The 58125-nt window shown below is 36.1% G+C and overlaps 2 protein-coding genes across 6 annotated transcripts; one reads left to right on the top strand and one right to left on the bottom strand.

Annotated features, from left to right (window-relative positions):
* LOC109837226 (auxin efflux carrier component 7-like) lies at window positions 27159-36607 on the top strand. 2 transcript variants are annotated; one of them, XR_002246217.1, is made up of 7 exons: window positions 27159-27980; window positions 28061-28244; window positions 28318-28403; window positions 28481-28638; window positions 28743-28819; window positions 28962-29080; window positions 36482-36607. XR_002246217.1 is itself a non-coding variant. In XM_020405378.1 (6 exons), exons 1-6 carry the CDS (start codon window positions 27281-27283, stop codon window positions 29026-29028), a joined length of 1272 nt encoding a protein of 423 aa, XP_020260967.1. In that variant the 5' UTR covers window positions 27159-27280; the 3' UTR covers window positions 29029-29191. The 2 variants fall into 2 exon arrangements, 1 of the variants encoding a protein (XP_020260967.1); XM_020405378.1 differs by lacking the exon at window positions 36482-36607 and having other exon boundaries at window positions 28962-29191.
* On the bottom strand, window positions 33789-49743 carry LOC109837228. Of its 4 annotated transcripts, none has more exons than XM_020405379.1 (15): window positions 49532-49743; window positions 49423-49464; window positions 48521-48643; window positions 47417-47479; window positions 47166-47276; window positions 46785-46868; window positions 46562-46680; window positions 46382-46483; window positions 46020-46136; window positions 45869-45937; window positions 45509-45575; window positions 45168-45221; window positions 45002-45091; window positions 44852-44890; window positions 33789-36578 (listed from the first exon to the last, which is right to left on the bottom strand). In XM_020405379.1, the coding sequence occupies exons 1-15, from the start codon at window positions 49568-49570 to the stop codon at window positions 36459-36461; spliced, it is 1239 nt and encodes a 412-aa protein (XP_020260968.1). In that variant the 5' UTR covers window positions 49571-49743; the 3' UTR covers window positions 33789-36458. The 4 variants fall into 4 exon arrangements, with proteins under 4 accessions (XP_020260968.1, XP_020260969.1, XP_020260971.1 ...); XM_020405380.1 differs by having other exon boundaries at window positions 33790-36578; window positions 45869-45934; XM_020405382.1 differs by having other exon boundaries at window positions 33790-36578; window positions 49536-49743.

Raw genomic sequence — 58125 nt, 5'->3', positions numbered from 1 at the left:
TACTACCGGGGGAAAATCACCGAATTGGACCGCTATCATATTAGTTGATACGGTCTTCTGTTCCGGCTTTAAGGTGAGTACATTAGCATTCACCAGATTCTGCAAGATGTCTTTGAAGACATAGAACTTTTTGGTAGGATGTCCAAGGAATCTGTGATAACGACAATAATTGGGGTCATCCACTTTCCCTGCTTCATCCGGCTTCCTGATCTCAGGCAGTTGCAGTTTGTTGTTCTTTCGAAGCAATTGGAATAATGTATCCACATGCTCCTCTTTGAACGAATACTGTTTGGGCGCTCTTTGTTGATTTGGAGCTTTGCCTTGCTTGTTCGGCGGTGGAACTCGCGTGTAGTCGGCTGCCAAAGTCTCCTTTCCCTTAGACCGCTGGGCATTTTGCTGATTGCGTTGCTGTTGCGGCTTGGGTTGCGGTACTTCTTCAGCTTTGACACGCGCCACTATCTCTTCAGCTTGTTCTCCTTGTGAAACTAGTTGTCTCCAGGAGCGACACTCCGCTACTCCCATCTGAGCGAGGAGCTGGGTCTGCAGGTTGTGCCTGCAAGTTTCAACCAGAGTTGATTGGGTCATACCTGAGGGGCATCGCAATGCCATACTGCGGAATCTCTCCACATAGGCTTTGATGGACTCTCCTTTCCTTTGCTTAGTGGCAAGAAGAGTTGGGACCGAGACCTCCGTGTCGTCCTCAAAGAATCTGGCCAAGAATAGCCTTTCCAGGTCTACCCATTTCTGAATAGATCCGGCAGGCAATTTCATGAACCATTCGAAGGCGACACCCTTAAGGGTACCGATGAACAGCCTGGTCAGGATGGCGTCGTTTGCTACTACATCCCCAGTTTGGGACTTGAAGTAGTAAATGTGCTTTGCGACCACATCTCCAGTCTGGGATTTGAAGTAGTAGATGTGTTGATTCGGCGATCCTGTGCCATCGAACGGTTGTAAGGTAGGGGCCTTAAATTTCGGTGGGTAGGGAGCTGTATCCCACTCAGCAGGGTAAGGCCGCACTACTCCCTCTTCGCGAAGTTTGCTTCTTTCCTTTGTGAAAATTTTTTTTTTTATTGTTTTGCTCCGATCGACGGCTCCTTTTTTGTTGTATTCCCGCCGTCAGCGTGGACGCCTGGGAATGAGAAGCACGCCGGGTTTCTCGTTGCGCGGAGTTCTGGACAAGGTTTCGGGGAGGGGGTGACCGTCGGGCGACCCCGCCTCCCGCATCGGAAGTTGCGGGTCGGGGAGGGCGCGCGGAAGCTCGTCCGGCCAAAATGCCGTGTTTCCCGGCGTTCGGGGCGACGGCGAGGGGTCCGGGCCCGCGTTTCCCTGCGTTCGGCGCCGGGAGCGGGCCAGGAGGGCGGGAGAGGCGCGCGGGGTGACGTATAAGGGGGGAAGGAGAAGGGGAGTGGACGGGTGCGATCATACCAGCACTAATGCACCGGATCCCATCAGAACTCCGCAGTTAAGCGTGCTTGGGCGAGAGTAGTACTAGGATGGGTGACCTCCTGGGAAGTCCTCGTGTTGCACCCCTCCTTTTTGCTCAGCGCGCAACGAGTTCCTTTGTGAAAATTTTTTTTTTTATTGTTTTGCTCCGATCGACGGCTCCTTTTTTGTTGTATTCCCGCCGTCAGCGTGGACGCCTGGGAATGAGAAGCACGCCGGGTTTCTCGTTGCGCGGAGTTCTGGACAAGGTTTCGGGGAGGGGGTGACCGTCGGGCGACCCCGCCTCCCGCATCGGAAGTTGCGGGTCGGGGAGGGCGCGCGGAAGCTCGTCCGGCCAAAATGCCGTGTTTCCCGGCGTTCGGGGCGACGGCGAGGGGTCCGGGCCCGCGTTTCCCTGCGTTCGGCGCCGGGAGCGGGCCAGGAGGGCGGGAGAGGCGCGCGGGGTGACGTATAAGGGGGGAAGGAGAAGGGGAGTGGACGGGTGCGATCATACCAGCACTAATGCACCGGATCCCATCAGAACTCCGCAGTTAAGCGTGCTTGGGCGAGAGTAGTACTAGGATGGGTGACCTCCTGGGAAGTCCTCGTGTTGCACCCCTCCTTTTTGCTCAGCGCGCAACGAGTTCCTTTGTGAATTTTTTTTTTTATTGTTTTGCTCCGATCGACGGCTCCTTTTTTGTTGTATTCCCGCCGTCAGCGTGGACGCCTGGGAATGAGAAGCACGCCGGGTTTCTCGTTGCGCGGAGTTCTGGACAAGGTTTCGGGGAGGGGGTGACCGTCGGGCGACCCCGCCTCCCGCATCGGAAGTTGCGGGTCGGGGAGGGCGCGCGGAAGCTCGTCCGGCCAAAATGCCGTGTTTCCCGGCGTTCGGGGCGACGGCGAGGGGTCCGGGCCCGCGTTTCCCTGCGTTCGGCGCCGGGAGCGGGCCAGGAGGGCGGGAGAGGCGCGCGGGGTGACGTATAAGGGGGGAAGGAGAAGGGGAGTGGACGGGTGCGATCATACCAGCACTAATGCACCGGATCCCATCAGAACTCCGCAGTTAAGCGTGCTTGGGCGAGAGTAGTACTAGGATGGGTGACCTCCTGGGAAGTCCTCGTGTTGCACCCCTCCTTTTTGCTCAGCGCGCAACGAGTTCCTTTGTGAATTTTTTTTTTATTGTTTTGCTCCGATCGACGGCTCCTTTTTTGTTGTATTCCCGCCGTCAGCGTGGACGCTTGGGAATGAGAAGCACGCCGGGTTTCTCGTTGCGCGGAGTTTTGGACAAGGTTTCGGGGAGGGGGTGACCATCGGGCGACCCCGCCTCCCGCATCGGAAGGTGGTTCGGGGAGGGGGTGATCGTCGGGCGACCCCGCCTCCCGCATCGGAAGTTGCGGGTCGGGGAGGGCGCGCGGAAGCTCGTCCGGCCAAAATGCCGTGTTTCCCGGCGTTCGGGGCGACGGCGAGGGGTCCGGGCCCGCGTTTCCCTGCGTTCGGCGCCGGGAGCGGGCCAGGAGGGCGGGAGAGGCGCGCGGGGTGACGTATAAGGGGGGAAGGAGAAGGGGAGTGGACGGGTGCGATCATACCAGCACTAATGCACCGGATCCCATCAGAACTCCGCAGTTAAGCGTGCTTGGGCGAGAGTAGTACTAGGATGGGTGACCTCCTGGGAAGTCCTCGTGTTGCACCCCTCCTTTTTGCTCAGCGCGCAACGAGTTCCTTTGTGAAATTTTTTTTTTATTGTTTTGCTCCGATCGACGGCTCCTTTTTTGTTGTATTCCCGCCGTCAGCGTGGACGCCTGGGAATGAGAAGCACGCCGGGTTTCTCGTTGCGCGGAGTTCTGGACAAGGTTTCGGGGAGGGGGTGACCGTCGGGCGACCCCGCCTCCCGCATCGGAAGTTGCGGGTCGGGGAGGGCGCGCGGAAGCTCGTCCGGCCAAAATGCCGTGTTTCCCGGCGTTCGGGGCGACGGCGAGGGGTCCGGGACCGCGTTTCCCTGTGTTCGGCCCCGGGAGCGGGCCAGGAGGGCGGGAGAGGTGCGCGGGGTGACGTATAAGGGGGGAAGGAGAAGGGGAGTGGACGGGTGCGATCATACCAGCTGTGACGCGAGGGTCGCTGTTGGTTGAACACCATTGAACGCGAGGGTCGCTCACGTTTGGCTTGTGACTTGGTGACGCGAGAGTCGCTATTGGTTGAACACCATTGAACGCGAGGGTCGCTCACGTTTGGCTTGTGCATTGACGACGCGAGGGTCGTCTTCATTTCCCAATTGGTGACGCGGGGATGACATCCGCGTTTCAGAAGGAGCCATTTGACTTGTAACTTCTTCTGTAGAGCGTTGCAAGGACCGTTGTTCCATAATCCTAGCTTTAGCTGTTGTGGAGTGTGAAAGTCATCAGATTGTAACTTTCACTGTAGATTGTGAAGACTGCTGAATAGAGTTTTCATCAATCGTCAGAAGTGTCGTTGAATTGTAACTCTTCTCGATCAATGTGAAAAGCCCTCCATTCGCAACTTTTCGTTCACCGATCCGAAAACTATTTGATTGTAGCTTTCGTTGTAGGAGCTAGACGGGAATCAACATCCATAGTGTCTTAAAGACGAATATCTGCCCTCAACTCTCTACCAAGCAACTATTCGACTGTATGTTTCGATCATCGACCCGAAAGCTATTTGATTGTAGCTTTCGTTGTAGGAGCTAGACGGGAATCAACATCCATAGTGTCTTAAAGATGAATATTCGCCCATAGCTCTCTACCAAGCAACTATTCGACTATATGTTTCGATCATCGACCCGAAAGCTATTTGATTGTAGCTTTCGTTGTAGGAGCTAGACGGGAATCAACATCCATAGTGTCTTAAAGATGAATATTCGCCCATAGCTCTCTACCAAGCAACTCACCAACTGAGTCCAACTTTTTATTTCTGAAATCGTCCCACTGCTCATCAGCATCTCTAATAGTTGCTATGATATTAGCCATGCTGTTGTCACAGCCATCAAGATCAATCATCTCAGAAGTGAGGTCGCGTTTGTGGCGATTGTGGAGTTGCGGATGCAGTGATTGGGAAGTCGTCTGATTGTGACCTCCGTTGTCGGAGCTTGTTTGAATAAGCTATCTATTGTGATTTTTAGACAGCCTACAGGGTTATGTAGGAAATGGTGGTGGTTGACTTGAAGAAGCTCCTGCTTGAGTTGAAGATTGTGGAATTTCTTGTTGATGAGGTTCAGGTTCATTTTGAGGATTTTGTTCTTGAATTTCAAAATTTGTTAATTTCATCCTAGTTAAGGCATTGGAATCAAAAAATTCAATGGAACGGACAACAAAATTTTCAGATTGGAGATCGACATGGAATTTGTCAAAGATTTTTGTTAGAAATGCACCATAAGGAAGAAATCCTCTTGGAATTGTCAGAAGATTATCAAAGTAAACTTCAGCCCAATTAACTTGAATATTTCCCATTATAGCATATAGAGCTTTTGCTAAATCTAGGGAAATGAAATGAAAACTCCCAGTTTTTGGAAACAAGTTATAGGCTAGGATTCGTGCAATGAACCTAGGAATTGGACGAAGTTTGTTTGAGTTATTTAAAGGTTTGCCATATCCAGGAAGAAATATATGATTAGATAACAGATCTGAATCATTCATCCTAACAGACCTAAGAGAAACTCCTTGATAAGGAATATTGAAGATTTTACCAATTGACTTTGTAGTTAATTCAATTTCTATTCCTTTATTAAGAGTTTTGAGTTTTTCAGAACCACTTATAGTTCCCACACGTTCTATATTAGTATAGAACAGTTGTACAAGAAATGGATATGTGGGTTTTCTATTTTCAGCAGAGAATAATTCATGTAATCCCACATTTTCAAAATATGAACCAAAATTCCAGGGTATAAAATCAGCAAATTTCACAAATCGTCCTGGAAGAACTTCAAAAGTTGAATTTTTGTTAAATTCTTCTAATAAATCAGGATTTTTTAAATAAATGATGATTTCATCGTTAACAGAAGTATGGGTTTGCTTAGCTTTCTTAGATCTAGACATGATGAAACAGATAAATAACCAAAGATTCAAAGATCAAGTTTAGAAATATACCCCAAACTGTAGAAACCCTAGATTAGTCGACTATAGCTTGGATTAGTCGACTACTGAGCTTGACTGCTTGACAGATTTGAAATAGAATTGAAGAAATTGATGAAAATTTTGAGAGAAATGAAAATGCCCTAACCTGGATTCGTGGGTTCTGAGGAGAGGAAGATGAGGGTTCGGTTTTTAGAGAGTTAGTGGGTAGTTTTTGATTTTTACTTTATCTTTTAGATAGAAAATACAATATATGGTTCAGATTTGATATTGAAATGAATGTAGGGTTAAGATTTGATGTATGATATGTAGCTAAGATTGATAGAGTTAAAAATCTATGGTTGAGATGTGTTTTACTTAAATGAAACGGGTAATGGGTATTGGGTTTTGGGTTTAAATTTAAATAAAAATCCAATAAGCTTTTAAAACTATAAAACTGAAAGTTTAGAATCAGTAGTCGACTAATAGTAAAAGTAGTCGACTACACTGTAATCGACAGAAAGATGATTTTCAGTTTTTAACTCAGAGTAGTCGACTAATCTGTATTGTAGTCGACTACACTGTAAACAACAGAAAGTTGATTTTAAGATTTTAACATAGAGTAGTCGACTATAAAGGCAAGTAGTCGACTACACTGTAATTTTTAGGAAAAATTGTTTGTAAGACTTGTGCATGTAGTCGACTATAAGTCAAATTAGTCGACTATTAAGAGTATAAATGCATATGTGTTTGTTTTAAAAATTTAATTTAAATCTTCAATTGAACATATACCTAATTCCTTCTTAATTTAACATAAATTTCTTCTTTTAAGGGTTTTGTTAATATATTTGCTATTTGTTTATCTGTAGGTATAAATTCTAATGAAATGTCACCTTTAAGCACATGATCACGTAAAAAATGATGTCTAATATCAATGTGTTTTGTACGTGAATGTTGAATAGGATTTTTAGATAAATTAATTGCACTAGAATTGTTACACACAATGGATGATATGGGACAATTTATGCCATAATCAGATAATGTTTGTTTCATCCATAATATTTGAGCACATGCAAGACTTGCAGCAATATATTCAGCTTCAGTTGTTGATAATGATACTGAATTTTGTTTTTTACTAAACCAAGATACAAGTGAATGTCCTAAGAAATGATATGTTCCACTTGTACTTTTTCTATCAGATTTACATCCGGTAAAATCAGCATCACTATATGATAATAAATCAAATGAACTATGTTTTGGATAAAACAAACCATAATTTGTAGTATCTTTAATATATCTAAAAATTCTTTTCACTGCTTTAAGATGTGATTCTTTAGGATTAGATTGAAATCTAGCACATAAACATACACTAAACATAATATCAGGTCTACTTGTAGTAATGTAAAGAAGTGATCCAAGCATACCTCGATAAAGCTTTTGATCAACATTCTTACCATTTTCATCTTTGTCAAGTGAAGTTGTGGTACTCATTGGTGTTGGTTTGCTTGTTGAATTTTCCAATCCGAAACGTTTGAGTAAATCTTTTGCATACTTGCTTTGATTGATGAATATTCTTTCTTTCAATTGTTTAAGTCCAAGAAAGAAATTTAGTTCACCCATGTGACTCATTTCAAATTCATCCTGCATATTCTTAGCAAATTCTTGACAAAGATTATTGTTAGTAGAACCAAAAATAATATCATCTACATATATTTGAATTAGTAAAATATCTTTATTTATTTTCTTAATAAACAATGTTGAATCAACTTTTCCAATATCAAAACCAGAAGTTAAAAGAAATTTCTTTAATCTATCATACCAAGCACGAGGTGCTTGTTTAAGACCATATAAAGCTTTCTTAAGTTTAAAAACATAATTTAGAAAACTTTCATGTTCAAAACCTGGAGGTTGTTCTACAAAAACTTCTTCATTTATAAAACCATTTAAAAAAGCACTTTTAACATCCATTTGAAATAATTTAAAATTCATAAAACATGTAAATGCAAGTAAAATTTTAATTGATTCTAATCGTGCAACAGGTGCATAAGTTTCATCATAATCAATTCCTTCTTCTTGATTATAACCTTAAGCAACTAATCTAGCTTTGTTTCTAACAACTTGACCAAATTCATCTAATTTGTTTCTAAAAATTCATTTTGTTCTAATAATGGATTTATTTTGTGGTCTAGGTATAAGATCCCAAACATTGTTCATCTTGCATAGCTATTATCCATGAATCATCAAGAAGTGCTTCTTTTATATTTTTAGGTTCAATAGTTGAAATAAAAGCATTATGAGCAATCAAATTAAAATGTGATCTAGTAGTTACTTTGTCAGATATATTTCCTATAACTAAATCATGTGGATGATTTTTAACTTCTACAAAATCTTTAGGTAAATCATTTTGTAGATTATCATCTTTTGTAATATCTATCATAGGAGTATCTTGTATGGTATCAATTACATCATCATCATTATTTAGTATAATAGGTATTTTTGAAAAACTTTCATTAAAAGAAACATGTAAAGATTCTTCAATAACTTGTGTTCTTTTGTTATAAATTCTATATGCTTTACTGTGATTAGAATATCCAACAAAAATTCCTTCATCGGATTTTGAATCAAATTTATCTAAGTTATCCTTTGTATTTAAGATAAAACATTTACAACCAAAAACTTTAAAGTAAGATACTTTAGGAATTTTGTTATAAAATAATTCATAAGAGGTTTTCTTTAAAATAGGTCGTAATAAAACTCTATTTAATACATAACAAGCTGTTGATACAGCTTCTGCCCAAAAATATTTAGGTAAATTACTATCACATAACATGGTTCTAGCACATTCTTGTAAGGTTCTATTTTTCCTTTCTACAACTCCATTTTGTGGAGCAGCTCGAGGAAAAGAGAATGTGTGTGATATACCATGTTGATCACAATAATTTGCAAATAATTCATTTTCAAATTCACCTCCATGATCACTACGTATAGAGATAATAGAAGTAGATTTTTGATTTTGAATTCTTTTGCAAAATATAGAAAACTCATTAAAAGCATCATTTTTATGTTTAAGAAAAATTACCCATGTGAATCTAGAATAATCATCAACAAGAACAAATGCATATCTACTTCCATTTAAAGATGCTACTCTAGATGGACCAAAAAGATCTATATGAATTAATTCTAATGGTCTATTTGTAGATATTACATTTTTAGATTTGAAAGAAGATTTGTGCATTTTTCCTTGTTGACATGCATCACAAAAATTATTCTTAAAGGACATTTTAGGCAAACCATTTACAGAATCATTTTTAGAAATCTTAGACATATGTTTAAAGTTAACATGTCCAAAACGTTTATGCCATAAAATAGAATCATTAGATGATGCAATAAGACAATGTTCATTTGAAATATTATTCATAGATAACACATATATGTTATTTTTTCTATAACCTTTAAAAATAATGGTTATTAAATCAATATCATAAATTAAGCATGATTCTTTTTCAAAAACAATTTTATAACCTTTATCACAAAGTTGACTAATACTTAGTAAATTATGTTTAAGACCATCAACTAATAGAACATTATTAATGATAGGTTTGTTTGGATTACCGACAGATCCAATACCGATGACTTTTCCTTTGTTGTTATCTCCAAAAGTAACGGTACCTCCATCCTTGTTTTGAAAAGATGACAATAATTGTATGTTTCCAGTCATATGTTTGGAGCAACCACTATCCAAAATCCACCTATCTTTCTTGGGTACCTGAAAAAATAAACATTTACATTTTGGTACCCATACTATGTTGGGTCCTTTAAATTAGCCTTTAGGAAACCAAACCCATGAAGAGTTTGATTTGCCTAAATAGTTAGGTGATAAACAAATATTTTTAATAAAATCAGAAATATAAAAATTCTTATGTAAAGAAGATAATTCTTTTGGAACCCAAATAGAAAAGAATTTTGATTTCTTTTTATACAAATTTTCATATTTATAATCATGCAAATCACAAGAAGGTTTTACAAATATTGTATTCTTTGATTTGTTTTTATTAATTTGAAAACCTAATCCTTTTGTCTTTTGTGATTCTCTTTGAAAAGAAAGAATATTATTAAGATTTTCTTTTCCTTTATTAAATTTGCTTACATTTAAACATATATCTTCATATCTTGATTTAAAAGAAGAAATATCTTTATCTAAACTATTAATGCGAATTTTTAAATCATTACATTTTGATTTTAAATAAATATTCTCATTAGATAAACATTTATTTTCTTTAAGTAAAGAAAAATTTTCTTCTTTCAATTCAATTATTTGAGAATTAGAAAAAGTAGAGGAATTTAAATTAGAAATTTCTTCAAGTAATCTTTTATTTTCACCTTTAAGAAAATTATGTGATGTCTTTAATCTCACAAAAGTTTCATATAATTCATTGAAAGCATCTAAAAGTTCTTCATTGTCACTTACTTTATCTTGTGCCATAAAACACATGTGAGCACTTTCTTTTTCTTCAATTTCTTCATCTGAAGATGACTCATCACTATCATCCCAAGTGACTGCCATTGCTTTCCTTTTCTTGTTATTTTGAATGTTGTTGAAGTTGTTGAAATAACTTGATTTTTGTTTATTCTTCAACATTGGACAATCTTTCTTCATATGCCCTGGTTTATTACACTTAAAACAAAGAGGGTTATTTGAAATTGAACTCTTAGATTTAAAATTACCTCGTTTTATAAATTTTTGAAATTTTTGTGCAAACATGCCCATTTCTTCATCATCATCATCTGAATCTTCTTTATCGGAAATAGTATTGAATGCAAGAACTTTCTTGTTCTTTGATTCTTCATCATTCTTTCTATCTTTAATTTGAACTTCATATGCCATAAGATTACCAATAAGATTTTCAACCGTAAGAGTTGACAAATCATTGGCTTCTTCAATAGCGGTAACTTTCTTTTCCCATTGTGGAGTAAGTGATCGAAGTATCTTTCTTATCATCTCCACTTGTGTATATGTTTTTCCAAGACCAATGAGAGAATTTGTGATGTCGGTGAATCTTGTGAACATTTCTCCAATAGTCTCATTTTCCTTCATCTTGAATAATTCAAATCTGTGCACAAGAACAGAAATTTTAGATTCTTTAACTTTATTTGTACCTTCATGAGTTACCTCAAGTGTATGCCAAATATCGTATGCAGATGTGGCCGTTGACACCCTATTAAACTCATTCTTGTTAAGTGCACAAAATAATGCATTCATTGCTTTTGAATCCAAATTTGCATTATTTCTTTGAGAAGTAGTCCATTCTGCAAAAGGTGTTGTTGGCTTCTCATATTTTGTTTCCACGACGTTCCAAAGTTCGTAGCCAATTGATTAAAGGTAAATCTTCATTCGGCACTTCCAATAATTATAGTTCAATCCATGGAACATTGGTGGACGATTTGTAGAGTGACCTTCTTTGAATTGTGATGTATTTATAGATGCCATCTTTTACCTCGTTCTGATACCAAATGTAGGATCTGAAATAGATACACTTAAACACTAGAGGGGGGTGAATAGTGTTCTTTTAAAATTTATGCAAAGTAGATTATAAATTGCAAAGAAAAATGGCAATCTCAGAAATTCACAATCACAAACACAAGGATTTATACTGGTTCCACCAATCCGGTGTACATCCAGTCCCCAAGCAAATCCCGTTTGAGAGTTTCCACTGTGATTTTGAATAAACTTACAAAATCAAATGCAAACCTGACCAATTTGCAAGTCCCTGCAAATTACAACACCAATTGACAAATACCTTGCCAATTTGAACACCAATCTCTAAACCAAGAGATCAACCCTCTCAAACCCGAGAGAAAATCCTTTTTGAAGCAAGAACACAATTGATCCTATAAGCCTTGAATGTGTAGTGAAGTGCAGCAGTGGCTTAGGATTCTTTTTAACCTCTGTAAATTGCTTAAACAATAAGTATTTGAATGATGTTCAAAGGCAATTTCAGAAACTTTTCTTTTCCTCAAAATCTGAATATTTTTCACTTGAAAAAAATGCACAAAGATCAAAGCTTATGGGTATGTAAGTATCTGTATTTTTTCTGAACAAATAACCTATTTATAGCCCTTGAAAAGACAATTTTTTGAACTTTTAAAAACGTTTAAAAACGGCTATAAACAGTCACAAATTCAAACTTTGAATACTAGAAAAATTGTATCTCTAGTCGACTGCAATACACATTAGTCGACTACACTGAGTTCAAATAGACTCTGTGTATTCAGAAAATTTCTCAGTAGTCGACTACAATGCTCATTAGTCGACTACACTGTATTTTTGACAGAAACTGATAAAATGAAATTTTTGTTTAGTAGTCGACTATAATGTTGATTAGTCGACTATACTGTAAAAAGACAGAAACTTATGTTTCTGTAAAACTACCTTGTAGTCGACTATACTGTAAATTGACCGAAACATGTATTTGAGTTTTATGCTTGAGTAGTCGACTATTCTTCTAATTAGTCGACTACTAAGAGTAAAAATTGTGAAATAAAATATTTTTATACTTAATTTTTAACTATAATTCTAATGGTTAACATAGGGGATTTCTATAGTTAACCAACACACTAAGCCTGTGTTAGTGTGTTCTAATATTGTGTGTGTTCGTGTGTGTGATCAAGGCTTGTATAATAATTCTAAGTAAAAAAATGTAAAATACATTATCTCATCTGTTCTTCATTTTCTTCACTTCATAATGCCTTGAAAACATCTTGCACTTGTTCATATTCTGATATTGAAATCTGCATATAAAAGTTAGTGCACACACTGTATAAATTGTTATCATCAAAATACTATCATGGAGATATGATATTCAACATCTATTGTCCTCCTCCTCTAGATACTCCACACCTTGCAACCACAAGAAGATCAACACCCTCGTTGCCGCTGCGGTCATACCTTGCAACACCCCTACGGCTGAAGCTTCAGATCTAAACTCCTTAATCTAGGAGATAGTCGCTAGAGTCATGATAACCCTATCAAAGAAGGCACGCCAAAGGTAACGCCAATGCCTTGCGTGCCAATTCGCTAAGGCTTTGGAGCCTTTTGAGGGATCTGCTACGATGCAGATCTGAAACTCAGAAGGTGCCAAGTGTTCCAGTAGCGAGCAAATGCCCCCTCCTCCAATTCATCAAAAAGTGAATGGATCCAAGTAAATAGGATCCATTCAACTCTTGAGGAACGCATCCAGAAATACCGCGTATTGCTTTTGCATGTGCAAATTCTTATACAAAAGGCACAAAAGATGCAGAAGAAGGACATAGCCAAGAAACAACTAAGACTGCATCAAACTTGGAGGCAAAAGTCTGAAACAACGGTCAAAAAGACCGCGAAGCGCGGGTCACACCAAGGTTACCCGGACAGCAACGGGTCACCCCGAGGTGACCCGACCACCAGCGAGTCACCCAAAGGTGACCTAGTAGCTTGCAGGTCACCTAGAGGTGACTCGATCATTGGCGAGTCACCCCAAGGTGACCCGGCTAAGTGTGAGTCACCCCAAGGTGACCCACGCCTATTTTTCTGACTCCCATGAATTTCGTTCCTATTCCGACTGATCCCGTACCTTTAGTGAAGTCCCATATCAACATGAACTTGCCTCCATTCAAAATAACAATGGCAAAACGCCTAGGTCTTTTGCACAAGGATCAAGACAGAGTTCCGATCAAAGAATGCTTTCGCCTAGTAAAGAAACCCTGAGCAACTCATCAAAATGGGGGTCGCACACACCCTCGTAATAACTTGGAGCCTTCTTATAAAGAGAAAATTCTAGTAATCGACCACATCGGATTACGAGTCGAAGTCCAAGAGCCCGTTGAGGTCCCACGCTCACAAAGACGTAACTCCAAATGTGTGACTCTTGAAGATGCTAACAAAGCGTTATATCCCCAAAAGAAACATTTTTGTCTGACGATGATAACATTATACCTAGAAAGTTATGCCAGTACACGATAGGTTACTCCGGTGATCATGCTAATGAGTTGTACTATCAGGCAGGGGGTACGAATAAATCTCAAAAGAGCAGTACCCGGGAAGCGGACTACCATTGTTTATGTACCAAAATTATCAATGCAGTATTATTAGTGTGTAGCTATCCTAAGACCACTCTACAAAGGGTCTCGATATTCGAAAGGATCTACACTGAAGCGTCGAAGCCCAAATCAAGGTGTTTCCACAAAAGAAGATCGGTCGTTTGAGATGACGAACTCCCAGATGTTACCATCAACATGGTCAATAAGGAAAAGTCTCTAATTGTTTCAAGTGGTTCTAGCCCCGACTTTTCTTGAGGAAGAAGAGTCAATTCAGGAATAGCCCAACTAATGTCTCGACTCCAGCTAGAAGCTATCAAACCTAAACAATCTGCAGTCACGATTAACATGGCTGATAAGGGAAAGTCAACTCGACCATCTAGTTTAGACCCCCTCATATCACATCATCTAACTCGGCTACGTATAGGGACTACTAGACGTAGGAACTATCTGAGGATGAATAGAGAATTATCCTCAGATGATGAAGCATCAGATGCTAACTATGCAGTCGCTTCAGACGCTACTGTATCCAGTCCCGGACAATCATGTGGGGCGTTTATGATCAACACCGAGGAAATAGCTAAATTGCTTGAGGATGCTCTAGCCAAGTAGAAAGAAGCATTTAAAATTGAAATAGAAATGAGTATGCAGCAAATGAAGGAAATGCATGACCAACAGATTCGGGCTTTGTCTGATCAGATTGGCGAATCTAGTCGTCGTAACAATGCCAATCAAGCACGTAGTGGTTCAAACGTGGATGAGCACCTCAATATTGATGACCCTCCTGATGACCAAAATGCTAGGGGTGGACTCACTAAGAATAACGACACTGAGGGTGGTCCAATTGAGAACAACACAGCTGGGGGTAGTCCTACCGTCAATAATGACAACGCTGGGGTTGGTCCTACCGATAATGACAATGCTGGGGGTGGCCACATTGTCCCACCTTGAGATCGACCAAAGAAGGATACAAGCAAGGACGAGAAGATAAAAGAGCTGGAGAATAAGGTGAAAGCCTTGATGTCTGCTCAGGAAGTAAAAAAGACTGGCATTCTATGTCCCTATCTAAGAGAGTACGAGTCGATTGCTTATTCGGCAAAGTTCAACCTTATCAACTTCACACCATTCGATGGGAAGGGTTCCCCCACTCAACACTTGATTTATTTCAAATTCAACTTAGGAGTGATCTCTGGTAACGAGCATTTGATGGTTCAGTTATTCGTTGGCACCCTTCGTGGGTCTACCTTTGATTGGTACCACCATCTCAAGCCAAGAAGTATCAATAGCTAGGATGACCTGGAGAACATGTTTCTCCCACCTCTTTGATGATTATGCCAAGGTGTTAATCAGGACACTCTTCGATGAGAAGCAAAAAGACGACCGACTTTGTCAAACGCCTCCGGAGCAAGGTGATAAATTGCCGAGATCCGATCATGAAGGAATTCATCCTCCAAACCTGCCACAACAACCTCTCTTTGGACGTGTTGGGAGTTATAGGATTAAACTGGTCTAAGACTTGGAAAGACTTGAAGGTGTGCGACGAACAAGCCAAATGCTTCTTCAAAAGGAAGAAGACCAAAAGAAGCCAACAGTCAATGCCTGTGATTGCTGGTGATGATAATCAAACGTCATAACAACAACCTCAAAAACAACAAAGGATTCTAGATCCGAGACTCCAAAAAGAGTACTCTTTCAAGGATGAGGAAGTTCCAGATATTTTCGAGTACCTCCTGGATAACGGTGAGATCGAACTACCACCTATTAAAGATCTGGAAGGAGCTAAAAGGATTATGGATCCAAACTACTGTGTGTACCACAGGAGGGTTCTCCATCCTACCGAGATTTGTTTCGGTCTAAAGAACAAGATTCAAGCCTTAATCGACTCTGGTGCTATAACGTTGGAATAAGCCGAATGACGACACATGACTCCGAAGAGTATACGAGTATAAACTGCTTCTCAATCCTCCGATAAGTATAAGTGGCTAAATTGCTCCTCTCTGATACTCCAATAGGTATACGAGTCTAAACTATTTCCTATCTTTGACGAAAGTTCCTGGACGAGTATCATATGTGATATTTTTAAGGATAACCCACCAACCTCCAATAGGGTACACGAGGCTAAAACTGCTTCCCCTATTTTAACAGGAAGTTCCTGAAAGAATATCATATATGATATTCTTAAGGATAATCCAACCATATAACTCAATACAATGTACTCCTCATTGGACCCAGTTTTGCCAAAAGCTGGGGGTAGATATATGTGAACGGGAAGTTCCCGGAAGAATATCGCATATAATATTCTTAGGGATAACCATGTTATTATAAAAAAGTGATGAATAATAAACTCCCATTTGGACTCTAAATGTTTCCAAGGGTGAAACACATCCTATTTCCAGGATCAATTTCACCAACCCCCACTGTGATTTACACTCCCACTCCCACTTGGTCAAATCTTTAAACAGTTAGGATCATAACTAAAATCCCCTCTCGATTCCTTCCATGAATGAGAGGTTCACAAATTGAACGATCTAACATTTAAACAGTTAGGGTCGTCTCAAATTCTCATCTTGGTCAAACCTTTAAACAGTTAGGACCACAACCAAAATCCTCTCTTGATTCCTTCCATGAACAAGAAGTCCATAAATTTAATGATCAAACCTTTAAACAGTTAGGGTCGTCTCAAATCCTCATCTTGATCAAATCTTTAAATAGTTAGGACCACAACCAAAATCCCCTCTCGATTCCTTCTATGAACGAAAGGTCTACAAATTAAACGATCAAACCTTTAAACAGTTAGGATTCTCTCCAACCCCCACTAGGTCATAACTAAAGTTCTTCATGCACTTACACCGGAATGGGAGAAAAAGATAACTGTAATTGAAGAAGCCAATGATCTCTCAACACTTACCTTAGAAGATTGTGTTAGGAATTTAATGACATATGAAGTACAACTTCAAGATAGAAGGGAGAGAGAACAACCAGAGAAGAAAATCATTGCTTTAAATGCATCTTCCGACAGTGATGAATCGGATGAAGATGATGAAGACATTGATGCTCTCTCAAGAAAATTCAAAAAGTTTCTTATCCAAAGTAAGTATAAAATGGTTAAAGATACTAACAATAATTTAATTTGTTATGGATGTAATAAGTTAGGACACATGAAGAAGGATTGTCCTCTTCAAAAGCAAAAGTCAAAGTCTACAAACTTCAAAAAGTTAAAAGATAATTTTAATAATGAAGAATTATTAAAAGCATTCAATAAACTTTATGCTAGATTTAAGGATTTTAAGTCTAATTATAAGTTATTGAAAAATGAAAATGAAAGATTAAAGTTAGAATTAGTAACTTTAAATTCTTCACAAGTTGAAAAATTGAATGAACTAAATAATAATTTATTTTCTAAAAATAAATTATTGACTAATGATAATATTTATCAAAAATCCGAATGTGATAAAATGAAAACTGGTATTTCAGATTTAGATAAAGAAATGAGTTCACTTAGATGTAAATATGACGAGTTATCTTTAAATGTGAACAAATTTAACAAAGGCAAAGAGAATTTGAATAATTTGCTCTTATTTCAAAAATCTTCAAACAATCATTTTGGTATTGGATTTATATCGAAGTATTTTACAAAGAATGATTATGTTTTGAATAATAATGTTCATGCTAAACAATATAAGTATTTATAGATTCCTAAGAATTTGAATATTCATGATAGGAATGCTTATATTTCATCTTATATGCATTATACTTGCGTTAATAAATGGAAACCAAATTCCAAGTGGATTTGGATTCCTAAGGGCTAATCCTAAGGACCTAATAAAAAAGGGTACAATGTGCTTAATGTTTTTATTAAGGTACCCGTGAAAAGAAAATTTTAACTAGAATTATATTTATTTCTTTTTGCTAATGACAAAAGGGGAGTTATATAGAAAAATTTTAAATTTCTTTTACTAATGCTTTGATGTAGGGGAGTAAAAGATTTTAACTAATGATTTCATGAAAGGGGGTTAAAATTTATCATATATATATTAACACAATATATTTGTCAACATCAAAAAGCGGGGAGAATGCTAGGAATCTTGACCCCAAGATTAGTTTATTTTGATGATAACAAATATTATATGTTGTGTGTATTATGTGCTAATATTTGTTTTGCAGTATCGGAGCTAAATCAACAATGATATTCAAAGAAATACTCAAGACATAAGATGAGTTCAAGGCAAAATGAAGTAAAGAAGAAGATATACTTTATTATCAAAATGTAATTTTACATTTTCTTTGTTTAGAAATGTGTACAAGCCTTGATCACTCACACACATGCACACACATAGTGTTAGAACACACTAACACATGTTTAGTGTGTTGGTTAACTATAGAAATCCCCTATGATATATAACTATTAGATTTAATAGATATTGAGTGAGACTTAAAACATATCATATATCTCATATCTACCCCTTAGTAGTCGACTAATAGCATTAGTAGTCGACTACTAAAGACACAAACAAAATATCAATTTATGTGCCATTTCAGACTAGTCGACTACTAGGATATATAGTTGACTAATCAACATTGATTTGAATTTTAGACTTTCTATCGATTACAGTGTAGTCGACTAATGAGTATAGTAGTCGACTACTAAGGAATTATATGACTACACAGAGTCTGTTTGAACTCAGAGTAGTAGACTAATAAGATTTGTAGTCGACTACTCAGATAGTTTTTCTGACTGTTTGATATTTAAATAAGTGACTGTTTATAGTCGTTTTTGGATATTTCTTAGGTTTAAAAACTTGTCATTTCAGAGGCTATAAATAGGATAACATGTCAGAAAACAACTACTAAGACTTTCACTTGTAAAATTCATATATTGTGCAAATTAACTCTCAAACTTTTAGTTTTTTAATCTATTTTTCTAGAAAAGAGAGTATCTAATAATGCCTTTGTTCCATTCATTCTTTGAGCTTGTTTAGGTAATATTTAGAGAATTAAAAAGGTTAATAAGCCACTGTTACACTTCACAACATATTCAAGGCTTATAGCATTGGAATTGTACATTGCTTCAAAGGAAGATTCTCTCAATTTGTAAGAGAGGTTGATCTCTTGGTCTAGAGGTCGGTTTACAATTGGTATAGTATTGTCAATTAGGTTTGCAATTTGTATGGTCTTGCAAATTGATTAGGTTTACTTTTGATTTTGTAAGGTTTCAAAATCATAATGGAACTCTCAAGCGAGATTTGCTTGGAGACTAGATGTACACCGGGGATGTGAAACCAGTATACATGCTTGTGTTTGTGATGTTCACTTTCTGAGATTGTCATTCTTTCTTTGTAATTTGTTTGTGATGTTCACTTTCTGAGATTGTCATTCTTTCTTTGTAATTTATAATCTACTTTACAAACTCACCCTCTAGTGTTTAAGAGATTGTCATTCTTTCTTTGTAATTTATAATCTACTTTACAAACTCACCCTCTAGTGTTTAAGTGTAAAGCTTCCGCAAATTTTTATAAGAGCACACTCTATTCTTAAGGGTCACGATCATACACTTGGTATATATACAACAAGTCAGACCCTGCACCAAGTTGGTGAATCGGACCATGTTCCACCAAGAATTTGGGATGACTAAACCCGGATCATGATTCGCCATAGCGTCCCATGTTTTCAACTTCGTGAGGGTATATAAATGCAAAGTAGGGGACACTATAGTGTATTAAAATGCAATTAAGCCTTATATGGTATACACTATAATTCCTATTCCTTTAAATGCGTGCTTGATAAGAAACCCATGGTCTGAAGGATCATGGGGGAAGTTCCCTTGCCAAATCAAAAGAAGAAGAAGAGAGAGAGATTTGAACATGAATTTTTTTGATATAATCTTAAATTTTCTTGAGTTGCAAAACCGTCCCCATACACTTCTCTAAGTGTTGGTCGACCCGTGTCACCTTCCTCAAGTGCTTGGAATTACTACCTCTCACTAGGCTTTTACAACCAAGTTACTCCTCTTGGAATTGACCTCGTTCTTCTCCCAACCACTTTTCTAAGTTTTCTTGTGTAATACAATGTTTTCTCTCAATGAAAGTGTAAATAAAAGATTTGTTCTCTAATATAAATTACGAGAACGAAAATTAAGCTCTCTCTCTCTCTCTCTCTCTCTCTCTCTCTCTCTCTCTCTCTCTCTCTCTCTCTCTCTCTCTCTATCTCTCTCTCTCTCAATGAACTATACCCACAACCCAAATATACGATATGTGATATACTTAATCTCAAATGGGTGTGTGCGCAATCAATGATCAAAATAATAATTAACCTCAAATCAATCTAGCATATATGTGAGAAACAAAATAATAAATTAGCTAAAAGATAAGAGTTAATAAAACTTCTCCAAGAACAAGAGGTGTAGATGTTGAGGATAAAAACCTCAATTTGAAATTGAACTTCTCCTCTTGTGAAACTATCTTCACATAAACAAACACACTAAAAACTTGAAGTAAACTGGTGTAAAACACTCTTAAAAACCTTGTGAAAGCTCTTGTAGAAAACCCAAGTATTGAGGGCTATTTATAGCCTCTCAATAAAACCAGCCAAAATTAGACGTTATGGCTTCTTACTATTGATCGGTCGACCGATGCAATGTATCGGTCGACTTATAACGTGCACAATCTAAAAATAGAATTTGCTAAAAAACATTGTTCACAATACTATTCGGTCGACTGAAAACACTATTCAGTCGACTAAAAACATTGTTTACCTAAAAAGCTAATTTTCTAAATTCAATTAAAAATAACAAATCAACTCCAAAAATAGTAAATTTTGGGAAAATATTTGTACACATGAAGATAAACATGTTAGAGAAAGAATTTCTAAAATATTACTTCACATTTATGAAAACTCACCATTTTAAGAATAGATATTCCAGATTCTGAATATTGCTGAAAAATTATTTTTATAAATTCAATTTAAAATAACAAAACAACTTTAAAATTAATAAAACTTGGGGAAATGTTTATATATATGAAGATGAACATGTTAGAAAAGAAAATTTTCAAATATCATTTTCCGTTTGTGAAAACTTACTATTTTGCAAAAAGTTCAAGATACGAGTTTGTTAAATACTTGATTTTGACAAAAATCTTTCAAACAATTTTTTCTTTTTTAATAAATTAATAGACTTTAGAAAAGATGTAAAATAGTATTGTTTAGTCTATAATCCAAAAACTCATTATGTTCTCAAGTGATACGATAAGTCAAGAAAGGTGTGTTTGTGTATGACTTTGAGCTTAAAGCATAAACACAAAGTATAAACCTAAACTATTATACCAAGCAATGTGATCTTCAATTAGCTTATATAGGTTGCGGATGAAGCAATGGTGAATATTGACTTGAATTACGACTGCTTCATTCTGATTTCCTCCAGCCTCATTTAAATATTATCGTGAAGGCGCAAGTCCAACTAACCTCTGACTAGGATATTTGTATAGGATTCCTAACAAGTAAATACAAACACTCGACAAACGATGTTAGGAATTATTTGTTAATCATTAAAACTAAAATTAGATAGTAGGCTCATAAATATGAGACCTAACAACAGACTTTCATGTTGGGGAATTTTGTCTCCCTGCCTACTACGATTTGCGCAACTTAAAAACTAACCCACAATCAACAAGATAGAAAACGACAACTAAGAAGAAAGAAAACCGAGATTTACGTGGTTCAGTCGACGAACTTCGACACACCGAGATTTATGTGGTTCAGTCGACCAACTTCGACCTACGTCCGCGGAGCAATAATACGAGAAATTCACTATGTATCAGGAAGAACTACAAGAGTAACCACTCAACTCTCGTCTCTCAATCTCTCAACCTCACATATATAATCAACTCTCATATTCTCTCCGAAGCCCTCTCCTTACAGTCTTTTGAACGGACAAAGACTGTGAAACCTTTTCCTAATGATGTAATCTTTTGTATGGACAAAGACTACAAAATCCTCGCCTCTTGCATAATATTCTTGAATTAGGCTATGCCCTCTGTTAACCCTATGTTATAAGAATATTGGCTCTCTCTTCTCTGTTTAGTTTTTCTTCCAAAAATAGAAAAATATATATAAATGGAAACCAAACCTCTATCTCTAGCCTAACTTCCTAATTAGAATAGGATTCAAACTCCTAAACATGATGAGACTTAATCTCCTAATCATGATAGATCTCTAACCCTATCTAATTCTTGTTAAGTTATACAAAGAATCAAAGACATGATCCTAACAATCTCCACCTTGAATTTGATTCCCAAACTCCCTTGAAGATATATCATCAACGACTTGAAACTTTGCCTCTCTTGCTAGAGTCTTCTATTCTTTTACACTTCAAATCGAAGTACCTGCACTCTAACTAGGACGTCCTGTGACCCTCGCTATCATCTCCTTTACCATGACGCCTCTACCTCTCTTGTGTACACTAAGAGATATTCGCCACCTTTAACATTAGAAGCAAATCAACCATGTTTCTCCTCCCGAACTGAACTTGACAGTAGTCCTCCCCCACTTGTTGTCCTCTTACTCCACCTGCATCACTCATCTCGAATCATATGAGTGCATCTCTTCTACTCCACACTACGATCCGGATGCTTCTATTTCCTTCATCACTTGGCTTGGACCGAATATGAGCGTTCATCATCTTCAAGTCCAATATCATAATCTCCATCTCCATGTGTGTTACTCGGTCATGCCCGCTTGCAAGCTCCACCTAATCTGGTACTGTCTTCCTCGAGTCTACACACCAACCAACTCTTGTTCCTGTGATGACTTTGAACAATTATATGCTGACAACTCTACTGCTGCAATCACGTCTGATTCTCTACACCAGTCTTATCCATCACATATTTGTTTGTTCTATTTACCATTAGATCTATCTTGCCATCATCGTCAGAACTTTTCTACACTTTCTGACTAATCTGAGCAGAATCTGAAAAATTAGACACTCTCATCACGTTCAGAACACTCCAAAACCTAGGGATTAACTCCTAGATAGTCAAAATCTGCCTCCAACCCCTTCTTTTTTTCTTCATATTGATTCTTGTAACACCGCCAATGTTCACTTTTGTACGACGTTTATCTTGCAAACTCGCTCTCAGATCCATCATCATGGCTCTGATACCACTTGTTGAGGAATTTAGTCTCTCAGTCTACTATGATTTGCGCAACTTAGAATCTAACCCACAATCAACAAGATAGAAAACAACTACAATTAAGAAGAAAAAATATCGAGATTTACGTGATTCGGTCGACCAACTTCGACCTACCTCCACGGGGAAATAATACGAGAAATCCACAATGTATCAGGGATAACTATAAGAGGAACCACTCAACTCTCATCTCTCAATCTCTCAACCTCACATACATAATCAACTCTCATATTCTCTCCGAAGCCCTCTCCTTACAATCTTTTGAACGGACAAAGACTGTGAAACCCTCTCCCAATGATGAAATCTTTGGCATGAACAAAGACTATGAAACCCTTGCCTCTCGCATAATATTCTTGAATTAGGCTATGCCCTCTGCTAACCCTAGATTACAAAAATATTGGCTCTCTATTCTCTGCTTGATTTTTCCTTTAACAATAGAAGAATATATATATGGAAACCAAACCTCTATCTCTAGCCTAACTTCCTAATTAGAATATGATTCAAACTCCTAATCATGATGAGATCTAATCTCCTAATCATGATAGATCTCTAGTCCTATCTAATTCTTATGAAATTATACAAAGAATCAAAGACACGATCCCAACATTTCGAATGCGACTGTGAACTATATGCGAGCAGGCAGTTACACCGTATGATTAGACCCGTTGATGCCACTGGCCACTATACTAATAGTGACTACGCAGTCTGACCAACCAATCAAACCTGAGCATACTTTTTGCAGTTTTGGAGAAGGAAGGTTATTTACAACTATTCGACGTGGTGGTTTCATCGGTACTTTACTGGTAACTTTATTCCATCGTTTTTAATTATTCTCAATTTCTTTGATAGGATTAGGGCTATTATTTTGTAAGTGATTTACATAGGGTAGAAGAGAACTAGGGTTGTAATTCTTTTCAACATGATCAATCTCTTTTTGGAGGTCGCATACAACTCGACTTTTTTCCCCACAATGATTTTTCCTTGTTAAAATTGCTTGTCTCATGATTGTGAATTTCTTCTTGGTTTTCAAAACTGGATCTATTTCTTTCACTTATCCTCACGTTGTGCAAGTTGAGGTTTGGAGATTATTATTTGGTTGTGCTTAGTGTGATGGTGTTGTTCAACCCCAACACATGCGCTATAATTTTTTGCTTTTAAACCATTTTAAACACAACTAGACCTCACTTTATGGGGCTAGCATCTACTCCTCTATACTTCAAGAAGAATTCAAATAGTTACTATTCATGCTACAATAAATACTGTAGCATAAACAACTAACCGATCTGGCCCACTACACTCGAAGTTACTGTTCATGCTACGGTAGTTTACTCTAGTATAAACAGTAAATCAAAATTTCTCTTCCATACTTAAAGTTACTATCAGTATTTTACTGTATCATAAATAGTAAAGCAAATCAAACGTATTAAAACTTGGATCTTTCTTTAAGTATAGAGGAATAGATATTTTTTCTATATTAAATAAATTAAAATTTAGATCCTTCTTTAAGTGTAGAGGAGTAGATATGATTTCTAATTTTGAGCATACAATAATTAAATCAAATATATTAAAACTTAGAGAGAGACAAGTTCAAAATGCAGTGCTTAAAAAATACCCAAAATATCCCACTTGAATTAAAATCTCTTTCTTCTCTTCTCCGTTCTCCTCTCTCTACCCTAACTAAAAACCCCCCAAAAAATCTCTCTCCTCTCTTCTCCGTACTCATCTCCTCTCTTCTCCCAAATATTTCCCCTTAAATTTCCCCCAATTGGTCCGACATGTGACCGTCGTGGTGTTCTCCGTCCATTGGTTCACCTAACTGGTGTTAGCACCTATTTTTCTCTCTTTTGTCTACAAAAAGCACTATCGCTTGAATGCTTCTGTTTGTCAGGGCCTTGATAAATCATAAGCTTTGGATTGTTTGTTATTTTCTTCAGGAAATTGAGAGATCCAAAAGACTAAGTCTTCACATTAGATTTCGGTTCAGTGCAAATTGGAAGGACTTTTTAGTGTCCAATGTTATTTTAGATTAGATTTTGTATGGATTGGAAGGACCGTCTTGTATTTTGTTAATCATAGTGTCGAACTTGAGGATAAGCTCTTTTTCATATTGGTTGTTTTGTAGTTGATTGCTATTAGTTTGCTTAGTATTTGTATAATTAGGCTTTCTAATATGAAAGATAGTGTTTATCTGATGTAGAAAATGGTTTCTCAAGTTGGTTGTTTTGTAATTGATTGCTAGTAGTTTCCATCATAACAAGTTTTGCCTCCTTATATTCTATATGCAACTCAGGTTTCTCAAGTGGTATGTGATGAATATTAGTGTATTGGTTTTTTGTGCAATAACCAAATATGTAAGTATAGTGTGAAAAATATGTAAGTATAGTGTGAGTTGCAGGAAGTCGAGCGTGATAGCATATAAGTATAGCATGATAATCTGAAAGTATAGCGTGATAATATGTAAGTATAGCATGATAAACTGCAAGTGTAATGGATAATTTGAAATTATATCGGGACAATTTGAAAGTATAGCGTGATAATATGTGAATATAGCACGATAATATGTAAGTATAACACAATAATTTGTAAGTATAGCGGGATAATCTGAAAGTATAGTAGGATAATATGAAAGTAGAGCGGTGTGAATATAGCGTGATAATATGTAAGTATAGCGTGATAATATGTGAATATAGCGTGATAATATGTAAGTATAGCGTGACAATCTGTAAGTATATCGGGATAATCTGAAAGTATAGCGGGATAATCTAAAAGTATAGCGGGATAATCTGAAAGTATAGTGGAATAATATGTAAGTATAGTGTGATAATATGTAAATACAGCGTGATAATCTGAAAGTATAGCGGGATAATCTATAAGTATAGCGGAATAATTTGAAAGTATAGCATGATAATTTGTAAGTATAACGAGATAATTTGTAAGTATAGTAGGATAATCTGTAAGTATAGCGGGATAATTTGTAAGTATAGCGAGATAATATGCAAGTGCACAGTTATACCAAACATAATCAATCATACAAAATACATAACTAGCACATATCTTACATTGATCCAAAAGTATGACACTTAGGCAAAGGTATGACATCTACAACAAAAGTATGGCACTTACACATTCTAAAAATTAGATTATAAAGCCAATTTAGTCTGCAATCGGTTGTCTACATGTTCTACGGTTGTGACCGTACTGTTGACACCTACTACACTTCAACTCTTTATGGGGATTCAATTCTAAAGGAATGTGCTTTGTTTTTAGTCTTCCACGAAGAATTGTTGTTGTTGGCAGCCGAATCACCGTATTATCATCACCTATATATGGTTTGTCCTCATTAGGAATTTGGTATATAAGAAATGAGTAGCATTTGCGGTATATCTCCACACTAAAGTAGTGAGAAATATAGGAGTAAAGAATGTTATTATTTTGTCGAATTGCTATAGCAACGTGTTTGCAAGGTAATCCAACTACTTCCCATTCCCAACAAATGCATGTGCGATATAATTCTTTATCCATCTATGTTTGTCACAAAAAATAAATAAATTTATGGAAAATTTCATTAAAGATAGACAACCAAAATCAAATTTAATTAACAATAAAATAAGTGGTTGAGAAATAATTTTCATGAATAAAATAAAAAATTAATGTGAAATAATTAACATGAAATATGAAATAATTGATGAGTGGTTGACTAAAATCAAATTTAACAAAAATTTCATCAAAGATAACAATTTAACTAATTTTTATGCATTCATGAATAATAATGTGAAATCATTTTCATAAATAAAATGAGAAATTAATGCTATAAATTAAATAGTTGAGTAAAATGTAAAATTATACCTTAAATTAAAGTGATGAATATCCATTAAAATCAAGCAACCACAACCCTATGGACTAATGAAGTTGAAAAGAGAGAGAGGGGAATTAATTGATGGGTTTAGTAGAGTGGATGAATGAAATAATGAATAAGAGACTGGAATTAATTGAGAAATTGAGAGAGAGAGAAACCTAGATATTTTTCTCTCCCGTGATTTTCCTTCCCTCCCGTGCTCAACCGAGAAAGGAAGAAAGCGCAGGAACACTCTCTCTCTCTCTCTCTCTCTCTCTCTCTCTCTCTCTCTCTCTCATTAATTCTCAATTAATTTAGTTTTTAAATATTTTTTTAATGGGCCCACATAAATTAGAACATAGGAGATATGAGGAAAGGTATAATTGGTTTTTTTTAGAATTTAAGGGGGGTTTAAGGGGGCCCCACATATATATGTATTGTATTTTAGAAGTTGGGTTTAGAGATAAATACATAAAGTTATTTGGGTTCAATGATACAAAAAAAAGTTATTGGGTTTATAGATAAATTATGGTAAACAATTGGGCCTAGAAAAAAAAAACTCTAATTTGTCAATGCTTTCATATTGATATTTAGGTAGCCCTCTCTTACTCCTGTAACTTGATATACCTCTTAGTACTCTCATTCTCTTCAATTAAATCTCTTGTTGACAGAACCCTGCATATGTTCATTATTCAAAACTCTCCAAGATGATCTCTCTCAAAGATCTCTACGATGTGTTAGCTGCAGTTGTTCCTTTATATGTAACCATGTTCTTAGCCTATGCCTCTGTAAAATGGTGGAAGATCTTCACTCCTGATCAATGCTCTGGCATCAATCGCTTTGTCGCAGCCTTCGCGATCCCCCTCCTCTCGTTCGAATTCATTTCGCGCATCAACCCTTTCAAGATGAACTTCCTCTTCATCGGCGCCGACTCTCTCTCTAAAGCTCTCGTCCTCTTACTGCTCTTCTCCTTTGCTAAATTCTCTTCAAAAGGAAGTTTAGATTGGTCTATAACTCTCTTCTCATTAGCAACTCTTCCTAATACTCTCGTGATGGGTATCCCACTTCTAAAATCTATGTATGGGAATGAGCAAGAGAGTCTCATGATTCAAGTAGTAGTGCTTCAGAGTATAATATGGTACACTCTGCTTCTGTTTTTGTTTGAGTATAGAGTAGCGAGGAGTATGATAATGAAGAGGGTTAGTGAAGAGAGTTGTGTGGAGGATGAAGTTGTTCATGTTATTGTAGCGAGACCATCCGTTGAGCTTGAGCAGCAGAGGGTTCAGATAGGAAGCAGGGTTGCACCGGAATCGGGAGAGGTGGTGAATATTGATAAGGAGTCAGAGGAGGAATGTGGAAAGGAGCTTCATATGTTTGTTTGGAGATGTGGGTGTTGCAACTCTGAAGGCAAGTTTCCATTGTACTAAGACGTCATATTTATTTATTTTAGTGTTTTTCCTTTGTAAATCTTTATAGCTCTTTATCAGGTGTCTGTGAGAAATCAATGAAAGTTTGTAGCAGAGAAGAAGATAAAGAGAACGCAAAGGAGAAGCAGAAAGAACCCAAGGTTGAACTTAAATTGATCATGAAGGTGGTTTGGTCTAAGCTTGTTAAGAATCCAAATTCATATGCAAGTCTCTTGGGTTTAAGCTGGGCTCTAGTTTCTGGCAGGTACCATCTCTTTCTTTTCTCTAATTGACTTGCAATCTGTTCACCATTTTTCTTCTGATCAAAATCAATGCAGATGGGGAATACAGAAGCCTGCTATACTGGAGAATTCAGTGACAATGTTATCAAATGCTGGATTGGGAATGGCTATGTTTAGTTTAGGTGAGATTTGTACCAAAGATTAAGGATTTTGTGGATCACAATTGAAATGAGGATGTGAAATAAAATTGTCTTTTCAGGATTGTTTATGGCTTTGCAGCCAAGGATAATAGCCTGTGGAAAGAAACAGGCAACAATTGGAATGCTGATAAGGTTTATTGCTGGTCCTGCTGTAATGGCGTTAGCTTCTATAGCAGTTGGCATTAGAGGCAAAACACTCAAAGTCTCCATAGTTCAGGTAAGACGCTAGCTGGTTCATTTCCTATATGCGCATATATATGCTCCTCATAAAATGTACAGCCATATATGAACATCAAATGAATCGCAACTGTTCTTGATCAGGCTGCTTTGCCGCAAGGAATTGTGCCTTTCGTGTTCGCGAGGGAATATAATTTGCACCCTGCGGTTCTGAGCACAGCGTAAGTTTCGTTATACATTGGATTTGATTTGAATCTCAGGTAGAGGAATTCTGAAAGAATGTTTTTCATTTTGCTTTTATACTCAAATGGAGAAGGCTAAATGAGCTTTTCTTTTCTTTTCTTTAATTACAAAAATTCGCAGGGTTATCTTTGGGATGATAGTGTCATTGCCAGTCACCATACTCTACTACATCTTATTGGGTTTGTAATTTCTGACAATTACAGTAGGCTGCTAGTCCTTGGAGATTAACAAATCACAGTGTCAGTGAGGCTAGATTTTCTCTCTATATATCTTCTTTTTATTACTTTTGCTTTTCGTTCTATCGATACCAGTATGAAAAGTGATCTAGCTAAAAAGAACTGCATTCTGGAGATCTTGTGTTAAGTCTTTCGTGGAGCTTTCTTTGAATTTTTCACAAATTCACGGACCACATTATAAGGCTTACTATTTATTGCTTCTCATGCATGCGTCACTCCCATCGTGTGAAAAATAAATAAGTAAAAAATAAAAAAGTTGTAGTGAACAAAACGACTTCTCTTTGAAAAAGAAATCACGTAAGCAATGAATCTAGAGACTGAACATCAAAATCAAAAGGTAAATATTATAATTATAAATAATAAAAAGAAAACCAGTCCAACCACAAATATTTTATGCTCTATTCTTGATTGGATTTATTAGACATGCTTCCCATGTTACGTCGACCCGCTTTGAGGGTTAGCTCAAAACGTGCCAAAAAGCCATTAATGAGGGAAGGACACGGGAGTTCTGGACGGTTGTTTGTGGGACCAATTTGTCCTCTAATTTTAAGAGAAATTGATGATTTGTCTTGACAAAGATCAGGTAGTAGAAACTTTGATTTGGAAAACAAATATTGTACAACTTCCTAAGTAGCCAGATAAATTGCTTTGAATATGTATCCATATTAGTATTTTTATATTTCCTTAAACTAGCAATGGCAGATAATAATATGATATGAGCATTAGGAGGCATTTGTTAAGAAAAAAACTATTGATACTCCTTTGTTGTTGTTGTCATAGCATATCCATATTTGTTGTTGTCAAACAGTAGATTTACGTGGTTCGGCAAGTTGCCTACGTCCACGGGGTAAGAAGGTGAAGGATTTTCACTATTAGAGAGAGAGAACATAAAATAGAGATTACAAATCACTCACAAACCCTCAAATTAATCTCTCAAACAAAGCTCTCAACTCTCACCAATTTGCTCTCACAAGAAAGCTCAAAATCACCCCTTATCCCTCTCAATTCAGAACAAATTCTGATCAATCCCAAATCCCTAAAATCGTGTGTTTTAAAATATATTAAAACACAGACCCAAACAAAACAGGAAACCCAAATCAGACCCAAACCTGACTAGTCGTCGACCGCCAAAACCATCACGGTTGACCGGACAGAACGACAGAAACCAAAAATCCATTACAGGGTTTGGCGGGGTCGACCGCCGAAGTCTTCGCGGTCGACCGGACAAAAATCCAGAACCTACCCTATACTCGTGCACGTTTCCAGTCGACAGCCGAAGTCATCGCGATCGACCATACGGCCTCCAAAATGTTCCCTTCGTCAATTTGCGTGAACTTCGTTGTCGTTGTTCCCGTTTCTACAATTCTTCACCTCGGTGAAGTTTTCCCAAAACTGATCTGACACCAACCAAATCAAATGTCTTACTTGTTGCGTCCAGTACGAAGTGGAACAATCCACGACAACAGACTCAATTCACAACAAGTCAAGAACCCAAATGAGAATGCGAACAAACTCCAAAATGTCAGTATTAACTCATCAAACTGGATGCATCAAAATGATTGCCTACGTATCCTCTTGCCCAAGGAATCAAGTCTCACGTAGTTCACCCAAATGGCCTCCAAATGCTCTCAATCAACTAGAAGGATTTCCAATCCTTCACCAACCTTTTGATCATCAGCACTAACCAATCTGTAGCAGATCACACCCCTGTTGGCCTCAAAGTGAAAAGACAAACTCTCTTCCAAACTTGCATCTCTCCACACCAAATTTGTCTTCGAGCTTAACCCCTTAACCCTATATATAGAAGAGACATAATTACCAAACACCTCCACCTGAGGTGAGCCAACGACCATAGCCAAATCTGAACTGTGTCCACCTGCTGCGCTCGAATCCTGATCTTCAAACTCATCATCTGTATCCACACCGACATGATCCCCAATTTGTGTCACCTCAGCTGGAATCCCAAATGATACAGAATAATCTGGAGAATGTAGAGTAATCTCCACCTAACGTGAAGTAGCATCACTCTCCACCTGCTGCAATACATCTATGATCTGTCCAATACTCTCCACCTGCTGAGAGTCAATAGGCTCCATCATCGAAGCCTCATCAAAAGTGACACTATCAAACCAATTATCCAATGGAGTTTTATCTCCAATTACAGCAGACGGCAACCTGTAAATAAGATGGCTCGAATATGTCAAAGCCACAGCCCAGAACCTCTTCTACAAACTTCTGCTTGACAACAAACATCGTTCCTCCTCCAGCAAGACACGGTTCTTCAAATTTACCACCTCATCTAGTTGCCCCAAGATTTTCCTTCCATCGAAGTGTCTCAAAATGCCCTGAGCACGACACAAATGCAGAAATGGTTCCTTCTTGTACTTCCTACCAGAATTAGAATGGAGTACTATGCCTTTTCTGTATGTCTTAATCTTTGTACACTTCTTCCACCAGTTGAAAACTACTAGGACTTTACTCAAACGGGACTTGGTTGCAACCCAAACATACCTAAAACAGTCATCAACAAAGGAAACCAAATATCTATTACCTCCCAATGATGCCTCCTTGGAAGGTCCTCAAACGCCCACGTGAACTCCATCTAGAAGGACCTTAGCTCAATGAATGGAGGTGTCAAACTTCACCTCAATCTTCTTGCTCACATCAAAATGTTTACTGGACTTCAAACTGCAGGTCAATCCACCTTTCTCCAAATCAATATTGGAATGGCCCGGCCTCAAATGTCACAGTCTAGCCAAATCAATAGAAGTCGCCAATGCTCCACCTGTCACTGTACTTCCAGTCAAGTAGTACAAGTTATTCTTCCTGACACCCTTCATCACAATCATGGACCCTTTATGACCTTCAGAATTGCATTATCTAAGATCACCCTATAGTCTGCTGCCTCCAAAGTTCCAAGTGAAATGATATTCTTCATCAACTGCGGAACGAATCTCACTTCCTTCAGATCCCTAGTCACTCGTCTTACATCCTAATCTGAACTATTCCAATACCACCAATAGAGCATACATGATCATTACTCATGTGCACGATTTCCCCTCTTTCCAACTCCTTAAAACTAGAGAACCAATCCTTCTTAGGGCAAATATGGTTAGTAGCACCTGAATTCAACATCCACACCATAGAGTCAGCATAACAAACTGGCGGTAGTGCTGGGCATAAGTAGCGCGAAGAATCTGAATCTGAATTGTCACCAGTAGCTTTGGAAACATTCATCTCTGAAGCTTGTATGGATTTTCCCTTATTTTTCCCGGCTCTATCCTTCAACTTTGGGCATTCAGACTTCCAATGTCCATCTTCTTTGCAAAAAGTATATTGATTTCTACCAACTGAAGGATGTGCTCCTCTAGACTGCGACCTCCTATTTCAGTTTGGACTTTTCACTCTTACGGTCAATTTCTCTGCTATTGTATCATTTGAAGACTCATTGTCCTTCTTCTTTAGCTGATAATTCACAAGAGCAACGGTAACTTCACTATTTGAAAGGGACGTCTTCCCATTGATTAGGATAAGAACAAAGGTCTCATATTCCTCATCTGGTAAGGAACTCAACAACAATAATGTCTTGTCCTCATCCTCGATCATAACATCCACATTCGTCAAATCCGCAAGAAGCTTCATGTAGTTATTCATATAATCACTAATTGAGATTTCCTTCCTCAACTGGAAACGGTAAAGTCTCGTCTTCAAATGTAAGTGATTTTTAACACTCTTTGTCAAATACTTGCTTTAAAGAATCTCCCAAATCTTTTTTGCACTCCCAAATCTTCTTTGCAGAAGTCTCATTGATCACATCATATTTTAGATCCTGCGTTAAACAAGATCTAATCACGTCACACGCCGTCTGATTCATCTTCTTCCAAATCTTTTCTTCAATATCATCTGGCTTGCGATCCAATTCCAAAGTATCCTTTAAATTTTGTGTGTTCAGCTCATCCAAAACCTCACATCTCCATAAACCAAAGTTGTTTTTGCCATTAAACTTCTCCACATCTATCTTCATAGAGTGGATATTTAAACTTTGAATGGTCTTCACACTAGAAGTACCACACTCAACACCCGATGCATCTTCTTTCCCAACCATCTTCCTCAAAGCACCAACAAACTAATGCGGAACAAACTGAAGAATAGATCCAAACTGATAAAAGATAGATTATTTACAAAAAAGATCCCACATTTATCTCCAATCGAAACCCTAGAAGAGCTTTCAAAGCAATCTACTCCTCCACTAAACCCCAAGTGTAGCCCGAAGCTCTGATACCACTTGTGCGGCGGCACAGCGGAATCCACAAAGTTGCTGAGAGAGAAGGCACACACATAATCAAATAAAAAATAACAGCACAAACTCAAACATGAGATTTACGTGGTTCAGCAAGTTGCCTACGTCCACGGGGGAAGAAGGAGAGGGGTTTTCACTATTAGAGAGAGAACACAAAATAAAGATTACAAATCACTCAAAACCCTCAAATTAATCTCTGAAACAAAGCTCTCAGCTCTCACCAATTTGCTCTCACAAGAAAGCTCAAAATCACCCCTTATCCCTCTCAATTCAGAACAAATTTTGATCAATCCCAAAACCCTAAAATCGTGTGTTTCAAAATATATCAAAACACAGACTCAAACAGAACAGGAAACCCGAATCAGGCCCAAACCCGACTGGCGATCGACCTCCGAAACTATCGCCGTCGACCGGACAAAACGACAGAAACCAAAAATCCATTACAGGGTTTGGCGGGCGACCGCCGAAGTCTTCGCGGTCGACCGAACAAAAAGCTAGAATCTACCCTGTACTCGTGCATGTTTCCGATCAACCGTCGAAGTCATCGCGGTCGACCATACGACCTCCAAAATGTCCATTCGTCAATTTGCCTGAACTTTGTTGCCGTTGTTCCCCTTTCTACATGAACGGTATCATATGCACTAAAATCCTATATCTAATGAATGTCAGGCTGAACACGTATTACTCTTGAGTTTAATTACAAGTCACAATAAAAAGTTCATTTAGCATTTCCTTAAGAATAACTGTAAATAAAGGATGACAAAAAAAAGAAAGATTCATGCTAATATTTACCATGATTTTTGGGGACATCAAGAATTGTTGTCTAAGAGATTGCGCGCGCGTAGGCATAAAGATATACGTTTTAGCTGGTGTGAGTCTGTAAGAGCACAATAATGTTTTGGATTTTCCCCAAAGTCAAGGGTCCTATATATTAATTAGACAAGAGACACGTCTTTTTCTTTTCATAAGGAAAATTGTGAGCAAACCTTTATGTCATATGAAAGGAAAGATGGACAAGACAACAATAATCTTAAAAATAAGGATTAATTTCAAGCCGGTAACTTAAAGAAAATGGCAGCCTACAGAGAAAGTTGTTACAGTTCTAGCTGATTGATACTTGCCGAATGTGGAGATTCCCATATTGATGGGTGAAAGGAGATAAGGTTTGACTAAAAACTGAGCTATGTCATTAGACTCCAAATTTTTGTCAAAAACTGACAAAGGATACGGCTGAGATTTTTTAGATAAGTGATATATACAGTTTTCTTTATTAGTATTCTATTCCACTGGATTATAAGAGTTCTAAATTGCCAAATTATGCTCTCATGTCATCTTCATTATTAGCAGTGGCGTAGCTGGGATTATATTTTGCCAGGGCGAAAAATAAATGTGGTTTCAAACTATAAGTTCAATTTTCTTTCAGTTGACCATCTCTCCCTTTCTCCTTCCCTAGACTCTCTCGCTCTCTCATTTCTTTGCCCTAAGTCTCGTTCTCGACCGCTACCTTGTCCAGGACCACCACCGCCATCACCTTGGGACCTGCTTACGAGACCACTCCTACCTTGTAAAAACACAATTTCTTGCTCTGGGTAGTAGCCCAGGACAAGCCTCACTTGGCTTCGCCACTGATTATTAGTAGGACTACTTTAGGGTCATTTATTTGGCAAAAATGTAACACAAAAGCTGTTAACAACAGCAATGGAATATACCTTAATACCGTTGTTCGACGCTTAGAAAGAACATAGAAAAATAGGGAACAAGCATAGAAACACAACAATTTAAGGAGATCTAGTAATCAATGTGATTATTTATATCATCGGAGTAGAACCATGTCATGATTCCATTAATAATCAACAGGATTCAAGTCAATATCTCAAAATCTAATCTCTCCTCTGAGATCAAGTGCATATGTTCATGTTAAATCTAGCTCAACACTACTCGATACATGCACAAATGTAAGCTATAATATTGAACAAGGAAATATTCACAAAGATTATGTGATTCTAAATCCTACCATTCCCTTATACTATAAACATGTGCGTTGCTGCGGGTATTATTTATCGAGGTACATCTATCACTAAATTGATAATATAGTTTTTATATATAACTATTTATGGAAACTTCAGCGAATATTTTTTTACTATTATTACAGAGTGGATTTTCGAATCAGTTAACAAAATAATACACCAATTAATAAGTTTTATCAATTTTCTATAATAAAGGTAAATAAGATTTATATTTATGAAAGATCTGGTAAAGATTAAGTTCATCATTTGCAAGAACAAAAAAAAAATAAAAAAGAAGATATGAACTGTTTTCAAAATTAAAAAAATGTTACTTCAACTTCAGCTTAAACAGTGGATAAAGGGCTAAAAATCACTATGACATATGGGACATGTTTAAGATTCAAAAATTACACTGTACATAAACAGTGTTTGTGGGGAGAAATCATTGCAGCATGAACAGTATGGCTAGGGTTGAAAATTCTACTATAGGATGAACAAGTATTTAGATATTCTAAATTACACTGTAGTAACTAATGTTTGTTGTAGCCTGTATGGTAACATTGAGGTTTTGCTTTTAATTTCGTGTGTGTGTGTATATAGTGATTTAGTAGATTGCAAGGAAAAAGTACTGTATCAAGACATTATCCTAAATTACAAAAAGAAAACTAAATTTTTAACTTAAACGTGGAGAATACCTTTCAAATGAAAAATGTTTTCCTATCAAAGTCATATCTCCATGCAACTTCTATTCATAGAACGTTCGAAATACTGAAGAATAATACCTGCATGAATGATCAAATGTATCTAATGGTTTTATTTAAACAAGTTATGATGTACAAATTCCTATTATTGAAAAAGAATGTTAACCATAATTACAGTTAATATATATTATACACACATTTCAAGCATCTATACAACAAGCTGGCCTTGTATAAGTTAAAATGTGAACTTTATCAAAAGACGGAAAAAAAAAAGACGCAAGTTTTAGCATTTTATTCCTATATAGCTTGTATCGAGTATTCTCTTGATTCTTATATAGCACTGTAGTATGGAGTATGTTATCGCTGTTTATTTACTATTTGCCTGATTTCTTTGCAGGTTCGGGATAAGGATCTATCCAGCATTTGTCCGCTGCAACTGCTCTATTCCATCTTCGTCTGAAGATCTCTTGTTCAGCATAAGACCGTCGTCTCACCTACATCGACCAAGAGCAATATATATATATATATATATATATACACACTAGTTGAGATGTACGTGTAATGTACGTGGTTGAATATCATGATTATTTAAATTGATAAAAATAGAGTAAAAAAAAAAAAAAGAATAAAGTGTTTTGTGGGATTGATCATCAACTCTATGATCTCTCTCTCAAATAAAATATTGTCATTGTTTCCTTCAACCCAGACCGTGACCACGTGATCTACCATTTGTGAGTTATAAACACATTTATCTAGTATAATATCTCTATTTGTTAGTATCTTGAAGTCTTTAAAAGATGAGTGATCATTCAATTCGTAAATGAATTTTGCATATGAATTTACTTGCAATATGTCCATTATAAACTTTTAGTTGTGGTTTGACACATATTCACGTTAACTTTTAATTGTTGTTATACTCATATTTATATTATCTAATGTTCTCATTCAATTTTATAGCTCATTCTCTATATCATAGAAGTAAAACTGAAAGTATGAAGAATTATTTTCTTGCGAAATTAGAGCAGGGATATTACAATATATTTCACCATGTGCATATTAAAAAAATTCTTTGATACAAGGTCTCTATCAAATCTTACTCCAAATGATGTGAATGAAAATGTTATTATAACTCACTTGCCTAGGGTAATTGTATTGTATATAAGACACATAACTCATTTGAAATATCCACATTTGCTAAGTGGATTTTGCTGTTGTGAGAATAACATGTTAGAGGCTTGTATTTAAATTTTGTGGCTCTATAAAAGACTCAAGAATTTGGAGTGCATGACTTATATATCGTAAAGAACATATTGGTTCATGAAGAATTTTTTTCTAATAATGATATTATCATAACAATATTACTATTCAGTATTAAATTAATTTTATTATATAAGATTATATGAACCTTTTTAATAATCTATAAAGTATATATATGGAAATATTGATGCTTATAGCCAGTAGTTCAGCTCCACAAAATAGATTAACTTTACATTATAGTTTGCTACTTGTAGTATTGTTGGCAATACCATTACCTTTCCTCTTTATCTTATTATTCGCACGTTTCTAATGTAAGTTCTCTTTTGCTAATCACTCAATTGGGTATATTTAGTTTTTACGATATCAGATGTTAAAATTTTTTCTTCTATTTAAAAAGTGTTGACAATGATTTTTAAAAATATATATATACACATAGTAGCAATAGTATATACTTTAGTTCAACTCAAACATTAACTTGAAACTATTTAAAATGAGGTCCTTTCTACGCTAGAATGATGATATGGTGATTACACGGTTTAAAAGTAAAGCAAGAAATTTCTACAAAGGAAAAGTAATTTAATATGTCAAATTAAGAACTAATTTATAAAATATACATGAGCAGTGCATATAACTATAGAAAATAAGGTATATATCTTCATAAAAATTTCATAGTGAGTGACTAACTACAATCATCCTAATTTAAGCATAAATAAATAATATTTTAGTTACTAATTTGATACGCGTAACTATGAAGTAAATCTCCAGCAAAAAATAGAAATTGAGATTGTATTATGTTGTAGGTAAATAAATAAATGTTATTAGAGCTTCTCTTTATATTAAATTTAAAAGTAATAATTTAAATTATTAAGCACAAAATATTAGCTCATGTGAGAAAGTATAGTAATCTATGGTCTATATGCGTATATAATCAATCAATCAAACGTATTAAATTTATGATGACCATAGTCAAAATTACATGATGGGTTCACATTAAATCTTTTTAACCACTATATAGATTGTCACAAAATATTTGCATATATAAACTATACTACCTAGGAATAATGATGTGCACACTTAACTATGGTCTAATAATCTTAAGAACGACTTACTCTTCAATATCATCATTAATTGACGTATATGTGCATTATACTGAAAGCACAATAAAAATTTAGAAAACTACAAAATAAACACCCTCAAAAGTTTTAAAAATTGTAAAAAACATCCTAAAATTTTGTAAGTTACAAATACACAAAACTATTAAACATTACATTGAAATCAAGTAATTGCAAAAAATCATTGAAAATTTTTAAACTTTGGAGGGGTAATTTGCAATGTACTAAACTTTAAGGGTGGTTTTTTTTATAAATTTTAAATTTAATAGATTTTTAATTAGTTATGTTCTTTTTTAAAAAGCTATGGGTAATATTTATCATGAAAAGTTTTTCCTAAACATATACTTTTAAAAGGTGTATGATATTTTTTGCAAAATTTTAATTTTCTAGAGGTTGTTAATAATTTTGCATATTAATTTAAATATTTATAAGCTAGAAATTCTTATGGTGTTTTTTTTTTAAATTATGAATTTGAGGGGATTTTTATACTTTTTTAAACTTATAAGACTTTTCTATATATTTTAAATTGTTTATAGACTATTTATGATTCATATACTTTTAATTTACTAATAAATTTGAAATTCCCAGGGTGTTTTTTTTTAATTTTGAATTTTAAAGGTTTGTTGTAATTTTGGAACTTTAAGGGTGTTTTCTATAAATTATAAATTATGTAGGGGATATTTATAATTTCTATATTTTCAATATACTGTTAGGTTAGAAATTATCAGGATTTTTATAAATTTTAGAATTTTTGAGGGTTTTATTTTACAACTAGTTAGATTACATGTGCAATGCACGTGGTTGAATATCATGGTTATTAAAATTGATAAAAATAGATTAAAAATAAAAAAGATAAAGTTTTTTGCGGGATTGATTATCAACCCAATAATCTCTCTTTAAAATGAAATATTATCATTGTTTTCTTCAATCCAGACTATCGCTATGTGTTCTAGTATTTGTGAGTTATAAACACATTGATTTAGTACAATATCTTTGTTTATTAGTATTTTGAAGTCTTTAAAAGATCGGTCATCATTCAATTCGCAAAGAAATTTTGCATATGAATTTACTTGTAATATGGTTATTAAACTTTTAGTTGTTGTTTGACTCATATTCACATTAACTTTTAGTTGTGATTTCACTCATACCTATATAGTCAATCGATTAAACATATTAAAATTATAATGACCACAGTTAAAATTATATGTTGGGTTCACATTAAATATAATTTATAAAAATAGTACATTAAAGTCAAAAACCTTTTAACCACTATATAGATAACTTGAAATTTTTTAAATATATAAACTATACTGTCTAGGAATAGTGATGTGCACACTTAATCATAGCCTAATATATCTTAAGAATGACTAACTCTTCAATATCATCATTAATTGATGTATCTATGCATTACACTAAAAACACAATGAAAATTTAGAAAACTACAAAAGAAATACCCTCAAAAGTTTTTAAAATTGTAAAAACAAACACCCTAAAATTTTATAACTAATAAATATACAGAACTATTAAAAATTACATTAAATTCAAGGAACTACAAAAAATCATTGAAAAAATTTAAACTTTGGAGGGCTAATTTACGATGTACTAAACTTAAAATTTTTTTTTGTAAATTTTAAATATAATAGATTTTTAATTAGTTATGTTCTTTTAAAAAAAGTTATGGGTAATATTGACCATGAAATTTTTTTCCTAAACCTATACTTTTAAAGAGAGTATGATATTTTTTGTAAATTTTGTATTTTCTAGGGGTTGCTAGTGATTTTGTATATTCATTTTAGTATCTATAGGTTAGAAATTCTCATGATGTTTTTTTATAAATTATGAATATTAGGGGTTTTTGTAATTTTTTAAACTTATAGGCATTTCCTATAGATTGTAAATTATTTATAGACTATTTATATTTCTTATATTTTAATTTACTAATGAGTTTAAAATTCTCAATGTTTTTTGTAAAATTTAAATTTTTAGTGTTTATTTGTAATTTTTGAAACTTTAAGGGTGTTTTGTAAATATTATAAATTATGTAGGGGATATTTATACCTCCTATATTTCTAATGTATTGTTAGCTTGGAAATTATCAGGATTTTTATAAATTTTACAATGTCAAGGGTTTTATCTTGCAATTTGTAAAAAGTTTAGAGTTTTATTGGAAATTTTATAAATTTTTGGGAGTAGTTTGTGTTATTTTTAGGTTTTTAGTGTGTTTATATATTTAAAATTTTCAATGTATTTTTTACAAATTTTGAATTTTAGGTGTGTTTTTGCATTTTTTAAAATTTACAAGATACTTTCTCCAATGTCAAAGACTTTTATTTTTTAGCTAGCATATATTTTTTAGATTTCTCACTAAATTGAAATAACTAAAATTTATAATTTTTAATATGTTTTAATAAAATTCTAAATTTGTAGGGGTGTTTTTACAATTTAAAAACTTAGAGGGTATTTTTTACAAGGTCTAGGAATTGAAATTGTATTATCCTATAGCTAAATAAATAAATGTAATTTAAAAGTAATAAATTAAATTATTAAGTGCTAAATATTAGTTCATGCGAGAAATTAAAGTAATTTATGGTCTATATACTTATATAGTCAATCGATTAAACATATTAAAATTATAATGACCATAGTTAAAATTATATGGTGGGTTCACATTAAATATAATTTATAAAAAATAGTACATTAAAGTCAAAAACCTTTTAACCACCATATAGATTGTTTTAAAAAAAATTGCATGTATAAATTATACTGCCTAGGAATAGTAATGTGCACACTTAACTATAGCATAATACATCTTAAGAACGATTTACTCTTTAATATCATCATTAATTAATGTATTTATGCATTACACTAAAAACATAATGAAAATTTAGAAAACTACAGAATAAATACCATCAAAAGTTTTTAAAATTATAAAAACAAACACCCTAAACTTTTATAATAGAAAAATACACAAAACTATTAAAAATTACATTAAAATCCAAGAAACTACAAAAAATCATTGAAAAATTTCAAAAAATACACAAAACTATTAAAAATTACATTAAAATCCAAGAAACTACAAAAAATCATTGAAAAATTTCAAACTTTGGAGGGGTAATTTGCAATTTACATTAAAATCCAAGAAACTACAAAAAATCATTGAAAAATTTCAAACTTTGGAGGGGTAATTTGCAATGTACTAAACTTTAAGTTTGTTTTTTTGTAAATTTCAAATCTAATAAATTTATAATTAGTTATGTTCTTTTTAAAAAAGTTATGGGTAATATTGACCATGAAAAGTTTTTCCTAAACCTATACTTTTAAAGGGAGTATGATATTTTTTTATAAATTTTTTATTTTCTAGAGGTTTCTAGTAATTGTATATTCATTTTAGTGTCTATAAGTTAGAAATTCTCATGATGTTTTTTTATAAATTATGAATATTAGGTATATTTTGTAATTTTTTAAACTTATAGGCCTTTTTCTATAGATTGTAAATTATTTATAGACTATTTATAATTCCTATATTTTTAATTTACTAATGAGTTTGAAATTCTCAGAGTGTTTTTTGTAAAATTTGAATTTTGAGTGTTTTTCGTAATTTTTGAAACTTTAAGGGTGTTTTTATAAATTATAAATTATCCAGGGGATATTTGTAACTCGTATATTTTTAATGTACTGTTAGGTTAAAAAATTATCAAAATTTTTATAAATTTTACAGTCTTGAGGGTTTTATCTTGTAATTTGTAAAAAGTTTAGAGTTTTATAAATTTTTAGAGTTTTATCTTGAGGGTATTTTTTACAAGATTAAAAAAACTTTTAGGCGCTGGCTAGCATATATATTTTAGATTTCTCTGTAAATTGAAATAAGTAAAAGATTTGAATTATATCAAACATATCACCTTTATCCAATAACATATTAAGTCTCATTATGGATAGGATAAATCATTTAATTATAAATTCAAAGAATATAGAAAAATTAGAATAGATTAGGATAACAATATAATATTAAAAAAAGGGTAATATTGACCATAGAAATATTTTCCCCAACTCGTACTCTTAAAGGGAGTATGATTTGTAAAAATGTTCAGAGTGTGTATTGCAAATTCTATAAATTTTGGGAGTTGTTTGTGTTATTAGTAGGTTTTTAGTGTGTTTATAGGTTTGAAAATTTCAAGGTGTTTTTTAATAAATTTTAAATTTTTAGGGGTGTTTTTATAACTTCAAAACTTATAAGATATTTTCTTCGAAATAAAAAAAACTTTCGGTTTCTAGCTAGCATATGTTTTTCATATTTCTCATTGAATTGAAATAAGTCAAATTTATAATTTTTAATATGGTTTAATATTTTTTTAATTTGTAGGGGTATTTTTGCAATTTAAAAACTTTAGAGAATATTTTTTACAAAGTCTTTAAGTGTTGGCTAGCATATGTTTTTTAGATTTCTCTACAAATTGAAATAAGTAAAGGATTTGAATTATATGAAACATATCTCTTTTATCCAATAACATGTTAATTCTCATTATAAATAGAATAAATTATTTAGTTATCAATTCAAAGAAGATATGATAATTAAGGGTAATATTGACCATAGAAAAATTTTCCCGAACTCATAGTTTGAAAGAAAGTATGATATGATATATATACATGACATGTCAATAGAGGGTGTGCAAAGTCTATGATAAATAATATCATTTTTTGGATTTTGATAGTTATCAAGAAAAAGAATAATAAATCAGAAGTTTATTTAAACATCAAGACATATGAATCTAGATTTGCCAAGAATTAAAATAAAATATAAGAATAGTTGTGTTAAGAGTATAACTAGAACCCTCAGTCTTCACCATAATTTCAGAGTCATGGCGTGATGAAATGGCCCCTTCACCACAACTTAGGATTTATAAAGAAAAAGATACTGCTACATGAGTCTAGCTTTCAGCCTATAAAAAGAACACACGACTGCGTGAGTGTAGCTATAAAAAGATAAAGACGCATCTTATCTTTTTATTTTTATAGGTTGAAAGCTATAAAAAGAAAGCTAGACTCACGTAGTGTGTGTTCTATATAAGGATAAGTCACGTACTTGCATAAGGGGTTAATCGGATCAATGGTTAGTGTATTCAACTCATAACTAGACGTTCATAACTATGTTTTAATTGCTTAGACGTCCAGTCATGTAATTAAATAGTAGCTGGATTATTGGTCACTTACAGCGCTTTTTGAAAATTTAAATTGTATTACTTCATTAAATTTTAAACAATTTACTCAATATATCACGAGTAGATATTTTCAAGAAAAAAGAAGTTAAATGCAATATAATTACCTAATACAAGTTGATCGATATATCACAAATTTCATTTCCACAAGTGTTGAAGATATTACAAATATGAATAAAACCGTTCTGTCAAATGAACAAGACTCTTTTATGTCATGCCAATGAAAATCCCTTATGTTAATTCGCAATAAATAATGGAAACTTTGTTACCTAGGTACTTCTAATCTAAAGGCGTATCCATTCCCGACATGTGCTCGTACCCATATACAAACTCCTTGGACACTTTTTCCATATATGCATACATTTATTCAGGCATATGCTCAACTATATATAAAATACAAGTAACTTAAAATACTTGTCATACTTTTTATGGACATATATCCTACACTTCACATCCACTGCTTGAAACTTGTCGGACATAGGCCAAGTTCTAAATTATGATTTTGAAAGGCCTTTTGGATGCCTAGTTCAAAAACTAGCGATTTCCAATTTATAATCCAAATAATAAAAGGAACATAAAAATATTATAAGACTTTTAATTTCCATCCCTGATTTCATATAAATTATTAATTCCAATAGATAATATTGGGTATATTAATATTTATATAGTACGTACCCTACTTTTTACAAATGTGTCGTGTCCTGTACCTGTATGCATGCAACATAGCTTAGAAATGATTAACGATCTGATTAATATTTAATTACACGACTATCCATCCGAGTAATTAAAACATAGGTATGAACATCCAATTATGAGATAAATACAGTGACTGGTGATCCAATTAACCCATTAGTATCTGACTGTTTAAGTTTACACCAATTTGTATTTTATTTTTTCCTGTTAAAACTGATAAGAGTTAAAAGCAACCCACAATTCAGATATCAATATGGGAAAATATCAAATAAAATAGAAAGTTTATAGCTCTGGGGTCTTTAAAAGCCGATACTTGGAACAAAACCTGACAACGTCTTAAAGAAAATTAGAATTTATCCAAAATCCCTCCAACTACATCACTGATGCAGCCTTAGAGCTTTTTCTATAAAAATCCACATGGCTATTGAACAGCTAAAGTGCGAGCTAGATATCTTAATTATATTATAGCTAATTGATGATATTGATACTTACTCCAAGTCTATCTTTATAGGTGAATGACCCAGAAGAAACCTGTGAAAGTCAAATACAAGAACTCAAGTGATTAACCCAGTGAAACGAAATTGGTTCCAGACATGAGAAATCCTACCATGGGTGGTGATACAGACACCTTAGTTAACTCACCTTGCTTTCGTTACGACCACCAAGAGTTGGTAGTCCCAAATGTCCGACGTATTCACTGTCAACAACACCTACTTTTTTGCTCCTATCACCCTATCAAAAGTAATTTTAGATGTCAAATGTAGGGATTAATGTGTAGAAATAACAATAGCAGATAATCGAATATTACCTGAGCACAATAACCAAGCTTCATATCTAGGCCCCACGCATGGATCAAGTCATTCTGCAAAATGATCATTATGATCATGTCGCCTGGAGACCTCATTGTATGTCATGAAGCACCAACATTAAAAACATATGAAAACAAGATTCTTTTTTTTTATGTGTGGCGTGTATTAATGTTAGAAGGTGGGCTTTTTTTATTGTTGTGTTCATTAGTGTTTTTATCTTTCACAAGAATGAGCTTTTATGTACAGTACAGTAGCTTTGATAATAAACTGACTAGTCTAAGTCAAATATATACTAAAATTAGGAAGAAAACATTAGTAGCATGAAAAATAATGGACAGACCTGGATCATATGCCATGCACAACGCCAGGCAGCTCTTGAAAACACAGGAGCCATCATTTCCACCCATCTGTAATAAGATACTATGTCAGTAAAAGAGAGTTTTTCTTTTTTTATAATCAAAATAAAAGATTAGCATACATATGCTAATGACTATGAGGAACCGAGGGAGAGAAAATAGTTGAGATATGAATAAATAGCATGCACAAACATTACACAAGAAAAAAACTAATAATTTGGTGGACTCTTATGTTATTAGATACTAGAATGTGAAGCATTAAGGTTTTCCTTTGTAAAAAAGAAATTAGTCTCAAAACTCTCATGGTTACTTCTTTTTTTTTGTGAGTTTAAAAAATAAGTTACCCTGTGCACGGAGGGCCAGTACTGTTCTCATAACACCTTCCTCCACCACTATACTTGTAAACTCTTCTGTTGACAAAATAAAGAATATGAAAATAGCAGTTATGTTTTAAAACACATTTTTAAAAGATGAAATATAGAATAAATACTAAACCTATGAACATCTCCTTTTCTTGATCGTGCAGTAATCCGGTGATGAACCAATGATTTGGAAGTGTCCAGTCCAGGTTGGGATATCTCAAGTTCTTCTTTTCTAATAATTGATAGATAGCTGCAGCAAAAAGATATGTTCCTTTTAATAATCAAATTTGAACATAGGTCTTATTTCCACTATGGGGAAAAAAGAATCCAAGTAGCAAAAGGAACGAACATGAGAAACTTTATTTGTTGGTTGGAATAATACTAAATGAATTACAAATTCAAAGGGTTGAGATCATATTCAGTTTATAATATGAGACAAAAATTTAAGGTCTTATTATCCAAATAAAATAAGACATATTCAAGTAACTTGCATACCGGCCTGGATTAAAATGTTCCACATCAAGATCCTCATCCCAAAGGAAAATATAGTCATACTCTGCTACAATGTCTGGGTGTAGGAAACGCTTGGCAAACCACCTACACCACACAGACATAGAAATATTCGATAATTAGTTTGCTTTGACTTGCAACAGTTGATCACATAGTTTGGAATACCATTTTGTTTGATTATTTGCAGAGATATGCAAGGCTCTGTCACTCCATAACAAGTCTCTCCATTTATCCACGATACCATCATAGTGGAATAGCATCACAACAAATTCACTGGATGAGAACTGCAATATTAAATGAATTATGTTAAATACAGCTAAAATGTCCAATGAAACTGGCTCCAAAATTGATAGGGAAAATATATATGGATCCATAAGTTTGCATGCACCTTCTTCACTATTTGATTAACCACTTCCTTTTGCTTTATTCCAACTGCAATCGCCAATAAGCTCTTTGATGGACTCTTATGACCCTGATTTCAAAATCCAACAGTTAATATCGACATTAAATTATAAATGTGAAATAAACTTATTATAAATTGCAATTCAGTTTAAATTATCTTTAAATTTTCCTGCAATTTACTTCATCTTGCGATCAATCCTGATTCTTCTGGGTCCCACTAGGTTCATTAGATTTTCAAAATTTTAATATGCATTAAGAACTTGAGCTCGATCCAAGGAATTATATGTGTACTTAATGTCAAAAAACAAAATGAGAAAGACAATTATAATATGTTTATACTTCTTGTACAAGGAGATTTTGTATGCACCTTTCTTTTTGGCCAGCGTGGAGAGCCCCATAGGGATTGCATTTCCAAGTCTGATGTTCTGCTAACTATTCCTTTAGGCAACAGTTCAGTCCCTGAAGGACTCCCTTGATTCTATAAAATACAAGCACAGAGATTCATATATTAGATATTTCACTATAAATATCAGGTGAACTAAACTTCCAAAACTTTACTGAGGGAAATAAACTTCCAAAATTCAGACCACAAGAGAAAGCCGTATCCAAAAGAGAAACCTTGCACAAATTTTGCTTTGTAGTTTCTGGCGTGTATTTGATTGGTTCCCGTGTTGATGCTTTCTGCACAAGAAAAAAATCATGAGCTGTTTGTGTGTAATTGTAAAAGATATATTGATAAGAATAGAAGGAAAATGTGTCCATCAATCATTCATAAATAGAGAAGAAATGAGTACAGAAACCAAAGACACATTGTTCTTGGCTTCAATAAAAAAAGATAGAATAGCAGATTGCTCACTTTAGAAAATTACAAATCAATAAAAAAAACATCACAGAGAAGCCTGGTGGTTGGGATAATAAAAAAGAAAAAGAAAAAGAAAACAACACATGATGTCTTAACGAAAACTTACTATTTCTGCAGACTGTAAGAATTCAAACATATCACGTAGAGGAGCCTTTAGCCTACGTTTTCCCCCAAATGAAATCATGTTTAAGGGTTATACAAATATTATATACAAGCTTCCTGTCAAAAGGCTGAAAGACACCCCATTCTTTTCGTCAAAATCTACAGGAAACTACTTATATGCTGAAAGTAACTCTTCGACTAATGACAAAATGATCACAATAAAATTTAAAAAGTTCAGAATATCAGGGCCACCATGATCACTGAACTCTCAAAACTACTAGAGATCAAGGGCCAGTTTGGTATTGCTGAAAATAGCCATTTAGTAATCATACATCATATATTGCTTACGGAAGCAATTAAGGTTTTTGGTAAAACTATGCTTAACACAGCTTTTCCTGAACTGGGGTCAGAATCAATAGTGGCCCCATTTTGAGTGGTTGCCAAACATAGCTGACATTTTACTAAACTGTTCGTAAAGTGAAAATATTTTAAAAGAATATTAAAGAACGAAAAGTGAGGATGAGTCCATGTTTGATGTTAAGATTAGTAAGGAAAAAAATATTTAAGGATGACTCCACGTTTGATGTTAACATTGGTAAGGAAAAAAATATCGAAGATTGCAACAAAATCATGCACAAATTACAAGTATAAGAAAATGCTCAATTTTCTGTGAACTAATAATAGAAAATTAAAAATATCGTTAACCCTGTATGTTCCATTCCAATGTTACTGAATCAAAATAAATAATGATGACATACCTCCTTGTAATCAAAGGTTACAAAAGCACTTCCAATGAAGAAGAGTAAAGAAAGGAAAGCAGCTGCAGGTAACAAGTTGCAAAAGCACGATCTCCTACTCGGGGAGTCAGCAAACACAATGCCCTGTCAAGAGGTATCCAACTAGGTGAGAAACAACCCCAAATAGAGAAAATGTAATCAAATAGGAAACTCGTGTACTTTGACCTGAACCTTGATGATTTCTAAAAATAGATCGGCAATTTGTTAAAGATACTATCAACAATCCCAATCCCACATTTATGGAAGACCCCAAAAAAAAGAGAGAAAGAAAGAAATCATCTGTCAAATTATGCATTTTAGTAGTATAAACAGGTCTCGAGTATTGCTTACTCAATACATATTATGCACTTTTATATGAACATGTCACGGGTATGTCTCACTTTATCTGAACTTTGTTGTGCAAGCTCTTCTAAACCAATAATAGCATTCTCAGAGTCAAAGCTGCTTTAATCGATTTTAAAAAAAAAAAGCAGTGCAAAGTCCAACTTTCCATCTTAGCAAGTGATTCCAGCCTTAAGAATGAAAGTAATTACCTATATACTAAAATTATTAAGGATCTTTCGGAAAATTTAAAATAAAAGCGCGTTTGAATATGACAAAGGCCATGAAGAACAAAAATTATCACATGCACAATTCTCTACAAGAATTAAAAAGTAATCAGTTATTTTCATCCTGCACGAATTCAAATAGCACTCTTGTAAATGGGATGAATAATAAGTGATTGCTACGTTCAAATTGGTATAGTCGTTTTCCCGTAATCCACAAACAAACCATCTCAAACAAAAATTCAAGTTCGCACGGATGAAGATATTAATACATTATTAAAAAAAGGGCCTGCAGAAAAAGAAGAAGAAAACACTCACGAAGTTAGATAGCTTCATGTTCCTTGAATTCCCAATGGAAACCTGAGAACCAAACAGAAAGTATTAAAAAAAAGCGCCTCGCAACCAACGGCTCTGCAAAGAAAAATACCCACAAACAATTGCAATTGAAGGAACAAGCTCTGACCATGATCAAAAACCCATGACACAAATTTAATTTTAATACATATATACAGAGGACAGAATCAACCAAGTACTGAAAATGATCGGGGATATTCAGAGGACGAAATTTAAAAAATTCCTTTTTTTGCAGAACTTCCCCCTTTTATTAAAAGAAACAGGGTTTTAGGGAGGGACTGAGTTTTTGGGTGAAGAGAAAAGAGTCAAAATAGAAAGGGGAGGAATATTATTTATTTATTAATTTTGTGGGTAATTGTTGAAACTGTCAGTTTTCGTGTGAAAAGTCAAAGGACAGGAAAGGAAAGGGTCAAGGTAGGAGGCGCAGGCTGAGCTGGTGGGGGCCATGGGACTGGGTTAACCGATTATGGTTTGAATCGATCCCACTGATTGAATTGCTGCGTTTTTTGACGGTTCAGTTCGATTCAATACCATCATTCGCTTCCGATCAAAAATTTGAAGGAATTTCACTCATTTAAAATTTTTTTAAAAATCTCTTTAAAATTTAAAATATATATAAAAAATTACAGAAAAAAATAAAAATAATCTTATTATTAATAACTTGAAATGACCTAAATTACAAATACAAAAAATTATAAAAATGAAAGATGATAAAAATAACTTCTTTATTAATAATCAGTAAATCTTTTACAAATATAAATTTATTTCGGAATTCGTCGCATCACAATAGATGAGTACATCCCAACTAGGTTGGTACATACTCACCTATATCACTATCATTTGCAACTATTTCCAAAATAATTCATTACACATTTAAAGCTAAGAAATAAAAATTACAATTTGATGAATATTGTTTCATCTTTATATCTATATGCTAGTCCCAACTCCTCAAATTTATCTTCAATTCAAGCCATCCGATCGATGCATTGCATTCGCTTCTCGTACCTCCACCAATCTTGTAAGCACATTACCATTTGTACAGTATACGGATCTAAGCTTGTCCTATGATCGTCTATCAAACGTCCTGCTGTGCTGAAGGAGGATTCCGAAGCTACCGTCGAAACCTGCATTGTTAGTAAGTCACGAATCATTGTGGAAAGTATAGGATATGAAACTGATCCATATACTCTCCACCATTGCAAAATATCTAAAGCATTTCCTTGACATTTAACTAAAGATGCTGATAAATATTCATCTATTTCAGAAACCTCCAACGATGATCCAAGTCCAGACCCACCAGTTAGCTCAGCTACCATTGCATGCCTATCAAAACTTACACTTTTACCTCGGCTTGAGCTCGAAGGCGTCGAAACTACAGACTGTTGTGCAGCTACACCATGTCTACCTGCATACTCATCATATAATGTTTGAAAATAATTTCTAATAGCTAAGTGATGAGAAGTAGCAATAAGGATGGATCCATCATCTAATTCTATAATCTGCCCACCATACAATGATTGTAACAAACTTCGAAGGCCAATATCCTTCAAACATAGATCAATAAGAACCCCCAAACCAAAAATATGAGGAATAGGCCTAAAATACTTATTAAATTTGCTCTCCATTTGAAAAATTATAGCTCCAAAAGTATCATCCATACGATATTTGGTAAAACTTTTTGAATATTTAAAATTTGTAGAGCAGCTAAAGTAATAGTTGGATAATAACAACCAGATAATAACATAGTAGCATCATAAAAAATTTGTAACATCTTATTTAAATTACATATAATTATCCATTCATCTTCAATTATTCCATAAGTGCTACCATAGCTAGAACTAGAAGCATAATAATTTATAAAATTATTTATAATTTCTTTATATTCTATTGACACACTTAACATTACATAGGTGGAATTCCACTTATGGTCAACATCTTTTGGAATTAGTCTAGCCTTAATATTTCTTCTTTTACACATTTGTTTCCATCTTTTAAGTCTTTGTTCAGAAGCAGTATGCATATAAGCAACTGTTCTAACCTTTTCTATCATGAGTTTAATTTCAGTAAATGCACTTTGAATAATTAAATTTAAAATATGGCATATATATCTAATATGAAAAAGTTCACCATGCAGGGCAATAACAGAGTTATTTTGAGAAAATCTACAGCTACATTGTTATTACTTGCATTATCTAGTGAAAGAGAAAATATTCTTTGATCAATTTCTAGTTTTATAAGTTCTTTAACTATTAAATTGGCTATATTAATACCAGTATGTGACTCTTCAATTACAATAAAAGAAATAACTCTTTTAACATTTACTAATTTTCATCAATCCAGTGTGCTGTGATACATAAATAATTTGTTTGTGCTCTAGATGTCCAAATATCAGAAGTTATAGAAAATTTACAGTTTAAATTTTTAAAATAAGAAATTATTTTTCCTTGTTCCGTTTGATAATGTTTTAAAATATCACGTTGACAGGTTTGATGAGAAATTTTTTTAAAATCGGGATAAAAACCATCTCTAAACAAACCTTCATATTCATCATCTTCTACTAATTTTAAAGGAAGATTTTTAGGAATGATAAACCTGATGACGCATTTTCTAGCTCGGGCAGCATCATAATTCCAAGTACCGAGACTACCAGAAGAGGAGGATTGTGAAATCATAGATTATCGGATATTACCTTGAGAAGTCTGGCCTTTGTTGTGTTTTTCTATATGGCGTTTGAGGTGGTTGGTACCGCTCTTATGATGAGCTTGGAAAATCTGGCCGCACAACGCACATTTAGCCTTTTGGGTGAGGATTCTACCGTGTTCATCCTTGGTGACGTCTATCTTCACAAAAAATTCCACACATCGGATCTCGCCCTTTTAAGAGATCTTGGTGCAGATTCGTCGCCACTGGATTCGGGATTACCACTAGTAGGATCGGTAGGAGGAGTAGCTGTTGTTGTAGGAGGACTCATTTTAATATCGATAGGAGATAGGTTTTGCTCTTCATAATTAGATCCAGAAGCCATTTGATGAAAGGATTAGAAAGTATAAGAGCTTATAATAGAGTATAAGATTGTATAGTATTAGAGAGAAGTAGATGAGTTTTAGTGTGAGGAGAATAAGTGAAAACCCCCCTCTGTTTATAGAGAGAGCCTCCTAGGCAAATAACCAAAAAACCCTCACCAAATAGCCGTTTTTTGAACGTTGTAAGGGGCAAAACAGTCAAAATGCCAAAATAGCCGTTTTGGTCGGGCTGGGCCGTGTTTTTGACCATTGTAAGGGGCTAAATGGTCAAAACGCCAAAATAGCCGTTTTGACCGGGCCGGCCCGGCCTGGCCCGACCAAAACGTTCCACCTTTTGGTGAAGTTTTCCCAGCCCGGCCTGGTTTTTTGCCAACGGTCACAGGAAGTACCGCTTGCGGGCGGGCTAGCCTCCGGGCCCGGGCGCTCGGCCCGGTTTCGTTGGCCCGACAGATGTGTTCGGCCGACCCCGGGCCGGGCCGGGTTCCGGGCCGGACCCGGGCCTCAGGGCTTTTTGGACAGGGCTACTGACACCCCATTGGGATCTCACTAAAGCCCGTAGTGTAAGTTAAAGCAAAACAAATCCCCAAATTTTATATGTTTTTTTGCAATTTTTGAAGCGCTCTTAGGTGTTTTGTAAAAGCTCAGAGGTTATATCGGACTTCTGAAATTTTCAGAGGTTTATTTGTGTTGATGGTTTAAATTACACAGTTAAAAGAGGTGGTGGGTAAGGATTTGGTTGATATGGGGGTCACTCGCTTTTCCGAATATCTGGTGACAACTTGTAAGAGGACGGTGATTGGTTCCCCCGTTGTTCCTCCGACGATCAAGTCAGCTAGGGGCTTGAGTGAGAATATGAGAAAAATGTAGCGGAATAGAGAGAGATGCTAAGAAATTGCTTACCCTTGTATTTGAAATAGTTTTTCTTTTTATAGCCAAGAAAGAGGGGTAGTCTAGTCTTTTTGGTCGAGCCTAAGCTGACGACTGAATCAACATCTACTTTACAGGTATCGGTTATGGATCGACTGCCTGATGGACGCTGTCATTTCGCCATTAATGATATGTGATGAGCGGTGCACGAAGCCAGCGTGGTCTGTTGTGTCATAAATAATGTAGGGGATGGAGAAATGATGGCGCATGCCAAGCATTTAATGTGACGCTGACGCGCTTGTCAGCGGGGGAGGTTCGAGGTTGAATTCATCCTTTGGCTTGTGGTGAGGGGTGGTCGAGAAGTAATGTCTTTCAAATCGACCCTGCAAGGTGTCGAATAACTAGTCGAGTGGGCTCGTAGTGAGTCATCTTCGACAAGAGGACCGACAAGTACCGCCCTTCGAGTTGACCTAAGGAGATGCCGACTCGATGAGTCAGCTAAGTTAGGATTCTTAGTGGTCCTGACCGTCAATTCAATTTGAGCGGTGCATGTAAGGGGACACATGTCCATTGCTGGCAAAGGACTATACTTTGGTGACTGAAAACACCACAACAGTTGGCCCCTTTCGCTTAGAGTCGGCTTGGGTAGGGTCCAAGTGAAATGAAAGTAGCTCTGGACGGACATGGATGTGCCTTAAATGAGGGAATTGAAAAGTATTTTTAGATTTTACATGGCTAACGTCACCACATTTCTTTTGACTGCCACATGTCTGCTTTTCGTGTCGAATTACAGGTTATTCGAGGTTAGTAGGTTGCGCTTTGGTCCTTGAGATGTCGCTTCGGATTTTGAGAATTAATTTTGGTTGTTGGCCAAAGCTTGATCCGGCCATTCAGATTCTAACAGCTGTGGATTCAGTTGCCTATATATAAAGCCAGGGCCAGCGAAATGGTGGTTATTCCCTTCTGAGAACTCGAGATCCTTCCCGCCCATCTTTTTCCGGCGATTACTTCTCCTTTCTATGATGCCATCGGATCCCATAGATCGACAAGCTCTTCTCGCGGAGTTTTACTCTAAGGTGACCTAGGCACAAATGAGGACGCTCAATGGAAGGTTTGATATCCCCTGAGAGTATAAGCTGATGGACCCGACGAGGTCGGAGGCATACTATGATTATGGACCGGATCGGGCTCCACTTTACTTGAGACACTTGGAGTTTGGCTTGCGGTTTCCCTTGCACCCTTTTCTTCAACAAGTTTTCACGGCTCTAGGGGCATCGTCGGTCCAGATGAAGCTGAACACCATCACAATCTTGGTGGGGTTCGTGGTGATTTGTCATAGGTTGGCAATAAAGTCATCTCTGCGAGTCTTGGGTTGTCTGATGAGTGTTAAAGTGAACCAGACCGAACCACATTTCTATTTATAAATGGTGGGGAAGTACAAGCTCATCATCGGCCTTCCTGACTCAAACAAGGATTGGAAGGAGAAGTTTGTCTGGGTCATGGGGGAAAACTTGGATCTGGGCTGCTTGAACTGGCCTGAGATAAGGAGGGAAGCACTAATGACTGATGACCTGCTTGACGCTGAGAGGGATGCGTTGGATCAAATCAAGGCATACGTTGCCTCTTGCCGAGTCGAGCATCTGCTTGACAACTCGGTCTTGTGGGTTGTCAATGTATCTGTTGTGCCTCCTTCCACCAAGGATCAGGAGAGGTCTTCAACCTTGATCTTATGAATTCCGGAAGCGACGATGGTGTCGTGTGCTCCTCTGGCCGACCCCCAGGAAGGGCCATCAGCAAGGCCTGAAAAGCGTCTTCGTCGCAACTTACCCCGAATGGAGAGCGAGACAACCGAGACAGGGCCTTGTGCTGCCCTCATCCATAGGCGAAAGAGGAGGTCGTGGAGGGATGAGGAGAAAGTACCTCAGGCGGCGGTCGAGGTGGTCGAGATCGACGTCATCCATATGGACGAGTTCGAGGTGGTCGAGACTGACGTCATCCATATGGACGAGTCGGCCCCGGAAGAGCAGGCCGAGGCTCTCCGGGAAGAGGTTGAAGCTGAGACAAGAGCCTTTGCTAACAAAGGAGGGTCATCCGTCTACTGTAGCGAGTTATCCCATCGGGGGAAAGATCCGGTTAGGGAGGAAACGATGACTCCTGCAGGGTTGGAGTATCCCTATCCTCATCGTGTTGCTGAGATTAGGGAGGAAGAATGGGACAAGATGAGACAGTACCTCATTGGGTCTTTGGGTGTTGGCCCTTAATTTGGACAGGAGCCCGACCCAGAGCACCGCTACCAGCTCACTCACCATATCGATATCAGGGGGTCTATTCTTAGTTCTTGCATGACTCAGGTGAGGGCGGTTGAGTAGTTTTGGCTTCCTTGGGATGAGGAGTTATTGAGGGGGTTCCTAATACCGGTCTCCACCAAAGCCTTCGAAGCTACCTAGTTCGAGGGGCGTTGGTGGAGCAAGAGATATTCGGGTGGATGGAGCAGATCTGGACTTTGAATCTCAAGCTCTTAGGGAAGGTTTCTTCCCTAAGGGCTGGTAGATAGGGTGACTTAGAGCGGGCTGCGGAGCCACCAGCCTCAAGAGCTTCTGAGGTCCACAGGCTCAGGCGAGAACTTAATGAGAGCAGCAGAAAATCTAGGAGACTGGATGAGGCTCTCCTGAAGAGGGACCACGCTAAGGTGTAGGTCGAAACCGAGAAGTAGACGGTGACGTATGCAAAGCGTTAACTAGACGAGGAGCATGCAGCGCTCATCAAACTTCAGGGGGAGGTCGCCCGCCTACAGGAGCCCCTAGCAATGGCCCAAAGCCGCAGCGCTTACCTCTAGGCAGGAAGACCGATGAAAGAGGTGACTTCTCGACTCCTCTGCCAACTGCTACTAGTGGCTCCTTGTCTTTGACTCCGGGAGCAAGAATGGACCTCTCTTAGTCTCCTAGAAATTTTTTATCTTTTGCTTTTACGTTGTATATATGTGCATATGTACTTTGTAGATACTCACTATAAACGAACAAAAAAAATATTTTTAAACCAGAATTACTTTCTTTGTATTGTGCAATCTTATTCTGGGTCTCCTAGGTGAATTAACTCTGCCATGGGCTTGTGGATTCGACTACTGGCCTGAGGAGGCTCATTTTTTGTTGAGAAGATACGTCTTGAACTCGTACGGTTGTCGTTTTTGTGCATGTTTTTTTTCTTTCGCTTTTACACTATATATATGTGCATATGTAATTTGTAGACACTCCCTATAAATGAACAAAAAATATTTTTAAGGCAGAATTACTTTATTTATGTTGTGCAATCTTATTCTGGGTCTTCTAGGTGAATTAACTCTGCCATGGCCTTGTGGATTCGACTACTGACCCGAGGTGGCTCATTTTTTGTTGAGAAGATACGTCTCGAACTCGTGTCGGTGTCGTTTCTATGGATGTTGTTTTTTTTGTTGGAAGCCAATCGAGTCGATGACCCTTGCTATTCGGGGTTTGAACTCATTAGGGCGAGTGCTTGAGAGGAACGGATCAGCCTTTATGGATGGTGGGTTATCTTACTGGAGAGCAGAGTGTTGTTTCTAAGTACATTTGTTGTTGACTCTGTAAGATTGGCTAGGTCTGGTCGACTACTTATCGAATAGACGTCGTTTGGTGAGTTTCTAGATGCCTTTATTGGGCTGGTGAAACATCACTGTTTGAAATGATGTGATGACGTTATTAGAAGCTAGAGAGTTATTGTCGCTTTGATTTTTGAGCAAAGAGGGGTGGAGTAAAGGGGGGCGGCGCTTCGAGTTTCGTGCGAACCGTTTGGATTTTGAGGTGTATATCGTTCGTTTATTTTGAAATGAGCCGGCCATTCAGATTATTCCATGTGTCTCCCTTGGGTGCTATATAACCCACTGGTGGTGAAGGGAGTTCTTCTTCACAAATTTTTATTCTAAATTTTTAACGTTTGTCTCTTAGATTTTCCTAAATCTCCTTGTAATCTTAACCGTCTTCCATGGCTGTTCAAACTTCCACCAGTGGTCGTAATGAGGAGAGAATCAATCTTCTCTGGCCAATCTGATCGAAGATTTGCACCAAAGAGCTCGAGATATACTACGAGCTTTACGACCTCCACAAATCCTTCACACTTTTAGCACCAAAGCAGGGATGAGTCGGTGTACCGCCATGGCAAAAACAAGTCGTCGATGTACATCGTCCACCTTGAGTATGGGCTCCGACTGCCACTCCATCCCTTCATAAGGGATGTGTGCATCACTCTGGGGGTATCCTCCTCTCAGTCCCTGCCACTCCATCCCTTCATAAGGGATGTGTGCATCACTCTGGGGGTATCCTCCTCTCAGTTCACCCCCAACGCAATTGGGGTTTTGGTGGGCTCTGTGGTGATTTGCCATCAGGTTAGAGTCCCACCGAACATGCGCATGTTGGGGAACCTGGTCGGCGTCAAGTCGATGAAGAAGGACCCTTATTACTTCCTCTAATACACTAGGGGTTGTAAGTTGATATTGGATGCTCCAAAGTCGAATAGAGACTGGAAGGAGTGATTTGTATAAGCCTTCAGGGTCGAAGTTGTCATGTCCTCCCCTAACTAGCTTGAGATCAAGGACGTACTGAAGTCGTGCATTCTTACCGCTGAGGAGAGGCGGTAACTGGAGAAGATCCACCCTTATGCTGGGTCTTGGGAGAGAGGAAATCTCTTCGAGGCGGCATCTCTCTAGGTGACGAGCATATCGATGGTCTCTCTAACTGAGGCCGACAAGGTGAGGGCGAGCCTGTTA

Source organism: Asparagus officinalis, chromosome 4 (assembly GCF_001876935.1).
Source record: "Asparagus officinalis chromosome 4, Aspof.V1, whole genome shotgun sequence".
Classification (NCBI taxonomy): Eukaryota; Viridiplantae; Streptophyta; class Magnoliopsida; order Asparagales; family Asparagaceae; genus Asparagus; species Asparagus officinalis.
This window is presented reverse-complemented; position numbering and strand designations above follow the sequence as displayed.

What these genes read in the sequence shown, in the direction of transcription:
- LOC109837226 (XM_020405378.1), top strand. Translation starts at nt 27,281, where the DNA reads ATGATCTCTCTCAAAGATCTCTACGATGTGTTAGCTGCAGTTGTTCCT. An exon ending in AATGGCTATGTTTAGTTTAG is followed by an intron (nt 28,404 to 28,480) that starts GTGAGATTTGTA and finishes TTGTCTTTTCAG; the next exon opens with GATTGTTTATGGCTTTGCAG. An exon ending in TCAAAGTCTCCATAGTTCAG is followed by an intron (nt 28,639 to 28,742) that starts GTAAGACGCTAG and finishes GTTCTTGATCAG; the next exon opens with GCTGCTTTGCCGCAAGGAAT.
- LOC109837228 (XM_020405379.1), bottom strand. Translation starts at nt 49,570, where the DNA reads ATGGTCAGAGCTTGTTCCTTCAATTGCAATTGTTTGTGG. An exon ending in ACATGAAGCTATCTAACTTC is followed by an intron (nt 48,644 to 49,422) that starts GTGAGTGTTTTC and finishes ACCTCTTGACAG; the next exon opens with GGCATTGTGTTTGCTGACTC. An exon ending in CACGCTGGCCAAAAAGAAAG is followed by an intron (nt 46,869 to 47,165) that starts GTGCATACAAAA and finishes TTTTGAAATCAG; the next exon opens with GGTCATAAGAGTCCATCAAA.